At 44.2% G+C, this 72,089-nt stretch overlaps 1 protein-coding gene across 1 annotated transcript; it reads left to right on the top strand.

Annotated features, from left to right (window-relative positions):
• The first annotated feature begins 9,834 nt into the window (after positions 1–9,834).
• Positions 9,835–44,727, top strand: WDR1 (WD repeat domain 1). Its single transcript, XM_068110057.2, has 15 exons — positions 9,835–10,000; positions 11,316–11,437; positions 13,009–13,099; positions 14,845–14,992; positions 15,243–15,423; positions 33,375–33,452; positions 36,157–36,237; positions 36,715–36,948; positions 37,048–37,126; positions 37,755–37,911; positions 38,499–38,586; positions 39,283–39,393; positions 39,547–39,726; positions 42,106–42,250; positions 44,247–44,727. The coding sequence occupies exons 1-15, from the start codon at positions 9,985–9,987 to the stop codon at positions 44,351–44,353; spliced, it is 1,818 nt and encodes a 605-aa protein (XP_067966158.2). The 5' UTR covers positions 9,835–9,984; the 3' UTR covers positions 44,354–44,727.
• The last annotated feature ends 27,362 nt before the right edge of the window (positions 44,728–72,089 follow it).

Genomic DNA, 72,089 nt, shown 5'->3' on the forward strand with positions numbered 1-72,089 from the left:
CCTACGCCACCTCCGCGCGCTCTTCGAACGCCTGGGCCAGCATGGCCTGATTGTGAACCCCGCAAAGTGCCGGTTCGGCGCCGCCACAATCGATTTTCTGGGGCACCGTGTCACCAGGCACGGAGCCGTCCCCCTGCCGGCCAAGGTGGAGGCGGTGAAGGGGTTTCCGCGCCCCCGCACGATCAGAGGGCTGCAGGAGTTCCTGGGCATGGTGAACTTTTACCATCGGTTCCTGCCCCGTATCGCCCAGCTCCTGCGCCCCCTGCACGAAGCTCTCCGAGGTAAGCCGGGCAAAGGCGACGTTACCTGGACCGAGCAGATGGACACGGCGTTCACGGGCGCGAAGCTCGCCTTGGCTAACGCCACCATGCTCGCGCACCCGGCGCCCGATGCACCGATCGCCCTCACCACCGATGCCTCGGACTACGCGGTGGGCGCGGTGCACGAGCAATGGGTGCGTGGAGCTTGGCAACCGCTGGCGTTCTTTAGCCGGCAGCTTCGCCCGCCCGAACGCCGTTACAGTACCTTCGACCGCGAGTTGCTCGGACTTCACTTGGCGGTCAGGCACTTCCGCCATCTGCTCGAGGGCCGGGCGTTCACTGCCTTCGTCGACCACAAGCCGCTGATCTTCGCGATGGGCAAGGTCACCGAGCCGTGGTCGGCCCGGCAGCAGCGTCACCTCTCGGCCGTGTCCGAGTACACGACGGACATCCAGCACGTCGCGGGGAAGGACAACCCGGTTGCGGATTGCCTTTCCCGGGCCGTCGCCCACGCAGTCCACCTCGGCATCGACTATGCCCGGATGGCAGCGGACCAGGCCGCTGACCCCGACGTCCAGGCCTTGCGGACCGCCGTCACGGGCCTCCGCGTCACCGAGGTGCCGTTCGACGGCGCGGGCGCGGCCCTCTTGTGCGACGTCTCCCTCGGGCGTCCTCGCCCCATTGTGCCCGCGGGCTGGCAGCGCCAGGTGTTTGACGCCATCCACGGCCTGTCCCACCCGGGCGCGAGGGCCTCCCAAAGGCTGATCGCCGACAAGTTCGTCTGGCATGGCCTCCGGAAGGCCGTCCGCGGCTGGGCCAGGACATGCCTCGCGTGCCAGCGCGCCAAGGTGCACCGGCACACCCAGGCCCCGTTGGCCCCGTTCACGGTGCCGGAACGCCGGTTTGACCACGTCCACGTGGACCTGGTGGGACCTCTGCCCCCCTCGCGGGGTTTCACCCACGTCCTCACCATGGTGGACCGCACCACCCGGTGGCCGGAGGCCGTGCCCTTGGCGTCGACAACGGCGGCCGATGTCGCGCAGGCTTTCATCGCCACCTGGGTCGCCCGGTTCGGCGCCCCCTCAGACATCTCATCCGACCGCGGCCCCCAGTTCACCTCGGAGCTCTGGGGGGCGGTTGCGCAGGGGCTCGGGGTCCGGCTGCACCGAACCACGGCCTACCACCCCCAGGCTAACGGCCTGTGTGAGCGATTTCACCGCTCATTGAAGGCCGCGCTCTGGGCCACCCTCCGCGACGGCGGCTGGGTCGACAGGCTCCCCTGGGTCCTGCTGGGCCTCCGGACGGCGCCCAAGGAGGACCTGCGCGCATCCGCGGCGGAGTTGGTCTTCGGGCAACCGCTGCGGGTGCCGGGCGAGTTCCTCCCCGACTCCACGGCACCATGGTCCGCGGCACAGCAGCGCTCCGCTCTGCAAGAGACCGCCCAAAGGTTCGCCCCGGTGCCAACGGCATGCCACGGGCACCCACCGACGCACGTCGCCCCGGAGCTTCGCACGGCGGAGTACGTCTTCGTCCGCCACGATGCCCATCGGACACCACTGCGGCCCCCGTACGACGGGCCTTTCCGCGTGCTGGAGACCGGGGCGAAGCACTTCACCCTGGACATCGGCGGTACTCCTGACCGCGTTTCGGTAGACCGCCTCAAGCCGGCCCACCTCGATGTGGACCATCCACCGCCAGTGGCCCGACCCCCACGTCGGGGCCGCCCTCCTGCGGGCAGACCCCCGGCACCGCCCAGCCCCGCCGCCACGGCGCCCCCCGGTCCTGCACCCATCCCAGGGGCAGCCAGGGGCATCCCACCTGGTATCCCTGCACCCCGGACGCCGCCGATCGCCAGGGGGCGCTTCGGCCGGGTCATTCGACTGCCCCACAAACTGGCCCTCCAGGTGCGCGGGAATTCTGGGGGGGCGCGTGTGGCGGACACAAAAGCCCACTGGCGTGGTGACATCATTCCACGCACCAAGTGGGCGGTGGCCACGCCCGAGGGGTAGGCGTGGCCTCATGATATACACCGGGCGACCAGCCCGGAAGTGTTACAGTGTAGTCTTACAATAAAGACGTTTATATGTTACCGCTTGTCCGCTTCCTCCTTGCTCACAAGCAGCGCGCGTAACGCCGCGCTTTACGGTATTGTTTTTGGACGAAATTTGGTAGATAGGTTGGGAATGTGACAAGGACGAAATTATGATATGAAGATCCGGATCAGAGATTTTTACGCATTTTTATGCCTCCGCATTATGTTTTCGGGTTGTCCGTACGTCTGTACGAGCTAAACGTCGTTTTTCTCAGCAACCATATGTCCAATTGAGACCAAACTTTCAGGGTAGGAGTGACACCCATGCAGAATGTTTTTATGATAATTGTGACGTCATAGGTCACGTGGTATGGCAGCCATCTTGGATTAAACGCATATAATTAAGAAAAAATTATTTCTCGGAAACTGCTGAATGGAAAAATTTGAAACTTGGCACATTGCCAAGTACTCCCAATGGGAAGTAAAAGCATGATAATGATGACATCATAGGTGAAGTGGTATGCCAGCCAAAAATGTTTTAATCGAATTCTTATCCTAAAAATCTGAAATTGCATGCACATGATCTGTGACCCATTTGTATTGAAATATTAAATTTATGACATCATAGGTCACATGGTTTGGCAGCCATATTGGATTGAAGGAAAATATTAAATAATTATATATCTGAAATCGCTTACCATATCGATGCGGAATTTTACAAATATCATCTATCACTACTGTTGCATATAGTTTGAAAATGATGATGTCGTAGGTCACGTGGTTTGGCAGCCATCTTGGATAGAAAAACAAACCTTATCCGATCAACATGAAACTTCACAAACGTGATCACCCTACACATACATATGCAGAGTACATTTTTAAGGTCATATGTCACGTGGTATGGCAGTCATATTAGCTTGATTGCTGATACTTTAAAAAATCCCTTCTCTGGAACTGCTTCACCAATCAATGTGAAATCTGTCATGGCTGCTGAAAATGTGATACTTGAAAACAGCTGAAGGGATTTAAATCAAACTTGTTTTAGGACAGGTTATTCTTCCACCAAAATTAATTGTAAATGGTTAAAGTTTTCCCCAATCTCTTTCAAGTCACACCACCTATCAAACAGTTTCCTTCTCTCCGGCAAACTCCACATGGGTCTCATTCTCCCGCTTCCTGGCATTCCGAATTTTTTGTCGGTAAGCTTCGAGGACCAATTCATCGGCTTTGAGAATGGGTTTCTTGACTGTTTCATTATAATCTGCACATTGGTCAATCGGTAAAACCGAATAGATATCTTGAGCTTTACCCACCAGAACACTTTGTACTAACATAGTCCATGACTCCACAGGCCATTTTAACATCTGAGCCACCTTTTCAAAGTGTAAAAAGAACTTACCTACCTCCTTTTCATTAAAGGGTGGAACTAGTCTTACATGCTTACCAATATCCCAAGAGTTCTGACTTGTTGTCGAACTAGCCGGCACGTATAAGATTTCTCTCCGTCCTCCCAGTAATTCAAGCTCCTTGAGTTCAATTTCCCTCTGATACTCCATGTCCCGTACACAGGAACATCAAGATATCTGGAGATTGACTTGTAGCCTTGAGATTGTCCATGCTTGGCTACAATCTTGTGTCTGACCTCCTCAGACAATTCTCTGGTTTTCTTTCTTTTCTCCATGCTCATTGCGGTACACACTGTCACACAAAGCAGCAGAATGACTCCTTTTCTCCATTTAAACTGGTTGAATGAGTGATTTTATATAGCAGACACCTGCAACTCATCACAGGTGAGTTCAATTCCAAAGTAAAGGAGAATCACCTGCTTGATATCTAATTATTTCTAACAACTTCTAAAAGGTGCCAATAATATTGTACATGCCATTTTAGGACTTCTGTGTGGAATAAGCTACGGTTTAGTAATTTTTTTCGGCATTTTTGTTTTGTTCCACTGCAAACCAAAGAATTACATATGTGGATGGCAAAATATATTTTTAATTTCAACAATTTTCTGGCATTAATGGTGCATTATTTGAAAAAAGTGCAAGGGTGCCAATATTTTTGGCCACCACAGTATATCCATATCCATCTATATTCAATCGCATTACCCTTCACACATCCATCTGGAAATTGCAAGACTTTTCATGATTTGGACAACAAAGAAAATGCTACTTTGACATTTTATTGTATTTTAAAGAGCTCATATCGGATTACATGTAGGAAACTTGATTTCATAAATGAGTGTTTTTTAACATAAATTACAAGGATTTCTCCTCTCTCACTTCGACACTTCAACGGTAAATTGGATTTGAGCCTAAAATCCTGGTGTGAGAGCTATTGGATGTTTAGATGGGAATGCTATACTGTATTGTCTGTATAGGCAATCACCAACATTAAGACAATTCAGAAGAATTGGTAATTACATAATTGCGAATTGTTTTGCTTTATTTTAAGTGTAACAGCACACAGTTTCTGAATTATAATTTTGTACGTGATTGTGTATATAATTTTCTTTTACTGTAAAGTATACTTTCACCCATTTGAATAAAAAAAAAATTTGCCATTGAGAGAGGATGAAAAGGATCGAGATCGTTCAATTACAGTGCTCCTTGAATCTGGTAATTTTAAGGTTGAACGCTCTGTTCAGCCATCCTCAAATCCAAGGACATTGCAGCAAATCAAGCATATACTGTACTGCACACGGATTGAAAGGTTTGTACATTGTGTAGAAAAAAAAAAAAATGAAGGCACCACCAATTTGTATGGCTACTCGGCAGTCAAGACTTGGATCTGACATTTCGACTGCAGAGCGGTCTTCATTCAGGACTGTGCAGGTACCTTGTGCAACGTTGCCAGGTGTAACTATGGCGTTGCCATGACTTCAATATGCCGTTGGTGATAATGTTTTCATCATTGCTGTGTGTATGATAATGTTATGTGTGTGTATACTTCTATTGGTTTAATATATAGATATAATATTAAAGAGGTCACATCCAAACGTGAACTCGACTGGTATTAAGTCACACTTAAAGAGTGTGAAGTGTGCCGGCAAACACATCCCTTGCTGTGCAATGTTATAATACTACATTAACTTGCAATATGTTGTAGCATGCTGCAATGTCCTTTGCAATGCTATAAGAAGCTGCACTGACCTGCAACTGCTATATTATCACAAACTCTTGTGTGTTGTATGTACTCCAGTAAAATAGGCTATCGACTTTATGCTATACTCACATCTACATTCCGTATTCAGGTACAGACTCGCTATCAAACACCCTGAATACATTGTCACATAGAACATTGTACATTGTACATGCCCCCCCCCCCCTCAAAGAAAACCCAAAATAAACTCCTTGATGATGCATGTAAAAGTTGTTGTAAATTTTCTCTTAAACATTTATGAAAACATATTTTCTCTTAAACATATTTCATTTATGAAATATATGTAGAAAGTCTCTTAAACTGCATGTAAGTGTTATCAGGGTATATATTGTACAAGGACCCATCTTGCCTGTGCAATCGTGCCAATATACCCAATCACCCTATCCCCACTCCCTCCCCTCAACCCACTGCTAGATACATATCTGACTATTTTAAAACTACTGTCAGCTGTTCACCACCATCTCTTATCTTCCCCCATCCAAAACCTTGATCTTTTATACCCCCGCTAATTTCACCCCAATTCCACTTTTTTGAAATACCAACTTCTGTCCTGGAAGTCCTTGGTGTCCTTGTGTTTTATACTTCTCCCACCCACCCCCCCCCCCCCCCCCTTCCCACGCCTCCTCCCCCCAAGCCCTCTCCCTCCAACACATCTCCCTGCTCTCAAATGTTATGTTTGTGTGCTTCCCCTTCTCTTGTCTTCCGCTCCCTCTTTTTATATATTTTGTTTGTCTGGTTGATTTGCTTGTGAAGTAAATGTTAGCTCTTTCACGAGCCTCGATTCAGTATACAAAAAAAGAAGAAAAAAAAAGTACCTTTGCAAGGAGACAATTTCATGCATTTACCATTCTCTCGGTGAAAGACCCCTCCCTGCCTTAATCTGAAACTGTGGGCCATGATCCTCACAATGTCCAATCTGCTGAAAAACTCTACTTCACCTATCTTTTCCTCACCCTTCATTAACGTAAACATCTCAATGAAATACCCTCATAACCACCTCGTTTACAATGTACAAGGTCCTCTCCTTCAACCACTTCTCCGAGCTGGGTCTAGCTAGGCCTGGAATGAATCTAGTAGATCAATGCTGAACCCTCTACTTGTGGTAGTATGTCCTTCCTCAGATGTGGTGATCAAAACTCATAATATAATATTCGAGATGGGGCCTCACTAAATTATTGTACAGTGTTAAAACTACCTTCTTTGATTTAGAATTTATCACCCTACAAATACAACCTAAAACCATGTTTGTTTTAACTTGAGCTTTACCCCCCCCCCCCCCCCCCCCCCATCTGTAACACACATCTATTATTACCGTATCTATTACCACCCCAGATCCTTCTCCTGTGCGACACGCTCCAAGACTACCACTTGCATCATGTTATATGTATTTTTATTATTCTTACTCATCCCAATCACCTTACGTTCCTTTATGTTAAACTGCATCTCCCAATATTTTACCCAATCTTTTGAAGTATCAAGACATTCCTGAATCTGATTGCCACCTTTCCTCCAAGCTCAGTATCATCTGCAAATTTGGAAAGCCTTCTCTTAACCCCACTGTCCAAATCGTTGAAGAAGATTATGAATAATAAGTTACCATACTTCCATATTCCCTTTTAGAGCCACTCTTTGCTTCCTATCACTGACACAGTTTCCAATCCACAAATCCTCTTTCGCCCCCACCTTAGCCAACAACTTATTATGTGATACCATATCCAAAGCTTTTTGAAAGTCCTGATAAACTACATCAACTTCAATAATTTTGTTAAGTATCACCAAATTTACCTTTAGTAAATCCATGCTGACTACCTTTAATTGGTTGAAAATTATTCATGTAGTTCCCTATCCATTCCTTAATTAGCGTCTCCATAACCTTCACCACAAAAGTCAAACTAACAGGTCGATCTCTATTTCCTCTTCTTCGGTGGATCCTTTCTGAAATAACGGTGTTACATTTGCCACTCTCCAATTCTCTAGTGTCTGTCCTAACTCAAGTGAGCTGGTTAACATCTCACTTATCTGCTCCGCCACCTCCCTCACTCTTACATGTATATGATCCGGCCCCAGAGTTTTATCATCCCTTAACTTTCCCGGCTGTTTATGCACTTCCTCCACTCCAACTCATTCTCTTATTTTCCTCTAAAAGCCCTGGCTCACCTACGAGATAGATACTCTCCTCTATTTGAAGTTTCCCTGACTCTTGTGTTAATGTCGAAGCAAAAAAACAAATATTTAATTAGGTTGCCATCTCACCATCACAATCCACCAATTATCCGATGCTATTCCTCAAGGGATTACACTTATATATATTACCTGTTTATATATATTATATATATATTATTACCTGTTTTTTAACCTTTATATATCAGGGTGTGTCAAAAAAACCAAACCCATAAAAATCCAGAAATGCATTCATTTTTATTCTGAATTACATAAAACTTCAGGAATATGTGCCAAATTTTGTGTGACACAGGTGTACCAAATATCCGAATCGTGACTTGTAAGACTTTCGTTTGGCACTCGGTCAATCACATGCTCCAAATGTCTGCCTCTGCGCTGAATGCATAGATTTGAACATGATAGGTCAATTTGTTGATTGCACGCTGACATTCGGCAAGTGGGATGGACACTTGCGATTGATTGTTTCAGCTCAAATATGCTTATCGGGTTATCCTTGCACAAATTCTCTGAGATATCCCCAAAGATAAAAAAAAATCTAGTGGGCTCAGATCAGGGGAATGTGGAGGGCACTCAACGTTGGAGTCGGTCAATCACCCTCTCACTGAAGTGGCTTGTCACCCACTCACGGGACCCATTTGTGATGTTAGGGGTTGCTCCATCCTGCTGAAACCATTGCTCTTCTCTTCGGAAGCTTCTCCTGTGATGAAGAACAGCCCAGAACCCATTCAGAACTTTAATGTAGCGCTCAGAGTTGATGGTCATGGCATTACCGTCCTCATATTCGAACCAGAATGGTCCAATGATGCCATGCTTGTTCATTGCACACCAGGCCGTGCACTTGACTGAATGTAAGGGTCTCTGGCGAACCTCATTGGGTGGTACCATTCCCAGTAGACATTGTTCCTTGAGTAGACCTGGCCATTAAAGAAAAAGTGAGCCTCATCGAAGAACGAAATGTCATGAAGACTACCAGCCTCCTCAATTTTCTCCACAAACAACCGAGCAATTTCAAGATGCTCGTTTTTGTCTGAGTCAGTGAGTTTGTGTCTGACTTGTATTCCGTATGAATAAAGTTTCATGTCATCATGGAGAATCCTCCAGAGACTTGACACTGTGTGTCCCAAGTACTTGACTGCGGTGGCAAAGTAACATTTTTGACCGAATGTGAGACCCTCTCAATGACCTCAGGAGTTCTCAGCAAATTGGAGTCCAGAATGAGTTGGTCTGTCCGTTGATTTTGAGTTTAAGTTGTGCACAGTTCCTTGCTGTCGAAATTTATTTGGCCATTTGAATATTCTCTCTTTGCAAGGGGCATCTCTACACTTACATTTTCTCTTGAACTTTCTTTGAGTTTGGAAGAAAGATGGCGTTTCCATGTAGGATTCTACAGAAAAAGTCTGTCATTTGTCCATAAAATTGTCTCTTACAGGACCTCAGCTATCATTATCTGAAAAAGAAACATGAAAAACTAGAACTGCACTCGGTAGAGAGCATACCTCAATCAGGCTGAACAGTTTACATTTTGTATCCCCCTGATCGGCCGGATCTGGATTCGGACCTGAACCAAAATCAAATTGGCTTGTTCTTGTTGCCTAAACAACTCGTCCACAACTTTTTGAGATATTGTGAAATATATCGTTTTTTGCCCTCTCAATGCTGAAAAATCACTTTAAAATTCTCGGAACCGAATCCGGATCTTAATCAAAATTGAATAGATTCTTCCTCGTCACACACCCAACCTGTCCAAGTTTCGTCCAAATCCATCTGCAACTTTTTGAGATATCCTGTTCACAGACAGACAGACAGACAGCCGGGTGAAAATATAATTCCTTCGGTGGCGAAGGATAAATGAATGGTGAATAAAATGGAAGGTCTGGGTCTCCTTTGGCACACCTGGTACTTTACCCAGAATGCCTTGTTGTTATGCGGATATATATATATATATTTCATATGTATCTTTTGGCTTTCCGAGTTATTTTCTTATCTGGCCTCCGTGTTTCACCCTCAGCGACTTTTCTCATTTTATTTTTAGAATTGCAATTTACATAAAATACTTTACAACTACACACAGTCGTACATAGAATGCACTTAAACATGCACTATCCATACACCGCCATACACCATAAACTTCCATACACCGCCCAGAAGTGCAAATGTACAAATATTTCGTTTGTTCGATCGAGAGAAAGTCTCTGTCTCACACACAGATAGTAATTTAATAAATAAAGGAAAGCGAAACGCGCGCCCCGCCCGCCCTCCATACAATCACACTATATATGGAAAAAGCGAAGCCGCCGTGCTTTCCTCCCTCCTCCTCCTCCTCCTCCTCCGACGTGCGAGCAGCCTGCAATGCCGTACGAACTCAGTAAGTGGTAACGGGTCCGAGCCGAGCCGCCGGACGGGCATCCTAGTTCGCGGGTTGTTAGGCCGGGGATTCGTTGTCCTTGTCGCGCAGTTTGTCCGCCGCAGATAACGGAACCGTGTTCACTTGGACACCTGGACGGAGATCGCGCCGACCTGTCGGTGTCAGTCGTCTTGCGTTTTCGTACCGTCATCGCTTGGACGTACAATGCACTTGTTAACGTCGTAAACACTCTGCTGTTTGTTTGATAACTCGGTGTTCCCGCTCTTCTCGGAGCTGTAATTGATGACGTGACCCAAAGTTCCGCTGACCCTTACTCTTTAACGTAACCAGGTTTCCGTGTTTAAGATGTGATAAACATGTGATGACTGGTCATGTGAACGGTTCATAGCTCGAAGCGATCAGTCTTCCGATTGAATGAATGACGAGGCCCTCTCATGAATTTCTGTAAATGAAATCTGATTGATTTATCGTTTTTACTGTCTTCTTCTTCCTCTTCCAAAAAGACAATTTTGCATGTTATTTTCTCCATGTTTTACTTATTCTTCCTCTGCTGCTTCTTCCTCTTCTACATCACCTTATTCTTATTCTTCTACAACGTCTTATTATTATTCTTTTTCTTCTTCTCCACCTTCTGCTTCCTCTTCTTCTGCTTCTACTTCACCCTCTTCTTCTTCACTTTCTTCTTCACATTCTTCTTCACATTCTTCTTCTTTTTCTACACCTTCTTCACCTTCTTATTTTACCTCTTCACATTCTTCTTCACATTCTTCTTCTTCTCCTTTTTATTCACCTTCTTGTTCACCTTCTTCTTCTTCTACTTCACCTTCTTCTTCACCTTCTTCTTCACCTTCATCTTCACCTGCTTCTTCTTCACATGCTTCGTCTTCTTCACCTGCTTCTTCTTGCTTTTGTTCTTGTTTTTCTTGTTCTTGTTTTTCTTCTTGTTTTTCTTCTTGTTTTCTTCTTCCTGTTTTTTTCTTCTTCTTCTTGTTTTTCTTGTTTTCTTCTTCTTCCTCGTTTTAGTCTTATTATTATTATTATTATCATCATTATTATTATCTACATAAGCTGCACAGGATGATTTAAATTTGGATAATTGGATAGGAATTAAAAGAAATTACCCATTCATCGAGTGTAAGCAATTAGTAGGAAGGCAATGAGTGTGCCCAGCGAAATCCCAGGATTGGGCTTTGCAAGATAAAGTGATGGTTGGTTTAACGTCTTCAAGCAAACCGAGTGATTGAAATGCTCTGATTTCCTATACCAAGGTGATCTATCAACGTCGTTGTAAATGTCAGCCGCAATTGTCTTGCAGGGAGTGTGCTCGCCAGCCTGCCGCAGGTGGAGCGTGGTGTGGCAAAGATCCTGGCTGGAGATCCAAAGGGAATTAACTTTTTGTACACCAATGGGAAAAGTGTCGTCATCAGAGACATCCAGGTACAGCATAACCTTTGGTCCTCTGTCCGCAGCTCCATGCTTTGCTCAATCGGATTGATTGGTTTCATTAAGATTTATTTATTTTTAAAATTTCAGTTTCAGTTTGACCTTCAACGTCTTCATTGAAGTGGTTTCATCACATTTTGCGTGTACTTGCCTTAGTATTAATTGCATCAGAACATATTTGGATGTAACAGAACAAAAAGGACTAGGACGTCACTCGGTAGAGCGCATACCTCCGCCAGGCTGTACAGTTTGTTTTGTATCCCACTGACAGGTCAGATCTGAATTCGGTCCTGATCCAAAATATAATTGGCTTTTTGTTTGCGCTGAACCAACTCGTCCACCTTGTTTTGCAAAAGTTGTCCACAACCTTTTGAGATGTCCTTTTGGCACTAGCACTCAATAGTGATGAATCGCTTGAAAAAATTAAAAATTTCTCATGACCGGATCCATATTCGGATCTTCACCAAAATCTAATCGATTCTTCCTTGTCACACACACAAATACACAACCTGTCCACCAAGCTTCATCTGAATTCATCCACAACCTTTTGAGATATCATTTGCTATATATCAGTTTTAGCCCGATCACTCTGGTGAAGAATCATTTTAAAATAAAATTGTGATCCGGATCCAGATCCGAATCTTCACCAAAATCGAATTGATTCGTACTTTTTACACACCCAACCTATCCACCAAGCTTCATCTGAATTCATCCACAACCTTTTGAGATATCATTTGCTATATATCAGTTTTAGCCCTATCACTCTGGTGAAGAATCACTTTAAAATAAAATTGTGATCCGGATCCAGATCCGAATCTTCACCAAAATCGAATTGATTCGTACTTTTTACACACCCAACCTATCCACCAAGTTTCATCCGAAATCATCCACAACTTTTCAAGATATCATGCTATAAATCCTTTTTTGCCCAAATCTCTCAATGGTAAGGAATCATTTTAAAAATTCTCAGATTCAGATGTGGATCCAGATAATCACCAAAATCTAATAATTTTCTCCTTGTCACATACCCAATGTCTCCAGCAAATTTCGTCCGAATCTGTCCACAACTTTTTGAGATATCCTGGTTCCAAACAGACAGACAGAGGTGAAAACATAACCTCCATCCACCTTTGGTGGCAGAGGTAACATGTGAAAGTGAGGGGAGAGGGATGTGTGGGTGGAGAGACACACCAACAGCAGGGCTGAGAGATAAAGTCACAAAATAGATGAAGACCTGGATAAATAATGGATGTGGGGATGACACATCGGGGTGAACAAGATGGGTACAGCCTAAAGGGATGGTTGCTTTAATGTTTTCTTCAAATATTGTTCCGGTTTTATATTTTATTTCCGTTAATGAAATATTTGAGGTCTATCTTTCGTGATGTTGTCATTGTCACCCGGTGACCAGGTGACACATAATACATACTCTTGGTATAATCCCTGGGTTTGTGTATATATTTGATGAATGTATATGTACGTTTGTTTGTTTCGTGTTCAGTTATTTGGAATTGCAGTCTTGCGTGGACAATTTATTATGGATTTTTTTTTTTTTTCATGTGCAGCATCCAGAAATTGCTGATATCTATACTGAGCACACCCATCCAGCCCTCGTAGCCAAGTATTGTCCCAGTGGATTTTACATTGCCTCTGGTGGTGAGAACAAGCTTTCATGGCCTCAAGTTAATTTAGGATGCTTTCGTCATATACTGTGATCACTTTCTAAGATTCTAGTCAATGAATCGAATTATGTTCGTGTTGATGTGTGCCACACATGAAAGAAACTTGTCAATCAAAAACAGTAATTTTCGGATCAAAACTTTCATTTGTTTTTGTTTTCCATCCATGAAGACTGTCGGGCGTTATCCATTGGGTGTTCAGCATATGTCTGTGTTTGATGAAGTCAACTTGCTACGTAGTTCCTTGACTAGCCTCAGTTATTTTATGAACCCTTCCTGAATGCAGATGCATCATACTGTTGTGGGAATGCCTTCTAGGGGTTAACATTGCGTAGTAGAATGATAATTCTTTCCATAGTGCATGTTTAGCGCAAGTGTGAGGTAAAATGACCGAATGAGGAAATGTTGTTATTTGTATAGAATAACATCTCCCTTTACTCCATGTTTGTGTCGAAGACTGTTTCCCCCCCCCCCCCCCCCGGCCCCCCACCTCGACAACTTTTGAATATTTTATCCCTCTGTAATCTCGTGTGGGGGGTGGGGGGGGGGGGTGGGACTTTGATTGACTGCTGACTGAATCGCCAATCGGCGCAGGGTGGACAACAAGGGTCTGCATCATGGGGGGTGGTGGGAGCATACACCAAGGGGATACCGATGGGGGCAACTGGAGGCAGGAGGAGTTGTACTTTGGGCTTTGGTGTGGGAAGCTGCACGTTTTTGTATTGGTGCACTGTCGACACAGCAGACACACCAAGCCATTCACCGTCCCTCCTCATCCCAACCAGGTCCTCTGCAACCCACCCTGATAGGCCTGTACTCCCACATCATGGACTCTGGACCATACCTACGAGTCAATTAGCGTCTGCAAATACCCCCTACCTCCCCCCCCCCCCCCACTCCCTTGTCTGGTGCTCATACCACCATTTGAGTGTGCTGTGTGTAAGGGAGTACCGGCACATCGCTTAGCTGGCTTGACGTTCCACCGAAGAACGGTAGCATGGCAAACAGGCCTGGGACCCTGTTTGGAGAGCTTGCACTGGTGTACCAGCATGACAACTTTCACAGTGGTTTGGTCGGACCAGGTAACTGGGCTGACCTGACAACTGTAACAATACCATATCTAAAGAAGCATATTGTCACTGCAATAACTACAGAAACAATTTATTTACATCTTGCCAATTTTAATAACAGGCATATGGATCAGGCCTACAGTATTTACCAAAAAACTTTTTTTCCTGTCAATTGTACTTGCAAGGTAATGAGTCGACACAGGGAAAGACAGTTCTGTCATGCCAGCTTGCAGCACAAATCATGCGTACCTCAATTGCTGCCATTTCCCCCAGTTCTTTTCTCTTTCTCTTTCTGCCATTTTCCCCACACCATGCGCATCAATTCTAAAAGCTCTTGATCAAAATAATTATATGCAGAATTTCGTGGAATCTATCTTGGTTCGCAGACATGACCTTTCATGTCTATGTAAACCATATGTTTTGCTTCACTGCATTGTGATGAAAATGTATCATATACAGTAGTTTTGGTTGGATTTTTGTTTGTTCATTAGTTCCTCTTTGTTTAGTTTGCGTGTGATTCGAGCCAATCAATTGGCTAAAGCTTCATGTGGAGGCCTCTAAACACACAAAATACTACAAACTTTGTTATGTCTAATTGTTAAGCTTATCAATACTTCCTTTCAATTTCTCAAACTCCTTTCACATTTTACAGATGCAACTGGTCATGTGCGTATCTGGGACACCACGCAGAAGGAGCATATATTGAAGTACGACTACCAACCCTTTGTTGGGCCAATCAAGGACCTGGCATGGACAGAGGATGGCAAGCGCATTGCGGTTGTAGGAGAGGGACGAGACAGGTATGTTTGTGTGGTTAGAGACTTGAGCAATGGGATCTTAGCGTTAAAGGCTTTTGTGGATAAAAACAGCTGTCGATTTGTACTGCTCATGGTAATAGCGGTGGGTCTAATGAGTTTGAGCTATCTTCCACAATGATACAATGAGTCTGTAAGCAAGTGAAAGCAATTTTTGTTACCCCGTGTAACAAAACCACCCAACCAATGTGTAAAAAGTCAGATTTTATAATAGTTACTGTGATGTGGAGTGCAGGTTTGGTGCTGTTTTCCTGTGGGACTCGGGTTCCTCCGTCGGGGAAATAATTGGTCACACCAAGATCGTCAACAGTGTGGCTATTCGGCAGGTGCGTCCATATCGCCTGGTTACTGGCAGTGATGACAACTCAGCCGCCTTCTTCCACGGGTTGCCCTTCAAGTTTCAATTCACCTTGAAGGTAATGCCACATGTTTGCTTTCCGCACCAAGGGTTTTGATCGATCTCTGTTGCTGAGCATAGCTTTTGATTGTTGGACTTGAAGATGGTTAAACAATTCTTCAAGGCTTCAAGGATGATTATTGCTTGTAAAGTTTCTAACTTGAGTGATAAATCGATTGCTCTCACTGAAACACAACCAGCAATATATGATGCCCGTATAATTTCACCAATCGCTTCTTTCCCCTTACCACTATTTTCTCATTAAAATATTGACGGCGTACCTTTTTGTGTTGCGCACTTCACTCTGTAGGGTTTATTTTGATTGGCTTGCATGGACATGTATCCTTGCGCACCACGAGCACTCAAGTGATTTTCCAAAAGCTGTTATATTTATTTGATATGATAATCGGCTGTCATTTCTTTAAAAGGTAGTGCTGGTAACTTGTTGTCAACAGAGCCAGTATGAAATTTTGTTTTGAGAGTTACCACATTCTCAACGCTGCAAAATTTGTGTACAGGATTATTGACACCAGCTGCAACACTTCTTTGATTTATCAAAGCAAAGTTGCAACACCCATTCCTATTGTGGATATTCAATGATCTCTGGCTCTCTGGAAAATCTCCTATTAGAAAATATATTTGTTAATGACTCCACCCTCTGCTGTAACATCCTTCATCCTTCAGACAGGAAGGCTGCAGCCTCTTCCCTCTCTTCAGACCTTGACAAAAATCACAAGCTGGTCAAATACTTGGAATATGTCTTTCAATCCTGACAAATCTCACACTCTCACTCTCTCTGAAAGGGCCTTCTGGCAAAACCATTCCATCTACTTTCTTAATCACTATTGAGGAAGTTCAGTCTCTCAAACTCCTGGGTCTCACTATCGGCCACGATCTTTCTTAGGCAAACCACATTTTGACGTTTGCCTCCAAATTCAGCCGTCGACTGAGCATCCTCCATCGTACAACGTCCTTCCTTTGGCACACGTGAACCTCTTTCCACCTACAAGGCCTTCATCTGCAGCTTGATGGAGTACTGCTCTCCCCTCTGGGCCTCTGCAAAGTGAAGCTTCCCTGCCTCACATCTTGCTCAGCTTGACGCCGTGGAAACCAAGGCCTTCAATATTATTGGAATCTCCCACGATGAAGCCGAGTCTATGGGCCTATCACTTCGCCATCACAGATAGGTCAGTGGTCTACGTCTATTACTGCCTCGGCTCCTTTCTGGTCTTGCACCCCTGTTCTTTCCGTGCTTTGTTTTAGTCTGTTATGCACATCCTGTTTTTGTCCGTTATGTCATGATCTGTTCAGTGTATTAGCTCCTCCATGATTTTCCACTTTTTTTTTTTTTTACAAACATAAATAAATAACCTGCACTGTAACTTAACATCTGTCAAAGGAAGGCTTGTGATTTAAATGCACTGCTGTAATAAAAGCCTTCAAAAAAACTGTGATCAGTGAATACTGAAAGTGTGATTCAGGTAGACATTCCCACTGCAGTTCTGTGTAACTGTGTTGTTTCACGTTTTCTTCTGAAGGAGCCTATTTGCTCGCCCATCGTGAAATTGTTAGGTAAGAAAATTCTACTTAGTTGTTGATACATTGGAGAAAGTGCTAAGTGAGCCAAAATTGATTCAATTTTGGTGAAGATCCTTATCTGGATCTGGATGCAAGAGTTTTTTTTAAATCTTAAGTGATTCTTCACCATTGATAGGGCCAAAACGATATGTAGGATGATATTTCAAAAAGTTGTGGACGACTTATGACAAAAGTTGTTGGATGAGTTGGTTGGGCAACAAGAACAAGCCAATTAGATTTTCGGTCATTTCCGGATCCAGATCCGACCTATCAGAGGGATACAAAACGTAAACTGTTCACCCTACCGATGTATGCTCCCTAGTTTATAAGTGACATTCTAGTTTATAAATGTTGTCCTCCAAACTTTATAGACGTACTCACATTGTAATGGTACAGCGCTGTACATACTTTATAGATGATCTAAGGCTGATTGACAGTCGTTGTCCCGCTTACCCCTCTTGGCACTTCATTGCCCAATGTGTAAATATTCAGTTACACCTACTTTTAATGGAATCCTTTCAAGTTATGAAAACTCTGAGGTGTTGATGCACCAAGGCATGGACCTTCCCACTGTAAAATACAGTAGATTTGGTTTGAACAAAGTACTGAGCTTAACCCAATTTGAGTTACTGTCTGAAAATAATTACAAACGGGCTATTTTTATTGTCAATTTTGTAGTTCAGTGATGCTGTCCATACGTTTATCCCTTTGTGTGCTGCTGTCGCAGATTTGTCACAAGATGAAAAATCCCTTTTTCTTTTTTTTGAAAATGACCAAAAAAAAGTATTTTTTAATGAAAATTTTGAATAAAAAAAAGAAAAAACGATGCAGCACACAAAGGGTTATTGAGTGTTATTTGATGTGAAATCCTCCACAGACAACTGATTGGTTGGTACTTTTATAGGTTTAAAAGTTCGTATCATGGTTGGTTTAATTTTTTGAGGATTGTGTCATTCTTACATAGGAAGTCATCAAATCATTTGAAGTTTGATATCAGATTTCAAATTGGTGACTATTTATGCGTTTATATCAAATTTATGAAAATGACAAAAAAAACACAATCATCTTCTTCATAGCCACCTCAAAATTATTTCCCCAGAAAATGTCCCCCCCACTTTTCAATAGCAATCAACGCCCCTGATACGTTGTATGGTAGTAATGTTTAATGACGCCTGTCAGCACGCATGGTAATCAAGCATTGCATTATGTAACTAGAACGCCACTCAGTAGAGCGCATACTCCCGCCGTGGGTCAAGTTGGAATAGTACGATTTCACAAAAGTTTGAGGGAATAGTTCAGTGACAAGACAAGACAACACAAGACAGACACTGCACAGATATATATTTAGAATATATAGAAGATAATGTAAAAAAGAAAAAAGAAAAAAAAAAGCAGTTTCACTTATATTTTCCGATTCAGCGTTCAATTCTATATAAGTGAGTGTATTTTGAGGCATGTGTGACTTCAAATAAAATTGTAAGTCAGGTAAAACGTTCGTTTCATTCCTTAGGGGTACAACATGTAAAACTGGCCCAAACGTCAAAACAAAACTCGCTCATTTCAAGTCGTACAAGCTAATGCGACCACTCATTCTTCAGGGAAGAATCCCGTGCACATGCTTGTCACACTTATAACTCACCTAAGTCTTTATAAGTTCATCAAATACTGACACCGCGATTGACATTCGCTGAGGTAAATGTTGATATCTCTTCTGAGGTAAAAAAAACAACAACAATAAAAAACAGTTTTAAAGCATTATACGTATAAAACGATACATTTTATGAAACGGGGAAACCTAATACACACTTTGGTGGTTTTAAAATGACAGAATGTCATTATTAGAAAAAAAAGAACCTTGAAGACGACGCTGCTAACAAAATACACCGCTCTAACGCCTAACCACGAGTTTAAACTACATTTACAACAAATATGAAAACTATTTTCATATCACAATGTTAAATATAGAATGTATAGAAGATAATGTTAAAAAAAAACGAGCTCTATCTTCCAATGGTAAACAATCCTTCAAAAAATTCCTGGATCCGGAATAATATCCTGAGCTTCACCAAAAACGAATCAATTCTTCCTTATCCCAAGGGAAATAATCCCACCAACTTTCATCCAAATCCGTTCAGAACTTTTCCAGATATCTTGTTCACAAACACACGAACGCACACACGCACACACACACACGGACACGATCGAATGCATTACTCCGGCGTTACCCTGCGTAGATTACTAAAAAAAAAATAGCATTGCGTAATTTATGAACGGCCCCATATTAGAGTTAAACAATCAGTGACCATGTCACAAATCGGCCTGTTCTGATATTGAAGCGCGGTGCTACGCACGCAACTTGTTTGCCGAAAAAGGTAAGCCACAACGCGTAGGATCAAAAGAGTCTTTATTCTAAAGCTCAAACTGTAGCACTGACTTGCTCGGGGCTGCGAGCCCCGTGTATATCCCGAGGCCACGCCTACCCCTCGGGCGTGGCCGACACCCCATTGGTGTGCGGAATGATGTCACCGCGCCAGCGGCCATGCCGGCCCAGGCGTTCGAAGAGCGTGTGGAGATGGTGGAGGTGCTCCTCACGGGACGCGCTTGCGACGAGGATGTCGTCCAGGTAGACGTAAACGAAGTCCAAGTCGCGCAAGACGCTGTCCATCAGCCGTTGGAACGCCTGAGCCGCATTCTTCAACCCGAAGGGCATCCGCAGAAACTCGAAGAGGCTGAATGGTGTAATGACGGCCGTCTTCGGTATGTCCTCCGGCCTGACGGGGATCTGGTGGTATCCGCGGATGAGGTCCACCTTGGAGAAGAGGGACATTTTCGCCAACCGGGCGGAAAAGTCTTGGATGTGAGGGACCGGGTAGCGGTCGGGGGTGGTAGCATCGTTGAGGCGGCGGTAGTCTCCGCACGGCCGCCATCCCCCGCCGGGCGCCGGCACGATGTGCAGCGGCGATGCCCAAGCGCTCTTGGAGCGCCGTACGATGTCCAGCCGCTCCAGCGTAGCGAACGCCGCTTTCGCCACCGCGAGCTTCGTCGGCTCGAGGCGGCGTGCCCGGGCGTAGACCGGTGGCCCGACGGTGGGGATGTGATGCTCCACCCCGTGCTTGACGGCCACCGCCGAGAAGGTGGGCCGCGTGAGGGCCGGGAAACTGGCGAGGAGGCGGGTAAAGTCATCCGCTGCCGGAAGCGTACAAACCAAACTCGCCGGGACGGAACCGTTTAGCAAGCCGCTTGGTGAGCCGCTCAGTGAGCCGCTCAACGAGCTGCTCAGCGAACAAGCGAGCGAGCTAAAGGTTTCGGCCTGGACGAGCCGTCTGTGCTTCACGTCCACCAACAACCCATTTGCACATAGGAAGTCCGCACCGAGCAATGCCATGGGCACACTGGCGGTTACGAACGACCATTGAAAGCGTTGCCCTCCGAACCGCAGGGAGAGGCAGCGCTTCCCGAATGTGCGTATGGGTGTACCGTTGGCTGCAAGCAACGCGGGGCCCCGGCCCGCGGTTCGCTTGTCGGACATGTGGGCTGGGATGACGCTTTTTTGCGCTCCTGTATCGCAGAGGAAACGGCGCCCGGACAAGGTGTCAGTGATGAATAAGAGGCTGCCGGAATTGCCGACGCTTAGGGCCGCTACCGAGCGCCGGCTTGGTCGTTTCCCGACTTGCCAAACGAGCACGGCGGGCAACACTTCTTAGCCTTGTGGCCGAACCTGGCGTGGAAACGGCACCAGGCTTGCGGCGGAGGCCGCGGCTTTCGCAGCTGCGGTGGTGGTGGGCGGGGCGTGGCGGCGGCCACGAGGTGTGCATCAGCCTCGGGACCCATGAGGTGTGCAGCCGCATCAGCCTCGGGATACACGACGGCCGCACCGAAGCTCGCCCGCGTGTCACAAGCCGCGAAAAACTTGTCGGCCTCGATGGCCAGAGCGTGGGGTTCTCCTATTTTGGAACCGGCCAACGCGAGGCGTACCTGTGCTGGTAGCTGGCGTAGAAAAAGCGCCCGGAATAAAAAATCTGGGGCTTTGTCACCCAGCAACGACAGCATGTAATCCATCCGCACCGATGGTCGTGTGTCGCCGAGTTCGGGAAGGTCCAGGAGGTGGTCCGCCCGTTCGAACTCCGTGAGGCCGAACGTGGCGATGAGGAGACGTTTGAGCGCCTTGTACTTGTGCTCTGCCGGTGGGTGCCGCAGGATGGACATGACTCGGGCGGCTGTGCCGGGCCCGAGGGCGGTGATCACGTGGTAGTAACGCGTCTCATCCGCCGTTATTCCTCGAAGCTGGAACTGTGCTTTGGCCTGCACGAACCATACCTCGGCCTGTGCTTCCCAAAACTCAGGGAGCTTTACCACGACCGCGTTGCTGGCCATGGCGCGTTCTGTGGTCAGCGACGGCTGAACCAATCGGGGTCACCAGTGAAGCGCGGTGCTACGCACGCAACTTGTTTGCCAAAAAAGGTAAGCCACAATGCGTAGGATCAAAAGTCTTTATTGTAAAGCTCAAACTGTAGCACTGACTTGCTCGGGGCTGCGAGCCCCGTGTATATCCCGAGGCCACGCCTACCCCTCGGGCGTGGCCGACACCCCATTGGTGCGCGGAATGATGTCACCGCACCAGCGAGCCATCGTGTCCGCCACAATATAACAGTGGGGAGGGTGACGTTGGATAAGAGGTGTCGAGTTAGTCTTTTAATAGTGTATTACATGTCGTTTTCCCAATCGGGTTGTGACCACAGTGCGGTCTTTCTTGTTTGTACACAGAAATATACACTTGTGCAGGATCAATGGTGAATGGGGAGACAGAAATTATACATGAGTGGATGGGTGGCAGGTTCACGTGGTATACCATGCACCTGCCCCCTCCCGCAACTGTAGTTATTAATACAAACAATATCTTTCATCTTAAAGGGACTCCTCCACTACATTAGTTAGGTTGTTGCTGTCTGTCGGTAACAGTATCAGCACTCGGTCTGCTGACATGGCATTTGGACGGACTCTCTCCTAATGTTTTCAATGGAATGGTCTCTGCATATCTGGTGCTGTAGTCCACAAGGACTTGTCACTACATTGCCCAATGTGTAAATATTCAGTTACACCTCCTTTTCATGGAATCCTTTCAAGTTATGAAACATTTGAGGTGTTGATGCACCAAGGCATGGACCTTCACACTGTAAATTACAGTAGTTTCGGTTTGAACAAAGTACGTTGGCAGGCCAACGCATCAAGACTGCGTGACGTGGCGATACTAAGGATGTAATGGTGACCCGTGTCAGTCGGATGAATCTGACTGACCATTTATATGGCAGCTAGTCTGAATGGAATGTCAATCGGGAGCATCTTCTCAAATGGAGTTCTTGGTGTGCTCCCTTTGTGAATGGTCATATGGCAGGTGTCACAAGACTGGCAACATCTGGTGGCTTTGCTTTCCCGGTTAATAGATATGAGTATTATTGAGGATACTACCATTTGTATTCATGTTCCCCACGTGCTCTTAACTCAACCTTCATGTTCCCCAATCTGGCCAACCTCAACACATGTTGATGCAGTGGAAACGCCTCTATCACTTCACAGAGGGGTGTAAACAGATTCGCCCTCGGATTTCCCAAGACCTGGCAGTGAACACGCTCCTCTTCTGGAGCAGCTCTTCTCTCTCTCCTCCTCTATTTGCACATCCTTCTGCTATATTGGTACCTTTGGTGCGAAATGTCCTCTTGCTGCATCTTATTCAGCTGATCCCTGTTCACAATGGGACATCTGGACCCTGGTGACACCATAGGAGGAGTAAGCTGATCAGCCTTCTGTGCCTGGACCCAAGTAGACATCCCACCAGCTTCTTGCCACAATGTGTCCGGATCATCTGGTGCTTTGCTCCTGGAATATTGCCAACAGGTCGAAAATTGCATCCGGTAGCCATTAGGCTTCAATTACATCAGTCGAGTAGGGGCAGTGCCTACCTCGATCTTAATCATCAGCACCTTCCGTATTGTGTTGTCAATCATCAGCATTCGTTGAACTTCCTCAGGTGCTGGTCTTCTTTCACCTTGACTCCGCTGCAACCTGTGTCCCTCAAAGCCTGTATGCAAGCCCTTTTGACCTTTATTTATGTATGACAAAATGTGAGTCAATGCAATCAGTGCCAGCGGCTGCCAACCTCCCTTCTTGTATTATTCTCTTACCATTTTTTTTTTTTTTTTTTTTTTTTTGTATACAAGATCGAGGCTCGTGAAAGAGCTAACATTAATCACACAAAAAGTCAAACTGACACATAAAACACAAAATAAGGGGAGCGGAACACAAGATGGGGAGAGAGGGGGAAGGACACAAACACAACATTTGAGAGCAGGGACATCGAGAGAACTGTTGGAGGGAGAGGGCTTGGGGGGAGGTGGGAGAGGTATAATACATATGGACACTGCAATGACTTCCAGGAAAGAGGTTGGAATTTCAAAAAAGTGTATCTGGGGTGAATTAGCGGGGGTAGAAAAGATCAAGGTTTTGGATGGGGGAAGATAAGAGATGGTTGTGAACAGCTGTTTTAAAGACCTGGAGGGAGGAGTGGCATTGAAGGGAGTGGGGGAGTTTGTTCCAGAGGTGGGAGAAAAGGGGAATGAAAGGGGAATGAAAGAGTGAAGGTGAGCAGAGAGCCTAGATTTTGGCAGTTTTACCATAAGAGGGTTGCTGGCAGATCTTGTGCGACCTGAAGGAATATTTGGGGGACAGAGCACAGAGAGAGCTGGGGGAGCAAGGCCGGAGAGGAGTCGATGGAAGACAGAAAGACCACCAACCTGCCTGCGGTGAGTGAGTGAAAGGCCCTCGGAGTTAGCTTCATCGCAGGAGATTCCAATGATTTTCAAAGCTTTGGTTTCAACAGCGTGAAGCCGAGCTAGTTGTGAGGCAGGAGCACCGGCCCAGAGGGGGGGGACAGTATTCCATTGAGCTGCGGATGAAAGCCTTGTATGTGGTGAGGAGCTCAGGTTTGCCAAGGAAGGACTTTGCACGACGGAGGATGCCCAGTCGGCGACTGGCTTTGGCGGCCAGCTTGGAAATGTGGTTTTCCCAAGAAAGATCATGGCAGATAGTGAGACCCAAAAGCTTGAGCGACAGAACTTCTTGGAGAGGATTGTTGAGAAAGTAGATGGGAGGGTTTTACAGTCGGTCTTTTCGGAGAGACATAGTAAGAGTGTGAGATTTGTCAGGATTGAAAGGCATGTTCCACTTGTTTGATCAGTCTGTGATTTTTTTCGAGGTCTGCAGAGAGTGAGGAGGCTGCAGACTGCCGATCTGAGGGATGAGGAATGGAGCGGCAGAGAGTGGAGTCATCAGCAAAGAGATAGAGAGGATTTTCCAGAGAGTCGGAAAGATCATTGATGAAGACCAGAAATAGCACAGGGCCCAGAACACTACCTTGGGGAACTCCAGCCAGAACAGGAAGGGGAGATGAGAGAAATCCATTCAGGGCCACACGTTGCCTACGACCAGAGAGGAAGTCTGCAAGCCATGAGTGGAGATTTCCATGGATACCATAGGAGGAGAGTTTGGTGAGCAGAGCTGGGTGCCAGACCGTATCAAAGGCACGTGATTTGTAATGATATGAGTTCCCACGTTATGAATATGAGTTATGCACGTGATATGATATGAGTTACCACATAAAACAGGAGGCCACCTTATCAAAGTTTACTTGTAAGTCAAAATAGGTCAAAGGTCAGATCAGAACCATAAATCGGTCCATATGACCTAATTTACCAAAGCTAGGACACTCCAAGGTGCATCCTAACCTGTATGAAAGCCATAACCCTTTGTCAAATTAAGATGCCAGACCAATGCCCACTTGCTTTAATCTGAAGAGGCCGTGGCAAGGTATTCCACCCCCCCCCCCCCCCCCCCACCAAGTATTCACTGGATTAGTTGAAAGTCATTGTGGCCATAAACCTCAAATTTGTGACCAATTTTGACCTTTGATCCCCTGTACAATTCCAAAGGTTACTCTAATCTAAACCATTTCTACATATGCCTAGAGGGGCTGTTTGACAGCAACTTTTTTTCCAAATGGCATCTATATGGACTGAAACACAAGGAATAATAACGAGGCATGTGATTTTTTTTGGGTTTCACCTTTGACATCTTAAAATCGGAACGTGTGCCAAAATTTCAAAATAAAAAAGGTTTGGTGTGTATTGGAGCAAGGTACCTTCTTGCCAAATTTTGAGGCTTGGTTCATCTATCTATAATTCCAGTAATCTCTGTCTGTACGTTTGTACGTTTGTACGTTTGTCTGTCTGTGACCGCTGTTTCTCGACAACCACGGGTCCGATATACTTTTAACTTGCCAGGTATATTGCTGGGGACCCGAGGATGTGCCTTTTCAAGGTTTCATATTAATCGGACAATTACTTACCGAGCTATGTACAAAAAACGATTCAACCAATCAGAGAGCAGCGAACGATCGCGTGTGCCGGCGTTGCGAATGGACCAAACCATTCCATGTAAATAGAGGGGGGGGTTCTGTGGTCGTTGCGAATGGACGAAACCATTTCATGTAAATAGAGGGGGGGGATTGTCACTGTACTCGCAAGCCGTTCGCCGTTCGCTTTGGCGTTGCGAATGGACCAAACCATTTCATGTAAATAGAGGGGGGGGATATAATTTTAGATAGATATATAGTACGGGCATATATATAGTACGGGCATGCCCTAGTTCATGAAATGAAGGAAGGTGTGTGAAACACAGGAAATACAATTTTTTTTCGTGTCGTGTCGAGACTCATGGAGGTAGAACACAGACCGGATAAGGACTAACAAAACGAAAAGAACAGAAGAAAGAGGTGAGTGGAGGGGAAGAGGAAGAGGGGATGGGGTGGAGGGGAAGAAAACAACAACAACAACAGGAGGATTGTGGGAGAAAATAGAGAGAGACTTTGAGAAATAAGGAACGTGGGGAAGAATGAAAGCATGGGGAGGACGGGGTGAACAAGATGGATGCAGCCGCAAAGTCTCATTTACAGAATAGTCAGGTTCACGATGTTTTTTCGTTCAAAATTTTGGTAGATTAGCAAAACTATACATTTTTGGAATATTCAGAGCATGAGGAATCCAAAAATTAATGTTTACATTTGCGTAGACACCTTTGCGAAAATGACACTCAGGACAGTGATGAAGATCTGTAAAAGCATATTCCTGAACGGTATAGACCTCGTAGATCCTGTGTATAGGACTTATAGTTCAATCTGATACTACCTATAACTTCCTATAACAACCTATAACTTCAAAGGACTTGCAATATCATGTATTATGTAATACAGTTATATCACAAATATAAAGACAATGGTTTTCAATTACCTTTGTTTGTTGCTTTTCTATAATCCTGAGCACTATTTTGAGGCCTTTATTGGATTCCTTGACCCAGAAAACATAGGATTAGCATATTTAATTAAGTCTCTAGGTTGACTCGAAGCCACATTTCAAATCCCACATTTCAAAACCACATTTCAAATCTGTCCTCCAAAGCCAGTCGCCGACTGGGCATCCTCCGTCGTGCGAAGTCCTTCCTTGGCACACCTGAGCTCCTCACCACATACAAGGCTTTCATCCGCAGCTCAATGGAATACTGCTCTCCCCTCTGGGCTGGTACTCCTGCCTCACACCTAGCTCGTCTTCACGCTGTTGAAACCAAAGCGTTCAGAATCATTGGAATCTCCCACGATGAAGCTAACTCCAAGGGCCTCTCACTCACTCACCGCAGGCAGGTTGGTGGTCTTTCCGTCTTCTACCTACTCCTCTCTGGCCTTGCCCCCCCCCCCCCCCCCAGCTCTCTCTGGGCTCTGTCCCGCAAATATTCCTACAGGTCGCACAAGATCTGCCTGCAACCCTCTTATGGTCAAACTGCCAAAATCAAGACTCTCTGCTGACCTTCACTCCTTCATTCCTCTTTTCTCCCGCCTCTGGAACAAACTCCCTCACTCTCTTCAATCCCACTCCACCCTCCAGGTCTTTAAAACAGCTGTTCACCACCATCTCTTATCTTCCCCCATCCAAAACCTTGATCTTTTCTACCCCTGCTAATTTCACCCCAATTCCAATTTTTTGAAATCCCAACTTCTGTCCTGGAAGTCCTTGGTGTCCTTGTGTTTTATACTTCTCCCTCCCCCTCCACCCCCCCCCCCCCACTTCCCACGCCTCCGCTCCCCAAGCCCTCTCCCTTCCACACATCTCCCTGCTCTCAAATGTTGTGTTTGTGTGCTTCCCCTTTTCTTGTTTTTCCGCTCCCTCTTTTTATATATTTTGTTTCTGGTTGATTTGTTTGTGAAGTAAATGTTCGCTGTTTCACGAGCCTCGATTCAGAAAAAAAAACAAACAAAAAAAAAAAACGCCGAGATCGCGCAAAATATGTATTTTATGGCGGCCATTTTCAAAATCCAAAATGGCGGCCATGCAGGTGTCTGTGCAAATGCCAACATTGATTTTCAGATTCTCCATGCTCTGAAGATTCCAAAAATGTACAGGTTTGCTCATCCCAAAATTTTGAACGAAATTATATTTGTTAACATAGTGAACCTGACTAGAAGTGGAAGGAAAAATTGAAAACCAGGAAAGAAGTTGGCTTGAGGAAGGTCAATATGGGTAGAAAAGGTCTTGGTGGTGAATGGGAATACCTCGGAAAGGTACCCTCATTCACCACTATAATGTTTTCTACCACCATGATAAAAAATGTTTTGAAAGATATCTTGGAGAGGTTGCATTTATAACCTAAATGCAGATGGGCCCGCTAAAGATACACCTTTGTCCAAAAAAACAGCATCCTCCGTGACGAGCCAGTGTAAATGGAAATATGTGATGAGACGGCCCTCCTCCCTCCCTTTCTCTGGGTGCTGGTAGTGGAAAGTTGTCATTTTGACAATTATCCCCTGTGAGAATGGCATCAAGATTGCGGTTTAATTCCATAGGTGAACAAATCGACGAGCAGTCAGCTTGGCGGTGAGAGCACTGCCAGCTAAAATAACTTGTGTCCCAAGGAGTATTCCATTGAGTTCTACCATCACTACTCATCAAGCTTAACTCCAACATTTGTCACATTAGACTTGTTCATCTGTATTGATTCATTTCCTGATGTTTCAACAGCTCTCTGCTTTTACATCTTACACAGAACGATCATTGTTATTGAAATTTTCTGGATAAACAAAAGTTGTAAATACAGTATAAGAGACAATAAAAAAGTAAGTTGGACATTAAATAGTTGCATTATATTTTCCATTATCGATTAAAATGGTATGTACATCATTTTATGCAGGTAGTGACTGCACCAGGTGAGATTGATTGCAGTTGAAACTATGAAGGTAATGTAAAAACTTGTCTTGAGGAGAATAAAAATAAAATATGAAGGTAACTTTTCTGTGTATTTGTAAGTAATATATTTCTTGCAAAAATATATGTTATATCGGTGTGGAAAAATATAATGCATACGGTCTGGCACCCCGCTCTGCTCACCAAACTCTCCTCCTTTAGTATCCATGGAAATCTCCACGCATGGCTGGCGGACTTCCTCTCTAGTCGTAGTCAACGTGTGGCCCTGAATTTCTCTCATCTCCTCTTCCTGTTCAGGCTGGAGTTCCCCAAGGCAATTGCCTGGGCCTGTGCTTTTTCTGGTCTTCATCAATGATCTCTCTGGAAAATCCTCTCTATCTCTTTGCTGATGACTCTACTCTCTGTCGCTCCATTCCTCATCCCTCAGATCGGCAGTCTGCAGCCTGCTCACTCTCTGCAGACCTGAACAAAATCACAGACTGGGCAAACAAGTGGAACATGTCTTTCAATCCTGACAAATCTCACACTCTTACGATGTCTCTCCGAAAAGACCGACTGGACAACCATCCCATCCACTTTCTGAATAATCCTCTCCAAGAAGTTCTGTCGCTCAAGCATTTGGGTCTCACTATCTGCCATGATCTTTCCTGGGAAAACCACATTTCAAATCTGGCCTCCAAAGCCAGTCGCCGACTGGGCATCCTCCGTCGTGCGAAGTCCTTCCTTGGCACACCTGAGCTCCTCACCACATACAAGGCTTTCATCCACAGCTCGATGGAATACTGCTCTCCCCTCTGGGCTGGTGCTCCTGCCTCACACCTAGCTCGTCTTCACGCTGTTGAAACCAAAGCGTTCAGAATCATTGGAATCTCCCGCGATGAAGCTAACTCCAAGGGCCTCTCACTCACTCACAGCAGGCAGGTTGGTGGTCTTTCCGTCTTCTACCGACTCCTCTCTGGCCTTGCCCCCCCAGCTCTCTCTGGGCTCTGTCCCCCAAATATTCCTACAGGTCGCACAAGATCTGCCTACAACCCTCTTATGGTTAAACTGCCAAAATCAAGACTCTCTGCTCACCTTCACTCCTTCATTCCTCTTTTCTTCCACCTCTGAAACAAACTTCCTCACTCTCTTCAATCCCACTCCACCCTCCAGGTCTTTAAACAGCTGTTCACCACCATCTCTTATCTTCCCCCATCCAAAACCTTGATCTTTTCTACCCCCGCTAATTTCACCCCAAATCCACCTTTTTGAAATACCAACTTCTGTACTGGAAGTCCTTGGTGTCCTTGTGTTTTATACTTCTCCCACCCCCCCCCCCCCTTCCCACGCCTCCTCCCCCCAAGCCCTCTCCCTCCCACACATCTCCCTGCTCTCAAATGTTGTGTTTGTGTGCTTCCCCTTCTCTCCCCATCTTGTCTTCCGCTCCCTCTTTTTATATATTTTGTTTGTCTGGTTGATTTGTTTGTGAAATAAATGTTAGCTCTTTCACGTGCCTCGAATCTGTATACAAAAAAAAAAAAAAAAAAAAATGCAATGGGATGTCTTTTTTATGCCTCCGCCGACAAAGTCACCGGAGGCATGATGTTTTCGGGTTGTCCATCCTTCCATCCGTACGGGCTAAACCTCGTTTTTCTCAGCAACCATTTGTCTGATTGAGACGAAACTTTCAGTGTAGGAGTGACACCTATGCAGAATGTATTTTTATGATGATTGTGACGTCATAGATCACGTGGTATTGCAGCCATCTTGGATTAAAAGTAAATAATGAAAAATATATTTATCAGAAACCGCTGAATGGAAAAATTTTAAACTTGGCACATTGTCATGTACTCCTAATGGGGAACAAAAGCATGATAATGATGACATTATCGGTGAAGTGGTATACCAGCCAAAAATGTTTTAATCCAATTCCTTATCCTTAAAATCTGAAATTGCATGCACATGATCTATGACCCATTTGTATTGAAATATTAAATGGTTTGTGGTGTGTTTTTCTCTCTCTCTCGACACCTCTCTCTCTCTCTCTCGACACCTCTCTCTCTCTCCACACCTCTCTGTCTCTCTCCACACCTCTCTGTCTCTCTCCACACCTCTCTGTCTCTCTCCACACCTCTCTGTCTCTCTCCACACCTCTCTCTCTCCACACCTCTCTCTCTCTCCACACCTCTCTCTCTCCACACCTCTCTCTCTCCACACCTCTCTCTCTCTCTCCACACCTCTCTCTCTCTCTCTCCACACCTCTCTCTCTCTCCACACCTCTCTCTCTCTCCACACCTCTCTCTCTCTCTCTGCACCTCTCTCTCTCTCTCCACACCTCTCTCTCTCTCTCTCTCTCTCTCCACACCTCTCTCTCTCTCTCTCCACACCTCTCTCTCTCTCTCTCTCTCTCTCTCCACACCTCTCTCTCTCTCTCTCTCTCTCTCTCTCTCCACACCTCTCTCTCTCTCTCTCCACACCTCTCTCTCTCTCTCTCCCTCTCCACACCCCTCTCTCTCTCCCTCTCCACACCTCTCTCTCTCACTCTCTCTCTCTCTCTCTCTCTCTCTCTCCACACCTCTCTCTCTTTCCACACCTCTCTCACTCTCTCTACACCTCTCTCTCTCTCTCCACATCTCTCTCTCTCTCTCTCTCTCTCTCTCTCTCTCTCTCTCTCCACACCTCTCTCTCTCTCCACACCTCTCTCTCTCTCTCTCTCTCTCTCTCCACACCCCTCTCTCTCTCTCTCTCTCTCTTTCTCTCTCTCTCTCCACACGTCTCTCTCTCTCCACACGTCTCTCTCTCTCTCTCTCCACACCTCTCTCTCTCCACACCTCTCTCTCTCCACACCTCTCTCTCTCCACACCTCTCTCTCTCCACACCTCTCTCTCTCCACACCTCTCTCTCTCCACACCTCTCCCTCTCCACACCTCTCTCTCTCCACACCTCTCTCTCTCCACACCTCTCTCTCTCCACACCTCTCTCTCTCCACACCTCTCTCTCTCCACACCTCTCTCTCTCCACACCTCTCTCTCCACACCTCTCTCTCTCCACACCTCTCTCTCCACACCTCTCTCTCCACACCTCTCTCCACACCTCTCTCCACACCTCTCTCTCCACACCTCTCTCTCCACACCTCTCTCTCCACACCTCTCTCTCCACACCTCTCTCTCCACACCTCTCTCTCCACACCTCTCTCTCCACACCTCTCTCTCCACACCTCTCTCTCCACACCTCTCTCTCCACACCTGTCTCTCTCCACACCTGTCTCTGTCCACACCTCTCTCTCTCCACACCTCTCGCTCTCTCTCTCCACACCTCTCTCTCTCTCCACACCTCTCTCTCTCCACACCTCTCTCTCTCCACACCTCTCTCTCTCCACACCTCTCTCTCTCCACACCTCTCTCTCTCCACACCTCTCTCTCCACACCTCTCTCTCTCCACACCTCTCTCTCTCCACACCTCTCTCTCTCCACACCTCTCTTTCTCTCCACACCTCTCTTTCTCTCCACACCTCTCTCTCTCTCCACACCTCTTTCTCTCCACACCTCTCTCTCTCTCCACACCTCTTTCTCTCCACACCTCTCTCTCTCTCCACACCTCTCTCTCCACACCTCTTTCTCTCTCTCCACACCTCTCTCTCCCTCCACATCTCTCTCTCTCTCCACACCTCTCTCTCTCCACACCTCTCTCTCTCCACACCTCTCTCTCTCCACACCTCTCTCTCTCCACACCTCTCTCTCCACACCTCTCTCTCTCCACACCTCTCTCTCTCCACACCTCTCTTTCTCTCCACACCTCTCTTTCTCTCCACACCTCTCTCTCTCTCCACACCTCTTTCTCTCCACACCTCTCTCTCTCTCCACACCTCTCTCTCCACACCTCTTTCTCTCTCTCCACACCTCTCTCTCCCTCCACATCTCTCTCTCTCTCCACACCTCTCGCTCTCTCTCTCCACACCTCTCTCTCTCTCCACACCTCTTTCTCTGCACACCTCTTTCTCTCCACACCTCTCTCTCTCTCCACATCTCTTTCTCTCCACACCTCTCTCTCTCCACACCTCTCTCTCTCCACACCTCTCTCTCTCCACACCTCTCTCTCCCTCCACATCTCTCTCTCTCTCCACACCTCTCTCTCTCCACACCTCTCTCTCTCTCCACACCTCTCTCTCTCTCCACACCTCTCTCTCTCCACACCTCTCTCTCTCCACACCTCTCTCTCTCCACACCTCTCTGCAAGAGTGAGGCTTATAGAAGAGCAAAAAGTGCTAAACCATTTCTACCTGGGAATTCCTATTTTTAAGCAGTGTTTCAATATTTGGCTATGCCCTTCCTTCCATCCACCCATCCGTCTGTAAAAAATTAAGAACCTTTCTAACCCACAGTGTTTAATTCTAAAGGGTAATTCTGATGGATTCTAATGGGTTTCATTAGTTTTATGCTTTGCCCGTTTCATATAAAAAATGCCAAACTGAACCGTGTCCTTAGGACACGGGAGCGATTTTTATTATTATTATTATTTTGTTGTTGTTGTTGTTGTTAATTACCACAATTATTCCCACCACATGGGATTTACCGGGGAAAGTTTTTGGCTTAAGTAATTGACATACCTGCTGGTTTGACAAAGGAGAAATAAAAGAAAAAAAAATTCAACTAAGTAGCGGAAATATGGAATTTTTTCAGGGTGCCGGCGATAGCTCACCTACCCTTCCTGAAAGACATCATGGGATCTTTAATATCCACTAACTATTGCCGGCAGACGGGACGCCTGTTTATCGTTCATCTGAGGGACAACACACACAATGATGCTTCACCCTGCCTGCGAAACATCAGCATGACAGTTTATAGCTAGGTCTGGATTGAACCCCAGGCTAGACAGTTCAAAGGTGAGTGTACATAGCTCTAAGCCCATAATGGAAAGTGGATATGCTATGTTTATAAACTTTAGGATAACGTTACAACAGACTTGAAAGTCAAACATCATGGCCAACTCAACGGTTCTCATGGGTGAGTTCAGGTACTTTAGTTAGCATCCCAGTATTGGACTGGAATCTGAGATCACTCGGGATACAAGTTGTTGTGGCCGTTACCATGTTTGTTCGTGTTTTTATCTCCAGAACCATACCCGTTTTGTGAACTGCGTTCGCTTTTCACCAGATGGCAGTCATCTTGCCACTGCAAGTGCTGACGGTAAGGTACGTCAAAAATATTTACTCGGCCAATTCGAGGTTATTCATCGAGGTTAGAGAAATAAACTCATACTTGATACACTGAAGCATGTTGCTATTCATTTTACCACTGTATATGGTTTGTGCGCCATAAGCGATCCTACGATAACTCGTGAAACACCCCATACCAGTTGGGAAAATTGCCCACACGTGCCAGATTTCGATAGTCGTGTCATCAACAGACGTTGTATAAATTGTAAAGGAATGGTCTTGTAGTTCAATTTTATGGGATCATAACCTAGCAGAGGAGTTTCAATTTGGAAGGATAATTGTATAAGTGGGCACCTCCATCACACAATTTCAATCTTAGCTGTCTCCAAGTCATTTGTGGTGAACGTTGTCATGAAGAACATTATTCTTACCATGGTGGCAAGACCAATCTCCAGCACACCCAGCAACGCCAACGAATAGTCCACAGAGCTTGCAGCTTGCCCACCAGGACTACTTGTGCACCATTGTGGCAGGAACGCAAAGATGACGTAGTAATGAAAAGCAGATATGGCTTGCACTCAGCTATTCACATGACGTCTGCAAAAATAAAAATAGAGATGTGAAAGTTTCGAGGCAAAAAGCTATACTCTGTATATGTAAAATGATAAATATGTGATGTATTTTACGCTGGAGCAACTTGCACTTGCTCCACATCACCACGACTGGGAGAGACAAAAAGTGACGACTGCACCAGAAGTCGATCGACAGAGCGATTTATTTTGGGTTTCTAGCGAGGTTCCCACTGGAAGCCTATTGTTCTTGTAAGGATTATTGTTATTCTCACACATTTTGTGGAGCCGGTTCTGAGAAAACCATTATAGCTCTACAAAACTCTCTCTTGAAACTATAACTCTTTGAAATTTTAATTAAGTGCATCATGAATTTTGTTTTTGCAATTTTGACTTACATTGGCTGCCATTCCCTATGACCTCATAAACTTTAAACATCTTCTTCTCCAGAACCACTGAATGGATCAATGCGAAATTTTGCAAATCTAATCATCAAGCCATGTGGATAAAAGTTTGTGAAAAAACCCCATCAGTCACGTGGATTGGCGGACATATTGGATTTAAAAATAAAACTTCAAAAATCTACTTCTCCGAAACCACTTATCCGATCGATACGAAACTTGAAACACGTTTACATTCCGATGGGGGAAAATATTTGCAAACTATGACGTCATCAGTCTTGTGGTTTGGCCACCATCTTGAATTTGAGAAAGTAATCTTTACCGGAAAGCCTCTTAACGGATCAATGCAAAATGTCAAACATATGATCAACCACTGATGTGGGAAAAATATTTGTAAATTATGACATCACGTGATATGGCGGCCATCTTGGATTTAAGAAAAACCTTTAAACATCTTTTTCTCTAGAACTGCTGAACGGATCAATACAAAACTTCATACGTATGATTGACTGAACATGAATAATTTTCTTTACAAACTATGACATCATCAGTCACATGGAATGGTGGCCGTCTTAGATTTAAGGAAAATAAATTGAAAATCCATATCGAGAACTGCTTAAACGATCCAAAACAAAATTTACAGATATGATTGTTACCGATGTGGAAAATTTATTGAAATTATGACGTCGTCAGTCATGAGGTATGGTGACCACTTTGCCTGAAAGCCTATCATTATTGCTCGCAGTTCTAGTTATTATTATTATTATTATTATTATTATTATTATTATTTTAATCCTGATTGCAACTTTATTACTTGTGCTGTTAGTACTGTTTTGGATGTAAATGCTTTCATAATGCATATATACTCATTGATTTCCATTTAAAAAAATATTGAAAACTAGCCGAAACCCGTGGAACATCCACGGAAGGGAGGATGTGGTGTATGGATAGAGTGTACCATTATGGATGGCATCGGGGAGCGCTCATGGGATCTTCTTCTTCCGTTAAGCTCCAATTTTTTCTCTTTAAGTTAAGTCCAATCAGTCCTCTCTGCTCGAAGTGCTCAGGCCATGCCTTCCCGCTCTCATACTTTTATTTCCGTTCAGTGTAGAAAGACATTGACATATCGTTCGTCTGTTTTCAGCTCGTTATCTTTAAGCTTCCTTACGTCTCGCCACCTGCTACACCGCTCTGAGTTACGAGGATTTATGCAACGCACCCTGAGTATCGCAACGTCACTCCATTTAACTTTATTAAAATGACGATAAAGACGTTTCCTTATATATCCTAATTTAAAATGTTCAAGGGAATAAAAAGACCATTTGGTTCACACCACCCATGTTCACACCACTCGACTGTCCAATCAGCGGACGGCTCGCTTCGCCTTCGCCCAGCAGACGCCAATACGATGGCGTCGTAAGATGGCGTCGTATCGGCAGTTAATCGGATGCTTTTGGGCCCCAACGTCGGCTAATTCAGATTTTTCGAGTATGGCTGTAGGTGATAAACAAAGAGCGCGGTTCGTAGATCGTAAATCCATTAGTGCCGTGGGCATCGGGTCACTGGGTGCAGCGTAAAAGGGATAACAAAGTCGAGTCCTTACACTATTATTATATAGATAAATGCCATTCACGTAGAAATGTTGATTTGCCATGATTTGTTCAATAATGAAAACCATGAAAGTGAGGTGCATGGAAGCAAAAACCTTTTAAAAATGTCTTTGTAATACCTTAACCCTGATCATTGCCTTTTCATCCTCGAATCTGCCAGATAATTATTTATGATGGCAAGACTGGTGAAATGGTGTGTGGCCTGGGACGGGATAAAGCCCATGATGGGGGAATATATGCGGTAAGTCTGCCTTGAAACACTGCAGTCGTAGTCGTTAACACAAGTTGTATGGGTGTTTTTGCGGAACTTCAATAAAATGCCTTTTTTTAACCTTGTCTCAATCTAAAATGAAGAGGTTTATGAAGGCAATAATGTGCAAATTTTCTTGGATGTCTCAAAGAAAAATGACTTGCTACAAAGTCTGCCAAAATACAACTCTAGAATAACCTCATCTTGTCCTGTCATGTTTTTGTCGTTAATGTCGCTGTTTATGCAATCATTGTCAAACTACGTCTGCCTACCTGTACACTTTGTTTGGGAAATATCTGATGTACCAGGCACAAATAATTTTGAACTTTCTCTGAAGTTTTATTTTGCCAAATGTGGATCTTTCCAAATAAATTAACAAGTTTTCCAACATTTAACATTAACCATGTTGTTGATTTAGAATTTGCTTAGAATTTGTAGATTTTATTTTGTTTCTATGACGGTTGCTAGGTAAGCTGGAGTCCTGATGGTTCTCAGCTCTTGTCCGCCTCTGGCGACCGCTCGGCACGCTTGTGGGATGTTGCCAAGGCCACTGCAATTAGCACGTTTTCCTTTGGGTCAAATATAGTTGATCAGCAACTCGGTTGCCTGTGGCAAGGAGACTACCTCTTGAGTTTATCCATGGACGGTCGCATCTCCTATCTTGACCCAAGCTGTCCAACCTGCCCGCACCGTGTTATCCATGTAAGGTGCATGTTCTTCGTTATTAACTTTCTAATCGTATGAACTAAAAGTTGAAAGTGTTATTTAAAAAAGTTTTTCTTTTATTCCACACCTATCCAGGGCCACACCAAGTCGATTCAATGCCTCACAGTACACAAGCCTAAAACGATCATCAGTGCCAGCCATGATGGTCACATGAATATCCTTTTCTGGAGGAGTAAATGCAGAACTTTCATGTGAAGTCAAGACTACTTTATTTTGTGCTTGCCTGGTATCTACCTGAATCACTGATATGTCATTATGTGTCTTGAAGAACAAAGTGAGATTTGTGTTAAATCTTCTCTGTAATTGTAATATGTAATTGTATGTATTTGTAAATAGATTTGTGATATTTATGACTAGTTAAGGTTGGTCACAAAAAGGTGGTAATGCGAAATCTATGTCCTATGATAGATGAAACAGCTTTTCACCCCCATCTCAGATCACCCTCATCCAAAACAATGATCTTTTCTACTCCCGTTAACCACCCCACATCCCACTACAAATTTCCAGTTTTTGCTTCCGAAGATTTTCCTTCTGTATCCACCTTGTCCACCATGTGCATCTTTCCATAAACCTCTTTCCTCCCCACATCCCTTATTTGTACAAGTCTCCCTCTATTTTATCCTTCAGCCCTCCTGTTGGCGAATCCCCTTCTCTCTCTACTGTTCCTTTTGTTATGTTGCATCCTGATCCATTCAGTGTTGTACCTCTTCCACAAGACTTGACTTTGTATACAAAAACAAAACGATGGAGAAATTTGGTTTCTGCCTTGACCAAAACTGCACTCAGCTGGGATGCAGAGAATGGAGTTGGCAGCACTTTCAAAGGGCAGGGACACACAAATCAAGTGTGTGGAATGGGTGTTGAAGATGGAGACTTGTTACTCAGCTGTGGCATGGATGACACGCTACGCTTTTCGGGGCTATCACCTCCGACCTTTCAGTGAGCTGCTTCTCATGGCTTTTTGACCTGTTTGATTCCACAGGATATATACACACACGACTTTTGGTTTATGATTATAACCAAACAGGTTATATCACATTTGACGTTAGTTGGTCTTTGTGGAATAATGCACATTTATGTATTTACAGAGATGTATTTACAGTGAATATTTAAAAAAGTCATGCTCACTGCATATGTCACACATGAACACTATACCCATTCTCAAATCCAACCATAAAAGGTATAGAGGGAACATCACAGAGTTGGATTAAGGTGTATATACACACAAGATTGAGGTATACACACATATCAGGCTTTGACCAGGTTGATTGTATCCACCGAGTCTGGGAGATTGGCGGTTGGAAGAAACTTATCGCTTACTGTCATCACTTATGGCGAGAGTCTACAGTAATTTTTTAAAAATGAAATTGTGTAATCCAATGTAATCATTTCCCTGATATGTACCAGTGCCAAGCATGATAAAAGCTTCGACACCTTGCATTGTATTGATTATTTTGGCAAATAGCCATGCGGTTCAATAACTTTTTCAAAGTTTTTGTGCCAGCCATTTACCTTGCCCTCTGCAGTGCAGAGGACATGCTCAGACTGGAAAAACAACCAAACTCCCTGGCTGTGGGTCCCGATGGATATGCTGTGGTGCTGTGCATCGAACAGGTAAAATTCCACCTAGTGTACCACCGGGCATGCCAATTCTGCTCTCCAAAATGGATCTTTCAAAAGCATTTGTATGCATATAATTCGTTTAAGGCGATAATTGAAACTCAAATTGCAAATCCTGTGTCTAGCAATTTTGATCAGTCACTGACTTTGACAATAATGACTTCCGCCACCAAGGATGGTTACATTTTCAACCCCCTATCGGTTTGTCTGTCTGTCTCTGAGCAGGATATCTCAAAGTTATGGACTGATTTGGCCAACATTTGGTGGACATGTTGGGTATGCGCCAAGGACAAATTGATTCGATTTTGGTGAAGATCTGGATCCAGATCCGGATGCTATAATTTTTTGTGATTCTTAAACATTTCGAGATAGGACCAAAAACGGTATATAGCACGATATGTCTGTCAAAGTTATGGGCGGATTATGACAAAACTAGGTGGATGAGTTGGTTAGGTGACAAGAATAAGCCAATTCTATTTTGGTTCAGGTCTGGATACAGATCCAGCCTATCAGTTGGATACAAAACGTAGAGATATGCAGTCTACCAAATTGTTAACAGTTTTACTTCTTACAAATAAGATGCAGCTTTTGTGAATCTAAGGCGGAAGGGAAATGTAAAATGTTATATGAAGTGGTTTTGATGGGTGAGCATTGTTTATGGATAATTTCCACCTGTATTTTCTCTTCCAGCTTGTTCTGCTGAAGAACAGGAAGAAGGTTTACACCTTGAGCATTGAGGACTATGCACCTCAAGATGTAGATCTGCACCCTTCAGGAGACACTGTTGCTGTTGGTGGAGACGTGAGTTTACTATTTGGCTCTTTTGGAGATGATGAAGTTTTCCTGAGATTTTGGAAGTTTTCCTGAAAGTTGCTTTTATAAGCTCCTATTGGAGAAAATATAGCTTTGATAATGGTGGCAGTGGAAAGTAAGGTGATATTTTTGCCATCACAGGACAGCAAGGTCCACCTGTACAGTATTGATGGAAACGTACTGTGTACAAGAGCCAGCCCAGAGACCCTCGATGTGCCTGGACCGGTCATGTCTCTGGCCTATTCCCCTGATGGCTCTATCCTTGCAGTTGTAAATGCTAACAAAGTAATTACGACATACCAAGTGGCAGATGGTTACAAGGTATGGCTGCTGACACAATATTTGAGTTACTTCGTGTTTTTCAATTTACTTTGCAATGATCGAAGGCTTATGGTAGATCTTGTACGTATATCACATGCAAGTCCGGGACATTAGTGGACACTGTATTTGGGATTCAACCTTCCGATATTGAATGCATTAACTCACCGTCACCTTGGAATAAGTGGAGAGAACTATGTGGTATCAAGAAGCAGAAACATTTAATTATCTGTAAAAGTTAACAGTTTATAAACCCTTATCAGACCAACACTGGTCTATGGAAGTGAAACATGGGCAATGTGGATCGAACAATGTAATAAGGAGGGAAAGAACAGAAATGAGAATGGTACAATGGATGAATGGATTGTCTGTGAAAGGCTTTTTAGCTCAGATATCAGGAAGAGATTAAATATCACACCCGTATCCAAAGGAAGTCATCCAGTTTGACATTTTAAATATGAAATAGGCAAAGACTAGACACAAATGAAACCCTTTAGAATTACCATTTATACATACCTTTTAGAAGCCCCTAGAATTACACTGTAACACCCTTTAGAATTAAACACAGTGGTTTATAACGGTTCTTCTTCATTTTTGATGGAAGGAAGGACGTATCCAAATATTGAAGTGGCTTCACTGTTTAAAAATCCATCCTAGTAAAGAATAACAAAGGGATAGAAGGTTTGGTTGGTATGGTCACGTGCCATAAAGGTCAGAAGATGAGTTTGTGGTAGAAGGAAGGCAGTCAAGAGGACGTCCTAAAAAGATATGGATTAAAAATGTGAAAAAATATATGGAATGTTGATGTTTGCATGAAACTGCCGCAAGAGCTATGATCGGTGTGGAGGAATGCCACATCATTCAACCAACCCCCTGAAAAAGGGGAAATGGTCATAAAACGGAAAGACTGAAAGATCATCAACCAGTCTGGTGAGAAAGCAGTGTAGGACCTGTACAATTGTTTCTGTGATGGATCATTCTCAGAGCTTTGGCCTCCACAGAGTGACTGCCACTATTAGCTGATCATGAGACGTCCAATCATCAGTGTCTGACATGCACATCTCTTGCCTCCGACCTTGTCTGACATGCAGAATTGTGGGAAGAAAAAACATTAAATATTCTCCAGCATGAAATCACTGCCATCCTGAAGGACATAATGAAAGTAAAATGGCTTGCATTTAATGATTGCACGGGAGTGTGCTCATCATTGTTAACCATTGATAACTTTATCCGCTAACACCTGTATATTGTCTACTCTGTGATGACACATCCTTCCACCACTTAATGTGGCAATAGTGGCATGCTTTGAGCGTGATGTTATTTGGCATAGCCAACATTTTGACTAAAGTTTACTGACTGGGCCAAAGAGAATAAAAGTTGGAAGTGAATTTTGATGCTACAAGCAGAATTGTAAGACATTGTCATTTATACCAAATCATTTATATCATTTATACCAAATCATTTATACCATTTGTACCAAATCATTTATACCATTGATACCAAATCATTTATACCATTTATACCAAATCACTTATACCATTTATACCAAATCATTTCCACCAAATCATTTATGTAATTTATACCAAATCATTTATACCATTTATACCATTTATACCAAATCATTTATACCATTTATACCATTTATACCAAATCATTTATACCATTTATACCAAATCATTTATACCATTTATACCAAATCATTTCCACCAAATCATTTATGTAATTTATACCAAATCATTTATACCATTTCTACCAAATCATTTATATCAAATAATTTCTACCAAATCATTTATACCATTTATACAAAATCACGTATACCATTTATACCAAATTATTTCCACCAAATCATTTATGTAATTTATACCAAATCATTTATACCAAATCATTTATACCATTTCTACCAAAGCATTTATACCAAATCATTTATACCATTTCTACCAAATCATTTATACCATTTCTACCAAATCATTTATACTAAATCATTTATACCAAAGTTTTGTGACTATGCACAAAGCAGTATAAGTCATGTATATTTTCTTTAATACAGAAGCAGTGCCACAATCTAGTTGGCGACCAAATTGTTAGTACTGTATGTAGATTTCTTGTTTTATCACCTGTACCACTTTTTGCCATACAATTTGGTTTCCATAATTGAGTGGATTTTTTTCATTATGAAATTCTTATATTGGTTAAATGAAAAGGTTTGTATTGAATCTAGTAGAACCAAAAATGACTATACTGTACTATTATTGCACTTGGTGTTTGTAAGATGTTTTTAAACTGGCGATCAGGTCGCTTGGAAAACAAACGAATGGGCTCTATAACAAAGCTGTCCAATCTAATTCATGCTCCTGCAGAGCTGTAATCAAACTTTCTCCACAGGAGCACAATAACTACTATGGGCACCACGCCAAACCTGTTAGCCTGGCATGGTGCCCGGATAACCAGCACTTTGCGACATCCGGAATGGATTGCTTGGTGTACGTGTGGAACGTGGACGATACCGAAAAATGGATTAAAATCACAGGTAAGATAAGACAGGCTTGGAGTTCTCGTTCCATGTGACTTATTTTTGCCAGGGGTCTATTCTCTTTGCCTTGCTTGTTCTTTTGAGGCGTTGTCAGTAAAACCGACAAGTGGTTTTTTTTTTGGTTTTTTTTTTGTATACAAGATCGAGGCTCGTGAAAGAGCGAACATTAATCACACAAAAAGACAAACCGACACATAAAACATATAACATCGGGAGCGGTAGACAAGATGGGGAGAGAGGGGGAAGGACACAAACACAACATTTGAGAGCAGGGACCGAGAGACATGGAGACATCGAGAGATCTGAGAGAGGGCGAGGGCTTTGGGGGGGGGGGGGGCATGGGAAGGGGGCGGTGGGAGAGGTATAAAACATATGGACACTGCCAGGACTTCCAGGAAAGAAGTTGGAATTTCAAACAAGGTGGATCTGGGGTGAATTAGCGGGGGTAGAAAAGATCAAGGTTTTGGATGGGGGAAGATAAGAGATGGTGGTGAACAGCTGTTTTAAAGACCTGGAGGGAGGACTGGGATTGAAGGGAGTGAGGGAGTTTGTTCCAGAGGCGGGAGAAAAGAGGAATGAAAGAGTGAAGGTGAGCAGAGAGCCGAGATTTCGGCAGTTTAACCATCAGAGGGTTGCTGGCAGATCTTGTGCGACCTGTAGGAATATTTGGGGGACAGAGCACAGAGAGAGCTGGGGGTGCAAGGCCGGAGAGGAGTCGGTAGAAGACAGAAAGACCACCTACCTGCCTGCGGTGAGTGAGTGAAAGGCCCTCAGAGATAGCTTCATCGCGGGAGATTCCAATAATTCTGAAAGCTTTGGTTTCAACAGCGTGAAGCCGAGCTAGGTACCACTTTTTGCCATACAATTTGGTTTATGGTAAGATTTAGGATGATTCCAATTGGGCCTGAACTTTTATTTACAGTAGGCTAGATAATGTAGTTTGGGGGGAATGCTTCTTTGTAGTGTCGTTAACCAATACCCTTAAGCATGTCTTTCCTGCTTTAATGCCTCTGCTGGCAATCAAGATGGCATTAATTGAGATGACAAAGAGATGGATTTTCTGTTCTATTAAGATGTCAAGCCAGTTAAAATTAGCAGTCTTAGTCATTATTTCCTGTCGAACGTCTATATTTGACTGGTGCAATTAATTTAAATGTGGATTTGAAAGTGTACAAATGAGCTACATACTGCAATACTGGCCACCTCGATCTACAAAATAAACGAGGAATGAGTTGAGCATCTCATTTTGACTCAAGTCTGTTCCCACGAGTTCCCACGAGTTCACAAGTCAACGTTGGTGTTGGTCGGGTTGAGTCTATCATACATGACATCAGTTGTACTTTATAAACACAAGTCCAGGTCAAATTCGAACAACTCTCGTATGAGTGATTTATTTGTATATGAAGTCGAGGCTTGTGAAAGAACTAGACACAGAACATGCTGGAATATAATAGGCCAAGAAAAACGTAGTGGGGAAGGGTGGAAACGCACCAATAGCAGGGTAGAGGGACACTTTGAGGAAGAATGGATGTCGAATTGGAAAACTGGGAAATGAACAGACGGAATAAAAAATGAGACGGGGGAGAGAATACAATAACTTGGGAGGGAAGGGGTGTGCTTGGGATGGCTTAATGAGGATAGAAAGGATCATGAGAATGGGTGTGGGATGACCTGAGGTGGAGGTGGAAAAACTGTCTTGAAACCCTGTATGAAAGAATGAGATTGGACAGGCTGGGGAAGTTAGTTCTACAGATGAGTGAAAAGAGGAACAAATGAATAGAGGTGAGCAGCGAGCCTGGATTTTGGGAGTTTAACAAGAAGTCTGTCACTGGCAGACTGCGGAAAGGTGCACCCTCTTATTCTTGATTGTTCACTTTTGTGTCGTTCCCATATCACTTTTGTGCTGTTCCTCGTGCATGCACCATAATTTTTCTCAAACTGTCCACTTTTATGCCGTTCCCATACTCAATATTTCCTTCCCCTACCATCGCAGATGCTCATCGCATGTACCACATCAGCAGTCTAGCTTGGCTCGACTCCCACACTCTTGTCACCACCTCACAAGATACCACCGTCAAACAGTGGACCATTAATTACTAATCCCAGCACCAGGTCACTCCGTGATTTCCTTCAAGTAACCCAAGGCTCTTTGCTGCATCTTGCTATTCTCTCCAACTCTTCTGGAAGTTTCTCTGATGATGGTGGCAGGTGGAAAACACCATTTGAACTGGTTATCAGCTTGTAATGAAGGCTTTTTTTGGTCATTTTGGTGCAATTCTTGAATGAAATTGGAAATATCAGCAAAAAAAAAAAAAAAGACATAACACGATGCCTTTGGTTTTTATGTTATGACAGCAGCTTGACAACAGAACATCGAATGTATTTGTGATGCAATGTACTTTATGGTTGATTTTCATTATTGTTCTGTAAGTGTCTGCATTTCTGAATATAATGATCAATATTGGTGAGATTGATTTCTGGAAAACGATTTCCCTCTTTCAGCAAGATAATATAAAGTTATTGGGACTAAACTAGAGTGGAAAACATTATTTGATGCAAAGCTTGCTCCACTAAGGAAGCTATTGCTTCAGCAGCACTGTGGCAGCAGTTTTTATTCTCATCCCATTTCCCTGAGAATTGATAATGTAACTTCGAGGCAGGTTAATTAGGTTTACATGATTGCAACGAATATCACATTCATGGCGTGTGCACTCTAATGAACAGAATGACGAGAGATGGGGAAAGGTCATAAAATGCAAAATGATATAAAATAATAAGAATTAGGGTTTCAAAAGAATGTCGCAGAAGGAAAAGGAAAGTGTTTGTTTGTTTGTTTGTTGGTGGTTTAACAGTTAGGGTGCTTGCTTGGGTTTCTAGGATCCTGGGTTCGAATCCCGGTCGATCACTGAATTAACGCCAGGGGGGTTGACTCAGGTTGTCATCCTTCCGAGGTCGGCAAATTAAGTACCAGTTCACTGGTAATTCCTTGTGTGTTGCAAGTGTTGCAAGAGGCGACTAACAGGGTTGGTGGCAGTAAGGGCATCCGGCCATAAAACATTGCTTTAAAAAGGCCAACCCCTGTTCTGCAGAGGAAAATGGCCTCTAATGGTGGGTTATATATATATATATATATATATATATATATATATATATATATATATATATATATATATATTGTTACGGTACGCGGTTAAGGATGGTATGCCGAGGTTTGCCGAGCGGAGGCTCCGCGACCGAACAGTTGTTCCCCGACTCACCCGATTCACCCAGACGTTGGCCATATCGCGCCACCGCTATTCAATCGGGAAAAGACTAAGACGACAAATGCAAAGAGGAAGAAGAAGACGTACAGAAGAGTAACGGGGTTTATTATTATTTACACACACATAAGCAAAAAGAGCAGTCACGGGTATTTACAGCGGACATGAAAAAGCAGGTAACACAGTGCAAATTACTAGCTTATACTGACTTAGTTTACTACCCAGGACAGAACAAACAAAACAAACTCACGTACGCAAATGGATGGAAGGGTAGGAATCGTTTGGAGGGATGAGCAGGTGGGATCACAGGGCACAGCGAGCAGGTCCACTCCGGGCGGGAAGCGAGGAGCCGGCAGCTCCTTGTATTTGGCTTTACAGCGCACGCCGGCAGCTCCTTGTATTCGGCTTTACAGCGCACGCCGGCAGGGTCACTCGGCGGGTTGAAACGGGGCTGGTTGAAGCGGCTCTTTGTCAAAGGCTTTTCGTATCTCTCACGCAACTCCGGTGCAACTCTGAACTCTCTCCCGGTGGACTGCCGACCCTCTTACGCACCTGGACTCATCCGCTGTATCTCTCGTGTAGCTTGTCCCAGCGATCGTTGCACCCTTCTCTTCAAACCTTCAGCGCGGGGCTGACACGCCCTCCTCGGTTTCGGTACCGCCCTCCCCCCCTGTGCTCTGTTTCGTGACCTTGTATGGTAATCCCACGGGCTTGTCTCCTTATTTGGGCATGGCGCCGACGGCACGCCCCCCGTGGCGAGCCACGGGCTTGTTTCCTTATTTGGGCATGGGGCTGAACAGCCCCGCCCTTCGTGGCGCGCCCTGGGCTTGCCTCTCCCGGGCCACCCCGCCCCTCCTGTTCAAACAGAGCACGGAGCACATATTCACTATAGCAGCGAAATGAGAGGGCGTGCACCCCACGCTTGTGAACTGCTTTACCCGCAGATGGAGAGTTTGGCTGGGAAATGGAAGTATTGAAGGGGAGCTATTCTCAATTGATTTGGTGCAATGGAGTGTCATTCTAATGGAAGACAAGGCCTTACTCTAAAACACATAATAAGATATAAGCTACTGAACAAGGGTTTTATTGGGTCCTTCAATGTGGTGTTTCATGGAATTAACTACCGAGACGCCCTTTTTACCTTTACACAACTCTGGAGGCAGGAGGGGCCATATTCAACCAATGTTACACAACAATTTACCACTACAATACACACAATCAAAAAAATGCAATCCTCATATCCGCAACAATATATATATATATATATATATATATATATATATATATATATGTATATATATATATATATATATATATATATATATGTGTATATATATATATATATATATATATATATATATATATATATATATATATATATATATATATAGATATATATAGATATATTGTTACTGATCCGGGGGACGGCACTCCCGCAAGGGGTGTTTAATCCCCCTTGTCTTGTTAAGCTGGCCGTCCGACCGTTCCTGGGGGTATGATGTCACGCCCGGTCAGCGCTGAATAGGGTAGTAGGCCGATCCGTCCTATGACCTAAGTACCAGCGGCTTCCGGTACGCAAGGAAATACTCCCGCCCGGGCCGCAGCGTAATTGATGGATTGCGCCGAGCGAAGCGAGCCGCGACGCGGGCCGTTAACAAAAGACTAAACCCGATTGTAAGCGGTTCGGCCGAAAACGCGCCACAGGTACTCCATGGGGAAATCACGAAAGTGACCGGACGAGAAAGAAGCCAAAGTATAAGAAGGAACAGGGATTTATTAACTATTTACACAAAAACCAAAACCAAAGAAGAAGGGAACGAAAGTAATTTACAGGGCGAAGAAGAAGAAGCAGATACACAGAGAAATTCTTGATCACTCTTACTTATACCCAGGGACAAGACAAACAGAACAAACTCACGTACACTAATGGGGTTTTTCAGGCAGGAATGGCAAGAAGGATGAGAAGGGCAGACGGTCCACAGAACTGGTGGGCAGGGAGGTTCGGGAATCGCGGCACGCCGTTGGTGGCCCACGTGCACGCCCTCACTCTTTGTTCAGCAAGAACCCGGTCGTCAGCGTGTGTCTCTCCAGCACTCCTTTCTCATGCGTCTCCAACACTCATCTCGTGCTCCCTTCTCATGCGTCTCTTGCACCTCCTCCCGCGTCTCTCTGGTGTGGGCCTCGCGCCAAGGGTTTTATATCCACGCCCTTGCAACCCTCTCGAACCTACCAGACGTTTCTTGCCACGCCCTATCAAGCCATGCCCACCGAGCCCTGGTTGGTCGTTAAGGGCTCTCTGGCTCCATCTTTGATGACGATGTGGTGCCCCGCCCGTGCTCTGGCGGCTCCTTCCCCCTTCTTCTCCGAGATGACCTCGTGCGTAATGGAGTTTGGGGCGAAGAAAACAGCCCAACTGTTACTGGCAGCGAACGCTGCCTTACCGCTACTGCACTTGAAGAGTGGGAGACGATTGGGGAAAATTGAAAGGGAACTATCTTATTTGATTGATGCAACGTAGAGTCAACTATTGGAAACACAGCCTTACCTGGAACACAGAATAATGACATAACTATAGAGAGGTCCTAAAGTGTCCTACGTGTTGTACATGGACTAACTAAGGTGCAATCTTTAATTAACAGCCAATTAAGGGGAAATGTACACAGGGGTCATTTATAAAGGGAATTTACTACTAAATTTACATGTGAAGGTTCTAAAAACCGTAACAATATTGTTGCGGCTCTCCCGAAGCCCGTTCCCGTTACAAAGGGGGGAATAAACCCCTTTTTCCCTCTGGGTCTTCCGGTCCACGAGACAGAATCGCCACTTCCGGGCAAACGTGAAAAAGGGTATCGGGACAAATTTGCACGTATCTTTAACCCACGCTGCCACGAAAGTGGGGATCGAGCCTCGCATGAGCCATGCCAAATCGAGTACGCCCGAGCAGTATGCGTATCACGTGACACGTGCTGTTACTTTTATTGGAACCCGATTCGAGCGGTTTTATTCGTACCATGCGAAGCCAATGGATGGAAGGGACAGGAATGGTCAAATCAAAGGAATAACACGATTTATTTATAATGTGCAATGATTCAGAATGAAGGGAAGGGGGACACAGAGCAGAAGCTTCACCAGTTTAACTTGATCCCAGACAAATGGGCCCACTCACGCACACGGGGAGATGGAAGAAGAGCAGGTTCGCGTGCCAAACGCGCCTTGCTGCCGGTCACTCCCGGACAGCTCGCTCGTGGTGTAGCCCTCTGGCGGTCACGGCATGTATGCAGGAGAAATGCAGGCAGGAGGAGATCGCGCGTCTGTGGCCCGGCACGGGTCGTCCTCTCGAGCGCGCGATTAATACAGCGACAGAGCGCAGGGCACGGGGCAAGTTCGTGTACAACCAGGCTATTACAACAGTCAATTCAAGCACTTTGACTTGTTCAGGGCTGGGTGACTTTCACTCCTCGTCTCTCGTTCTTGCTCTCACCGGTTCTGCCGCGTTCTCTCTCGAACTCTAACTTCACGAACTCTGCCTGACGAACTCTCACAGCTCTCTCCTCTCGTGCGTTCTGCGGCTGTTCTCCTTAATGGACTCGGGGCAGGACCTTATATGGCACCTCCCCGATCTTACCCGAATGTTCCAAGCCCCACCTCCTGCCGCAGTGGTAAGCCACTCCCCTCGAGCCCTGATTGGCGGCTCGTTGCTTACCGGCCACTCCCCTTGCAGCTCGTCCCTTCGGCCTTGCCGGACTTGTTGAAGGCCTACCACGTGGCATTTCAGCGCCAAACCAAAAGCACCAAAGCAAAGCGCCAAAAGAGAACACCTAAGCTCACTGGCCTACTCAACGCAAAACTAAACACAGGAAAGGACTACGCTTACATTTACTAAGAAATAACTGAACTATTGCGAGGCTTCATGTTGTGGTGTCTACCTATGAGGGGGAATTAACCTTTATTCCAAAACCGTAACAATATATATATATATATATATATATATATATATATATATATATATATATATATATATATATATATATATATATATTATATATATATATATATATATATATATATTATATATATATATTATATATATATATATATATATATATATATTATATATATATATTATATATATATATATATATATATTATATATATATAAATATATATATATATATATATATATATATATATATATATATATATATATATATATATATATATATATATATATATAGTTAGTTAGTTGGTTGGTTGGTTAGTTACATACATACATACATACATACATGCATACACTAGTGAAATGGCAATTAGTAAATAGTGGGTGTAATTTATTGATGCACACCAGGTTTTTGATGTTGGTATATGAGAGACCCTGTTGTGCCTCGTCATCAGGATGGAAGTTTAGATTTATTACCCTGCGCTCGCAAAGCAAAAAGCGGGGTTAAGCATTCAGGTGCGTACGTGTGCCATGTGCCATGTCTGCATTTTAAAAATTCATTATCTCGGCAACCGTTGGTCTGATTAACACTAAATTTTACCACAGAAGCGAATTTTACATTTACCATAGAATTTTATGAAGTTTACCATACCATAGAATTTTATTAATTTTACCATACCATATCATTTTGCATTTTACCATTTGAAGCTGCCTGTATAATTTTTTTTTATTCATAATTATGATGTCATAGGTCACGTGGTATGGACCCCATCTTGGAAAAACGTTACACCCCTATATCTCCCAAACCGCTCAATGGAAAAAATTGAAACATGGCTCATTGTCAAGTACTCACGATGGGAATAAGATATGTTGATGGTGATGTCATCGGTGCCTTAATTATGACGTCATAATTCGACAAGTACAATGCTTGATCTGATCTGTATGAATAAAACAAAAATTCCTCTGGAACTGTTAGTCTGATGAACACAACATTTTCACCATAGGAGCGCCTCCTCCTGTGGAATATTTTAATGATAATCATGACATCATATGTCATGTGGTCCAGGCGCCATCTTGGAAAAAACAAAAAATGTTGCACCTCTATATCTCCAAAACCGCTGCATGGAAAAAATTGAAACATGGCACATTGTAAAGAACTCCATATGGGGAATGTGTTGTTAACGAAGACGTCATTGGTGCCATAATTATGACGTCATAATTCAACAGGGACAACGCTTAGTCTGATCAGTTTGAAATGTATTGAGCATGATCTATGCAACAATTATATTAGAGAATATAAATTTATGATGTCATCGCTCATGTAGTCTGGCAGCCATATTGGATCAAAGAAAAAAATAATGTTCAAAAACAGAAGAGTTGGCTCGCAACAAGTTGACTGCGCAGTGTAAGTATTCCATGAATACCATCTAGCTAATGTTGTGATGTGATGAATGTTGATGTAGATATGGCCTTTATAAGATGAAATTGTTGATGTCTGATTGGTGTGTCGATGCTGCAATTTTAATTGTTGGCATGCTGCAGGGCTCTGCTCGGAGAACAATATTATGGCATATTGTTACGTTTGTGGGGGTAGGCATGAAATATCTTAGGAAAGTTAGGAATGTGTAGATTAGCATGGACCGTGTGATGCGAAGAAGAAGCCCACCTCGATGTGTCTAAGTCGGGAATGTGTATAGAATAAGATCGTATATGTGTTTCCTTAAAAAGGGTGGAGCTACAGTCACGTGAAAAAGTAAGTACACCCCATGTAAAATTTTGACTTTTTCAACATATTTCAACATACAGCTATTTGATCTTCATTTCAACAATATTGAAAGATAAAGGTGATATAATATTACAAATATCATGAAACATTTACATTTTGTAGTCCATTGTATAATTTAAATAAACATAAATGCAAATTTCGCATGTGGAAAAAGTAAGTACACCCTTGGCACTAATAGGTGGTATTGCCCCCTTTGGCAGAAACAACCTCAAGTAGGCGTTTCTTATAACTGTCTACCAGTCTCTGACATCGACTGGGAGAAATTTTTGCTCACTCCTCCATGCAGAATTCTCTCAGCTGTGCGATTTTTGAGGGGTTTCTTGCATGCACAGCTCGTTTCAAATCCCCCCACAACATCTTGATGGGATTTAGATCTTGGCTTTGACTTGGCCATTCCAGAACCCTCCATTTCTTTCTTTTCAGCCATTCCTTGGTGGATTTGCTGGTATGTTTAGGGTCATTGTCATGTTGCAAGGTTCACCTTTGGTTGAGCTTCAACTTGCCGACAGATGGCCTCACATTATCCTCAAGCACCCTCTGGTACAATGAAGAATTAAAAGTGGATTCTATGATGGTGAGCTGCTCAGGCCCTGGTGCAGCAAAGCTGCCCCAAACCATAATATTTCCACCACCATGCTTTACAGTTGGTAGCAGGTTCTTGTGGTCAAATGCTGTCTGGTTTTCGCCAAACATGTCTTCTGGTACTCTGTCCAAATAGCTCCACCTTTGACTCATCTGTCCAGAGCACATTGTTCCAGAAGTGCTGGTCTTTGCCAAGGTGTTCATTGGCAAACTTTAGTCTTGCCCTGATGTTCTTTCTGGACAGCAAAGGTTTTCTCCTGGCACACCTCCCATGTAGATCAAATTTGTGCAGCCTCTTTCTAATGGTAGACTCATGCACTTTGACATCAACAGTGGGAAGAGCTACCTGTAGGTCCCGTGATGACATTCTGGGTTTCTTAGAGACTTCTTTCAGCATCTTGCGGTCTGCTCTCGGGCTGAACTTGCTGGGGCGGCCTGGCCTGAACAAGTTGGCAGTTGTTTGGAATCTTCTCCACTTGTAGATGATCTTCCGGACAGTCGAATGATTGATTTCAAATTGTTTGGAGATCTTTTTAAATCCCTTCCCAGACTCTTAGGCATCTATAACCTTCTTTCTGAAGGCCTCAGAGAGCTCTTTTGATCTAGGCATAGTGATGCCGCACACTTCAACAACAAAGAGCAAACCAAACTAAATGTCTGAGGTTTAAATAAGACAGGTTCCTCCAAGATCCTCTAACGATGTTCTAATTATTTGCACTTGAGCTGGTGCACCTGATTCTAATTTTAGGTATTTGAAGTAGTGATAAATGTCGGGGTGTACTTACTTTTTCCACATGCGAAATTTGCATTTATGTTTTTTTAAATTATACAATAGATTACAAAATGTAAATGTTTCATGATATTTGTTATATTATATCACCTTTATCTATCAATATTGTTGAAATGAATATCAAATAGCTGTATGTTGAAATATGTTGAAAAAGTCAAAACGTTACATGGGGTGTTCTTACTTTTTCACGTGACTGTATGCTAATTAGGTCGGGCTTGACGATAACCCCCAGTGTGTAATTGCCCCTGTGATTTTTCCCTTGTTTTTATTTCATCAAAAAGGGCCGCCATTACAACAGCCATAATCGCTGACGGTATAACCGGACATTACGATCGGCAAAGGAACCCCGCCCAGCCAAACATTCCCGAAGGACGGCTAGGCTCCGCCTCGGAGGACCAGAATTGACAGGCCACGCCCTGAGCTTCGTGACTGGTTAAGGAACCATGGAGTGATGAATAGAGCTCGGTGATTCGACAGAGTGTGATGTCAACGGTGGAGTATTTGAGAGCTAAGAGAAAAAAAAAGAAGCCGTCTCGCCATCTTGGTCTCTCTTTTTTGTGCTGGCGTTCGTTGGAGGGGGTTGTATTTTCTCTTTCTTCTGGCTCCTGTGAAAGGCAGTTACATTTTGGTTTGTGTGCGCTGGTGAAGCGAGTTCAGAGACTGTGGACCTGGTGCAGAGAAGGAACGGTGTGGCAAGTTTCAATCGCGAGGAGGGGGCGTTGCCAGTGGTTCGTGGAGCTCGCAGCGTTTTTGGACAGAGTGGAGAGCGCGAGAGGACTGGTGGTCATAATTGCCTCACATTCGCAGCACGGCGAAAGCGCTGCTCGGCGCCATGTTGAGCAGGTAGATGTGCGGCCAATTCGCCGACCGACTGGACCTGTGATGACCACCAAGTCCTCGTTGAGACAGGAGCTCAGTGGCTGCACGACATAAACATTATTTATTTTCTTTTACTTTTTTTTCCCCCTTGTTTGTATCTGAGTTGGAGTGGTGGGACCCTCATTTAGAAATTTTAGTTTACCTTACCTTTCATTCCCTTGCATTATTTTAATAAACCCATTATCTGTTGCATGTTATGTTGTGTTCTGTCTCGTTTATTCGTGGTGGGTTCGAGGAAGCCCAGTGAACTCCGACCAGATAAGCCCTTGCTACTGTCCATCCCGCGCGTGTCACTACCGCCAAGTTGGGTATACACCTCGTAGTTAACCAATCGGCTATTCGTCATCTTGGGGTGTTGTCCGCGGTTACACGACAATATGTATCATATTGTGGACAGCCATCGTAACTGTTGTCGTGGAATCCTGATTGGACTTAATGAAGCGACAAACTATTGTCCATGGGGCAAGGCAGGTTGTCTTGGTGAAGGCCATCTTTGTAGCGGTGGTCCTCGAGCCTTTATTGTCATAGTAAATGCTGATCGAATTGGGAAAGGGTGACGGTGTAGCTAAAATAGTGTAGTGGTAATTTTTGGTAAAAGCCTGGAGCTGATGTAACTACAGAACAAATGACTGGTCAAAATAAATTTACCACAAAGACACTCGCCAAATAAATGCACAATGTATGGTTGAAAATGATTAATTTTGTTGGTTTTGTTTTCGTCAGAATATTTGTCAAAGATCGGTGCTCAGGCAGTTGTATTAAATAATTTGTTCACATGTGCGAAATGGATGTTGATTTCACAAGATGACCTAGAGCATGTTCACTCTATCTTTTAATAAGAAGAAGACATACAGTCACGTGAAAAAGTAAGTACACCTCATGTAAAGTTTTGACTTTTTCAACATATTTCAACATACAGCTATTTGATCTTCATTTCAACAATATTGATAGATAAAGGTGATATAATATAACAGATATCATTAAACATTTACATTTTGTAGTCCATTGTATAATTTAAATAAACATGAATGCAAATTTCGCATGTGGAAAAAGTAAGTACACCCCATGAAATGTTTTTAAAATCTTTTTAAAATATGTGGACATATCAATATTTGATCTTCATTTAAACAGTATCTATAGATAAAGGTGATCTAATTGAACAAAAAACAATGTGAAATTGACTTAGCAATAATTTATTCAACAAAAAATTAACAGAGATGCCATATCCTTCTGTGGAAAAAGTAAGTACACCCTTGGCTCTAATAGGGGGTATTGCCCCCTTTGGCAGAAACAACTTCAAGTAGGCATTTCTTATAACTGTCTACCAGTCTCTGACATCGACTGGGAGAAATATTTGCCCACTCTTCCATGCAGAATTCTTTCAGCTGTGCGATGTTTGAGGGGTTTCTTGCATGCACAGCTCGTTTCAAATCCCCCCACAACATCTCTATGGGATTTAGATCCGGGCTTTGACTTGGCCATTCCAGAACCCTCCATTTCTTTCTTTTCAGCCATTCCTTGGTGGATTTACTGGTATGTTTAGGGTCATTGTCATGTTGCAAGGTCCACCTTCGCCCTTCGGTTGAGCTTCAACTTTCCGACAGATGGCCTCACATTATCCTCAAGCACCCTCTGGTACAATGAAGAATTCAGAGTGGATTCCATGATGGTGAGCTGCCCAGGCCCTGATGCAGCAAAGCTGCCCCAAACCATAATATTTCCACCACCATGCTTTACAGTTGGTATCAGGTTCTTGTGGTCAAATGCTGTCTTTGGTTTTTGCCAAACATGTCTTCTGGTACTGTGGCCAAGTAGCTTCACCTTTGACTCATTTGTCCAGAGCACATTGTTCCAGAAGTGCTGGTCTTTGCCGATGTGTTCATTGGCAAACTTTAGTCTTGCCCTGATGTTCTTTCTGGACAGCAAAGGTTTCCTCCTGGCACACCTCCCATGTAGATCAAATTTGTGCAGCCTCTTTCTAATGGTAGACTCGTGCACTTTGACATCAACAGTGGCAAGAGCTACCTGTAGGTCCCGTGATGACATTCTGGGGTTCTTAGAGACTTCTTTCAGCATCTTGCGGTCTGCTCTCGGGCTAAACTTGCTGGGGCGGCCTGGCCTGAACAAGTTGGCAGTTGTTTGGAATCTTCTCCACTTGTAGATGATCTTCCGGACAGTTGAATGATCGATTTCAAATTGTTTGGAGATCTTTTTAAATCCTTTCCCAGACTCTTAGGCATCTATAACCTTCTTTCTGAAGGCCTCAGAGAGCTCTTTTGATCTAGGCATGGTGACGCCGCACACTTCAACAACAAAGAGCAAACCAAACTAAATGTCTGAGGTTTAAATAAGACAGGTTCCTCCAAGATCCTCTAACAATGTTCTAATTATTTGCACTTGAGCTGGTGCACCTGATTCTAATTTTAAGTATTTGAAGTCGTGATAAATGTCGGGGTGTACTTACTTTTTCCACATGCGAAATTTGCATTTATGTTTATTTAAATTATACAATAGATTACAAAATGTAAATGTTTCATGATATTTGTTATATTATATCACCTTTATCTATCAATATTGTTGAAATGAAGATCAAATAGCTGTATGTTGAAATATGTTGAAAAAGTCAAAACTTTACATGGGGTGTACTTACTTTTTCACGTTACTGTAAATTATTTTGGATGAACTCACCCTGGGTACCTCCATCACGTTTGCAAAATCAGTTGGAGATTGGCCTAACCGTTTTTTTTTGAGGCCTCTAGGTGTTAGTTCAGCCATGAAATAATAACTTGCAAACGCACAAATATACATGCAAACACTTATATAGAAAAAAAATTATATAGATTGCTGCCTTATTTGTGACATTGACCTTTGGCATGTGAAAATATTTTTTGCACAGAACATTTGGGACCAACAAGTATGTGCAGTCTAAACTCTCTGGCAAGATGGCATGACATAGTAACTTTCTATCATTTTAGTATTATAGAAGAGGAAGAAGAACAGCAAGATTGAAATTTGGTTTCTCGATCATAAGCAATCAAAACTCCATGTTCATTTTTAAACAAGAATGACCACACTGTGGTCACAACCTGTGACAAAATTCGGTAAAGGGCCGATTGGGAAACGTGCATTTAAAAATCTCTTAAAAGATGAACAGCGTGATTGTGAAGCACACATTCAATGCGCTATTGCTAGATTAACTCAACACTCTTCTTACATGCTCCTCCCCAAACCCCGGTCACGGTGTACCTCCAAGCCCCGAGAGGAGTCACGGCAGAAAGATGTGTTATTCTGTATGTCAAAGATCAATGGTGAAACCACACCAATTGTTACCAACAAACAAGTATTGTATTAAAGTCACACAAGAATAACAGTACAATAACAATAGTAATCAATTGTACAACCAATATATATTTCCTATGATGGTACCATCAGTTTCGTACAATGTAACTCACTGTGCTCCAAGTGAGCGAAAAAAGAACATTCCCAATGTCTCTATCCCGGCATCAAGCCAAAGTCGATCTACGCTCCGTGATCGTCAGAACGATGTCGTATTGAGACCAGAATCCCGTTGGGTTGACAGTCACACTGCCAAAGATGGGCGAAGGTACCCTCAAGAGGCGACTGGGAAATCACACCTTCGGGTATGGACGTTCCACGGCTCCCAATCGCCGAAGGGCAGATTTCCCCTCTCAAAAGCCATGTTACACACACACACCAGGTTCACGTCTGGATGCGGTGAAAAGGTTGAAGCGAGGTGAAAAGCCTGGAGCGATCCGAAATCGTGCGCGAGGCAAAATGGCCAACGGCCTGTACTCGAGACATAACCGCCCTCCAATGATTCTCTTCGGAATCGACCGCAAAACCTGTCACGCAGGTTTATCTGTCACAGCGATAACAACTCTGTCGCAGGAATCCCTTTCCCAGGAAACCCAAAGTTCACTCATGACCCCCGTTCGGCAGCGTTTGCTCAAAACCTCAACGCAGCTCGGCTTCTTCCACCTTACTCGCTCCGCCTCTTTTTCCTCTTCTTCTTCGTCGTCCGGTTCCCGATCTGGTTTCCTGTTTCTTTTAAAACATTAACTTTTTTACCTTCTGAAAATAGTAATCTCCATTTCATTTAAATGACAACAATAATAGTACGTGCAACCAGAAATGTTTACAGTGGATGGGAACCACAACAACGGAAGTGACGAATCCGTAACACTTCCCCCCTTCAATAAAGAAAGTTGGAACATAGTGAAAAATGTTCTTTGCAAGCAAAAACTCTTTTAACAAACAAAAGTAAAACTCACCCCCAAATGATCAATTCACGCGAGCAACAATTAATATTTCCCAAAATAAAGCAACAACACTTCCAAACAACCTCCAGAAATTTCCAAAGTTAGTTCACTCTGGATAAAGCATCAGCAACGACATTGTCCCTGCCCTTTACATGCTCAATTTCCAAGTTGAACTCCTGCAAAGCCAAACTCCATCTCATCAACCTCTGATTTTTATTTTTCATTTTTTGAATGCAGGTTAAGGGGTTGTGATCAGTGAAGACTTTTATAGGAAAGGTAGTAGTTCCCAGATACACCTCATAATGCTGAAGCGCTAGCAGTAGAGCAAGGGTCTCTTTTTCCACAGTGGCATAATTTGCCTGGTGTTTGTTAAACGTTTTGGAATAGTAGCACACCGGGTGATCCACTCCATCCTCATCTTCCTGGAATAGAACTGCCCCAGCCCCCACATCACTTGCATCAATGGCCAACTTGAAAGGTGCTTCGAAAATCCGGGGCTGCTAGGACAGGAGAGCTCATTAATATTGCTTTGACGTGGGCAAAGGCAGCCTGACATTTGTCATCCCAAACAAACCTGGTCTCTTTCCTCAGCAAATTCGTTAAAGGGGCTACCACATCAGAAAAATTCCTGCAGAACCGCCGGTACCAACCAGCAATACCCAAGAATCTCATAAGCTCCTTCTTCCCTTTTGGAACTTGGAAGTGACCAATGGCTTCTATCTTGGCTGTCACCGGTTGCACCTGACCCTGACCTACTACATGGCCTCGGAACACCACCTGTGCTTTTACAAACTCACTCTTAGATAAGTTGATGGTCAACCCTGCCTCGGTCAATTTCTTGAAAAATGCATGAATTTGTTTAATATGATCTTCCATGGTCATGGTGTGGATGATGATATCATACAGATAAGCCTCCACCCCATCAAGGTCTGCAATGAGCTTATTAATCAGCCGTTGAAATGTAGCAGGCCCGTTTTTCAATCCAAAGGGAAGAACCTTGTACTGATGCAACCGATTTGGTGTGACTAAAGCCGAGATTTCCTTGGCTCTATCAGTAAGAGGAATCTGCCAATACCCTTTCAGCATGTCAAATTTAGTTACAAATTTAGCTGGGCCTATTCTATCAATACAGTCATCAATCCTCGGGATGGGATATGAGTCGGTCTTGGTCACTGCATTAACCCGTTTTAAATCCGGACAACAGCGAAAACTGCCATCAGGTTTTGGAACCAACACACATGGTGTGCTCCATTCACTGCTGCTTGGTTCGATGATGTCATTCTCCAACATATACTGAACCTCCTTCAGAAGATACTCCATCTTCACAGGGTTCATCCGATAGGCGTGTTGCTTCACAGGAGTAGCTTCCCCTGTGAAAGGCTGGATAGTTGTCCTTGTTGTTCCCTTGTCAAATGACCTAATTTCTCATCTAAATCACTCAACACTTCTGTGTTCGTCAATCTGGGACAAGCCTCGTCATCAAAGTTATCAAACTTCACACCGGCATCAACCTCTGGATTCTCTTGCACCCCGACTACAGGCACGATAGGTGAGACAGGAACCATTTCCTCCACAGGCTTCCTCTCATAATATTTCTTCAGTCAGTTGACATGAGACAGCTGCCGCTTTTTCCATCAGTCGGGAGTTGTCACCATGTAATCTGTTTCATTAATCCCCCTTTCGATTGCATAGGGACCAAAATATCGAGCCTGTAGTGGCTGACCTGGAACAGGAAGCAACACTAACACTCGGTCCTCAGGACTGAAATTTCTCACCTGAGATTTCTTGTCATGTCTCACTTTCATTTTATCCTGTGTCACTTTCAAGTTTCTTCCTGCAACTTCACAAGCCTTTGCCAATCTGTGCCTAACCGTTGACACATACTCTACCACTGTTGACTGTGACTCCTCCTGTAGCCACTGTTCTTTCACCAATTTCAATGGTCCTCGAACGGTGTGTCCAAACACAAGTTCAAAAGGACTGAATCCCAATGACTCCTGAACGGATTCCCTCGTAGCAAACAACAATAAGGGTATTCCTTCATCCCAATCCTTGTCATATTCAAAACAATACGTTCTGATCATATTCTTCAATGTCTGGTGAAACCTTTCCAAGGCCCCTTGTCTCTCGGGATGGTAAGTACTTGATCTTACTTGCTCCACTCCCAACAGGTGTACCACTTGTTGAAAAAGCGTTGACATGAAATTGGAACCCTGATCAGACTGGATGACCTTAGGTAGGCCAACCAAAGTGAAAAATTTAATCAAGGCCTTCGCAATAACTGCGGCAGTAATTTTTCTATGAGGCACTGCCTCTGGGAACCTTGTGGAAGCGCACATGATGGTCAGCAAATACTGATGTCCAGCCTTAGTTTTATGTAAAGGGCCTACACAGTCAATAATGACATGGCTGAATGGCTCTTCAAAAGCTGGAATTGGTTTTAAAGGTGCGGATGGGACTTTCTGATTAGGTTTTCCCACCAGCTGGCAAGAATGCAAGATTTGCAGAATTCCGCCACATCACGTCGCATACCTGGCCAGAAAAAATGTACCAATATTCTGTCACAGGTCTTGTTCACTCCAAGGTGCCCGGCCAAAGGTGTCTCCAGCGCCAAACTCAATATCTCCTTCCGGTACGGCGGTGGCACCACAATTTGGTAATGAACTTTCCACTCATCATTTGCTGGCACATCCTGTGGTCTCCATTTTCTCATAAGTATTTCCCCTTTCATGAAGTAACCAACAGGTATCTTCATAGCCTCTTCCTCTGTAACGGCTTTATCAATCAAACCCCGGAGCTCCGAATCTCTGTGTTGTTCTTCAACAAGTCTCTTTCGGACCAGCACCGTTTGTTCAACCTCGTTCCCAGATGTCTCCGACGGACACTCCATTTCCTCTTTTGGTCCAGATGCCACCTTTTCCTTAGGTTCCTTGATGTCACTCTCTTTCCTATTATCTCTTCCAGACTTTTCCTCCAATACCTCTAAGGAACCCAAATCCACATCGCCTTCCTTCTCCTTCTCTTCAGAGCGCTTCCTACCCATAGCACGAGTCACTGCACAGGATGGAAAGATACCCGGAATCTCCTGCTCTAACTGTGCTGTATTATTTTCCATACTGGGCTTTTCAACAAACATCGGATTACCAGAAACTCGACCACCGGCCAAATCATTCCCGATAATAAAAGAGATTCCCTCTACAGGAAGAGTGGCTTGACCGGTCCTGACACCAAATCAGACTCTAAATGGATGACATGAAGAGGAGCTTTAACATAGCCACCAACCCCCTGTAAAAGAACACTAACACCAGTTGCCGTCTTCTCTGACAATGGCAAAATGCCTTCAAGCATCAAAGATTGATGTGCTCCTGTGTCCCTCAATACCCTAACAGGTCTCTGGTTAGTCAAGTCCCCCTCCAGCGACACAAACCCCTCTGAAATAAAAGGTTTGTAACCCTCTTGAACGAGGTCGTTCTGTGATGCCGTAACTTTGGCATGGGAACCTTCACAAGGCACTGTCCTCCAAGGACGATTTCTCGCATTGGCCAATGCATTCGGAGTTGTACTAGTTTGACTCCGCTCCTGATTTTTCCTTTTCAGGGTGTAACATTGGGACATCAAATGCCCAGGTTTCTTGCAAAAAGCGCAAGTAGGCCCGGAGGAAAAACTCGTGGTCTGCCTCGGGCCCCCCGGAAGATAAGTCTGTCTTGGAACTGTCGTCTTCTGACCCCTAAAAGTCGCGGTATCAGATTTGTCCCCATAGTCCTCTCCAGGCCGCCTCCATGAAAATCTGTTCTCCGAACCTGATTTACCATAACTCCCCTGGCTAACTATAGGCGGGAAATTAGGTTTGTGGAACCCCATCCTGTGTGTCAAGGCAGAGTCATCTGCCACGGTTGTTGCCTCATACAACTCTGGTACTTTCTTTTCATCCAGATGTACTTTAATGTCCACGTGGACACACTGTTTGAATTCCTCCACCAAGATCAATTGTCATAGCAGGTTGAAGTCTTTCCCAATCTCCTTCGAGTCACACCACCTATCAAACCTGGTTTCCTTTATTCTGGCAAACTCCACATGGGTCTCACTCTCCCTCTTCCTGGCATTCCTGAATTTTTGTCGGTAAGCTTCAGGGACCAATTCATAGGCTTTGAGAATGGCTTTCTTCACTATCTCATAATCTGCACATTGGTCAATCGGTAAAGCCGAATAGATATCTTGAGCTTTACCCACCAGAACACTTTGCACTAACATAGTCCAGGACCCCACAGGCCATTTTAGCATTTGAACCACCTTCTCAAAATGTAAAAAGAACTTGGCTACCTCCTTTTCATTGAAGGGTGGAACCAGCCTCACATGCCTACCAACATCCCAAGAATTCTGACTAGTTGTCCAACTAGCCGGCATGGACACTACTTCTCTCCGTTCTCCCAGTAATTCCAGCTCCTTGAGTTTAAGTTCCTTCTGATACTCCATGTCCCGTTCCTTTAACTCCCTTTCGGCTCTCCTTTCCTCTGCTCTTTCCTCTGTTCTTCTTTCTTCTTCAGCTCTCCTTTCCTCTGCTCTTCTCTCCTCGAGTTCTCGTTCCTGTTCTGTTCTTTCCTTTTCAGCTCTCCTTTCCTCTGCTCTTTCCTCTGCTCTGCTCTCCTCGAGTTCTTTTTCAGCTCTCCTTTCCTCTGCTCTTTCCTCGAGTTCTCGTTCTCGTTCTGCTCTTTCCTTTTCCGCTTTCCATTCCAACTCTTTTAACCTTTCCTGGCTCTGCAGTTGCATCTCCATTTTCCAGAGCTCCACATTTCCTTTTTCCTCGGGTAACCAATCCAAGGCTACCTCTTTCCATGTTCCTTGTCCCACCAGAGATTCTACCACCAATGTCTGCATCTCTGCTTTCTTCATATTAACTCGGACCTCCAAGTTAAAATATTTGGCCAATATCATGAGTTCCGATCTTTTTAACGCCTGGAACTGTACCTCATTAGGGGACGCCGCAAACTTTTCTGCGTCAAACACCATGGTGACGATCAGTTAGCACCTGTTAACCTTCACACAAAAAATTTCAATTTTTTATTTTATTTTATTTGGGAATGTTAGAAAAATTCCAAATTTGGGAATTTTTGGAATGCTAGGGAATTCTATCCCGGAAGAGCCCCCAATTTCTGTTATGTGCTCCTCCCCAAACCCCGGTCACGGTGTACCTCCGAGCCCCGAGAGGAGTCACGGCAGAAAGATGTGTTATTCTGTATGTCAAAGATCAATGGTGAAAGCACACCAATTGTTACCAACAAATGAGTATTGTATTAAAGTCACACAAGAATAACAGTACAATAACAATAGTAATCAATTGTACAACCAATATATATTTCCTATGATGGTACCATCAGTTTCGTACAATGTAACTCACTGTGCTCCAAGTGAGCGAAAAAAGAACATTCCCAATGTCTCTATCCCGGCATCAAGCCAAAGTCGATCTACGCTCCGTGATCGTCAGAACGATGTCGTATCGAGACCAGAATCCCGTTGGGTTGACAGTCACACTGCCAAAGATGGGCGAAGGTACCCTCAAGAGGCGACTGGGAAATCACACCTTCGGGTATGGACGTTCCACGGCTCCCAATTGGCGAACGGCAGATTTCCCACTCAAAAGCCACGTGACACACACACACCAGGTTAACGTCTGGATGCGGTGAAAAGGTTGAAGCGAGGTGAAAAGCCTGGAGCAATCCGAAATCGTGCGCGAGGCAAAATGGCCAACGGCCTGTACTCGAGACGTAACGGCCCTCCAATGATTATCTTCGGAATCAACCGCACAACCTGTCACGCAGGTTTATCTGTCACAGCGATAACAACTCTGTCGCAGGAATCCCTTTCCCAGGAACCCCAAAGTGCACTCGTGACCCCCGTTCGGCAGCGTTTGCTCAAAACCTCAACGCAGCTCGGCTTCTTCCACCTTACTTGCTCTGCCTCTTTTTCCTCTTATTCTTCGTCGTCCGGTTCCCGATCCGGTTTCCTGTTTCTTTTAAAACATTAACTTTTTTACCTTCTGAAAATAGTAATCTCTATTTCACTTAAACGACAACAATAATAGTACATGCAACCAAAAATGTTTACAGTGGATGAGAACCACAACAACGGAAGTGACGAATCCATAACACTCTCTTCCATGACAGCCTCCACCACGGTTATATCAGAATGAGCTGATTCGTCACATGGTCACGGATTATTTAACCCCATGCCTTCAAATATTACGTAACGCAATTGTTTTTTTTAGGGAGGCGCATACCGTGTGTACTTACGGGCTTGACTAAACCATGCTATTTTTTTTCCACATATTAGATTTTTCTGGGTTCCTTATCATGATTAGCACTCGACCCAAACAGCCAATGGAAATCTGACTTGACAAACCTGGGCAGTGTATAAATCAGCAGAGGCCTACAGGCGTGTGTCGTCTGGGTCCCACCAGAACACCAAGATGGCAGCCATATTATTTTGTCAGGGTGGGTGTAGCCAAGCGACAAATGTGGGTGGGGCTGTCTGACCGATGGGTGCGCATTTCAAAAATCGACCCTAAACAAGAATCACAACAAGCATGCGGAGCTCTTGTAGACCTGCAACACGTCACAGGTAAAAATAGTAGTGTGGCATTTACATCAGGACTTCTGTCTATGTGACATGTGAGTCATACGTTGTGGGACCTGCTCGGTTCCCTGTGAGTGTCTATTTAATGTTTTCCTATCGATTTTATTCAGAATTGAAAGTTTTTATCGTGACATTGAGCTTCCTCGTGTGACATTTTTGCGCACCAAACAGGACGAACATGCATGCACAGTCTAAGCTCTCTTGCACATTATCAAAATTGGGGCAAAGGCGCATGTGCAGTCCACGTTCCTCATTTTAGTAATTTTAATATTACTAGTACACCCGCACACTAACGTAGCGTCAAGAAGGGTCATTTGAGGTCCTCTTTGAGGTATATAGATTGCAGTTGATTTATGTCGGGTCTCAAGAACATTGGGTGTGCGTTCATTTACCAAGTTTCTTGTGGAGAGATCGCCAAGTGGTTTAAGCATTCGAGGAAGCACTCCATTCAAAACCGTTAAGGAACGGCTGGCTTGGCAAGCGCTAGGTAGCTGCTTGTTAAATGAGTACAACCCGGGCTTCCTCCCTTTCAGTTTCGTATCAAACAGCAGGAGCGAATTTCAAAAGTTCGCTACGAAAAACGCCAATGTACTGGCCGAAAGGGCCATGTTATTAACCCAACATTTGTGGGTTATATAAAGTACAGTAGAACTTCGGTCAGTTCTGTAAGTAAACCTTACTTCACGGATGTCGGGATTCCTCCAAATTTCTTCATTTAGTGTTATAAACAGCATTAGCGACTGTTTAAAAAGCCAATCATACGTGTTTGTGGTTTATAATATTTTTACTTCCTGTAGAAGCCGTTGCTCCCATGGAAACGCCATTATAACTATAAGCTATTTATACATGTTATCACTGCAGGAAAAACACTGAGGAAGCGGGACATTATTAGTATTAATATTGTTGCAATAACATTAACCCTTTGAGTACGGGATTTTTTTTTTTTGATATAAATACCCCCGGTCCGGGATTAATTTGGCATTTTGGTATGGGAATGCAACCACCTACTGACGATCTATTTATAGGTATAGTCGATGACATGTAGTAACATCATCCGTACACAAAACTTTTTCGCGGGTTGCGGCACTGGACGTCATCCGTACTCAAAGGGTTAATAATATGCGATTATTATCATTAATTTTGTTATTAAAAGCATCTTTGGGAAAACGCCACGTTAAATCTTCTTCTTTGGAAAAACGCCACGATAAAGCTAATTTAACATTGATATACACCTCAACACGCAACACCATTGACGGCGATGGCGGGGGAAACCCGCTCGGGGGAGAAAACCCCCTTGGGGAGGGGGGCAAATGAATGCGCTACAACCTTCATTATGTAACCCTTCGTCATCCTGTCAAGTTTGGTTGAGATTGGATAAGTAACGACAGAATGTATTGGCGTCAAAAATTCATCAGACAGACGGACACAAATGGCGTATTTTAGTATGATAAATAAATCGTTTCAATATAACAAATAGTTTGGAGTTGGGGTTTTTGGGGTCACGACAACTGAAATTTCTGAATACCGTACTTGCACAAGATTCTATCTTTTGAACATTTGCAACAAAGGCCGTCATTTAATTAGATCTTTTTCAAAGCAGATACAACCAAAGAGCAAGAAACCCATGCAGATTCAAGTCATTGCTTGTACATCCGTGATTGTTTCTTTTTAAACATTCACGACATCCTGTTGTGTAAATTGAAACCTTGCCTTTCGTTATTTTAAATCGCCAGGCAATTTCCTGTGCACTGACAGGGTTTTCCACACTTTTAAGGCAGGTGTATGGTGAATCCCAAATGAGTCTCTTCCCAGTGAAGAAATAGGTCAGTTGTGCTGCGCAGTCTGGCATGGGCTGTCCAATCGGTAAACAGTTCATGATGAGGGAATAGATGCAGCACGTGGTCAGCAGGAAAGTGTGAAACTCTTGTTTTTATTTCCACACAATCTAAGGGTCACTTTGACAGATCACAGAAAATACACAAACCTTGTGAACAAGTTTAACCATCATTTTCAAACATGCAAGAGGTAGAATGGATATTTTTGAACTTGCATATTGTTAGTCGTCGGTCACCTATGACCAACCCTTCCGCCGGGCAGGAAGGCGGTGAGGGGTCACGTCCGCCCGTAATTTGCATGAGTTGAGGTCAAGACCACAAAACCGTGGCAAACCCCGTGTCAAAATTACTGAGCAAACCATGACAGGCGTCCCGCTTTTCATAGCGTCTGCTGCGTGAATCCAATTCACCTGTCTTGCAGGTTTATATGCTGACTAGTATGAAGCCCGTCAAAAATGACGGGTTGGAACAGTTTTTGAAGGTACAGCCACGTGAGCATGCCAAAGTCTGAAGTCTGGGCCTAGTGTCAGGGGTACTTGTATCATCTTTATTTGTTAGACATCCTACAGATGTAAATGTACGCTCATTTTATTTTGCGTGCATTGCACATCATGTGCAGCAAATTTCACCTCCCTATGCCTTGTATTTATTGTGATTTAAAATATACCGCTTCTGTACACTGACCTTGAGGCTCAGTTTGCAAGCCACCGTCTACAATACCAATGTAAGAGGCATAATTACTCCTATTTTGGGTCTTTGGAGTCCTTGGGGTCTTTTGTGTCCTCTGGGTAATTTGGGTCCTTGGGGTCTTTTGGGGCTTCGGGGTATTTTGAGTGTTTGGGGACCATTGGGTCTTCAGGGTCTTTTGGGTCTTCGGGGTATTTTGGATCTTCTGAGTCCTTGGGGGGTCTTCTGAGTCATTGGGGTCTTTTGGGTCCTCTGTCATTTGGGTCCTTGGGGTTGTTTGGGTATTTTGGGTCTTTGGGGTCCATTGGGTCTTTAGGGTATTTTCAGTCTTTTGGGTCTTTGGGGTATTTTGAGTTTTCTGGGTCCATGGGATCTTCTGGGTCTTCATGGTCTATTGTGTCTGACAGTCTACAGGGTATTTTGGGTGTTTGGGGTCCATTGGGTGTTCTGGGTCCCAGGGCTATTTTGGGTCCTCAGAGTATTTTAGGTCTTTTAACCGTTTGACACATAGTCGTGTTCAAAGATTGTCCCTTAAACGCTCCCCCCTAGCCCCCCCCCTCACTCAAATCCCTCCAAAAACACTACTCAAAGCCTTTAAAACCTATCCTTATGAAGGGGGATAGACACACATACACACACACACACACACACACACACACACACACACACACACACACACACACACACACACACTGTGTTTTATATGGTAGATTACCTCCGCCAACGAAGGTGGATGGAGGTTAGTCTGTCTGTCTGTGCGCAGCACTACGTCTACACCGTTGCACATAGAATCGCCAAACTTTACACACATATTTGTCTGGCCCTGGAATAGACTGTGCCCAATTTTTTAACTCTCTCGCCCCAAGGCCTCCATTATGATGTCATAATTCGATAATTCGACAAGTACAAAACTTCATCCAATCAAGATGCAATTTCTTGAGCGACATGATGGCATAAACTGGTGGAGGAAAAAAATTAATGATGACGTCATCGGTCACGTGGTTCAGCCGCCATCTTGGAAAAACCGAAAAACTTTGCACCTCTATATCTCCGAAAGTGCTGAATAGAAAAAAATTAAGACATGGCTCATTGTAAAGAACTCTCCATGGGGAATAAAATATGTTAATGATTATGTCATAGGTGCCTCCATTATGACGTCATAATTCGACAAGTACAAAACTTCATCCGATCACGATGAAATTTCTTGAGCATCAAGGAATAAATTAGTTTAGAAAACGAATATTGATGACTTCATCGGTCACGTGGTTCGGCCGCCATATTTGTCCAAAATGGCCGATAAAAAAGTACATTCCGGCAAGTCCTCGGTCTCTGACCGATTTTTCATCTGTCTGTTTGTTTGTCTGTCTGTGAACAAGATATCTCAAAAAGTTGTGGATGAGTTATGACTAAACTTGGTGGATGAGTTGGTAAGGTGACAATAACAAGCCGATTCGATTTTGATGAAGATCTGACTGTGGATTCGGATATGACAATTATTTAATTAAGTGATTCTTCACTATTGAGAGATCGGACCAAAAGCGATACACAGCAGGGTATCTCAAAAAGTTATGGACGAGTTATGACTAAACTTGGTGGATGAGTTGGTTAGGTGACAAGAACAAGCCGATTCGATTTTGGTTCAGATCCGGATCCAGATCCGGCCGATCAGTGGGATACAAAACATAAATTGTTCAGCCTGGCGGAGGTATGCGCTCTGCCGAGTGCTGTCCTAGTTATTTATGTTCTACAAAATCCCGTTCCATGATGGCCACAAGGCAGGTTCTCATTAACAACGGTTTATTCACAAAATGGGGTGGGAAGCCCACTTTTCTGGGTCGTCAAGAGGTACGACGTGATCCATGGGTCAACATGTAAACTCTCTCTTCCTCTCCCTCTCTTTCTGGTGGTACCTATTTGCAACGACATTATGTGGAAGCAAAATTCCGGTCACCATTGGTGAAACATGTCTTCTTGTCTTTTCACCCAGTAATCTAGCACTACATTTATTTATATTGCACATCTACCCCGAAGGATTGGCAGCATTTGATTTTTTTTTACAGCTCTCAATCACTCTATTGAAATAAAGGTTAACATTTACCAAATAGATGGGTGACATGAGACCGCCAGAGATCAACACGCAATATGCCGAGGGAAGATGCGACGCACGCTCGGTGACTTTGCGGTGCGGTGGTTTTATTCACCTAACTCTCAACCTCAAGTTCTCATAGACAGACTCATTCGGAAACAAAGGGAACCAAAAAATAGACAGCCTGGATGAGGTAGTGTCGGTTTTTTTTTGGGTCTTCCCCTTTTGCTGGGACATCAGGAGGTGCAAGGTAATCCAGCTCATGCCTCTTGAATTTGTGCGGGACACCTCGGATGCTGACCAACATCCGTCGGTCTGTGGCTGTGCATTGGTTTGCCCTTACTCCTCCCGACTCTCAAATTATATAGTCCTTTGCTAGGCAGGCAGCAGCTGAGGACCAGCTCAGCTCAGCAGACAGCAGCTCATCTGTTAAAAAATGATGGCCACAAGTCAGGTTCTCAGCTCACACCTCTTCACTCCTGCTGACAACCACATCAACTCTCTTTTGTCTAAGAATGGCTGGCTTATATAGATACAGCATGCACTCCTTTTTGCTTTGGCTCCCCACCTCCTTCCACTTCCCCCATCCCGCAAGCGTTGTGAACACTCCGAGGTCGTTTTCCGAGGTCCTTTTCCTAACGTGTGTATACAGTACTATATTGTTATGTGGAAAATTGGGGGGTGGGAGGGAGGGAAGGGGTCCATAGTTAGATAATGTTAAGAATTGTATGGACCATGTGATCACGTAGCATAGATATCCCCCTGTAATAGATATTTGTCCAGTGGTAAGTCACATTGTAAAACATGCACTGAGGCAGTGAGTACTAACTTTAAGACAGTATGGACTATGGAGTAAGTTTGTTGTCTAAAACCTCCTATTTTGAGTGAGGCTGGTGAGGATTTTGGCACAAAGGCATAATTGGGGAAACGGCACTCACTTTGGCTGGCACACTGCAGGTCATGGTGCCGAGGTCGACTGCGGAGCCTTTTAGAGGGAGCGTAAGACTTTTTATTGGAGTGGAATGGCACGTCCTCAGATGCGGGCGGCCAATGATAGGGACCTACCGTGCATGAGGGCGGTCCCAAAATTTCCATGGGCTGGAGCCGCGCAGCAGTTGGAGTTGGAATCAGATATTTGGTGAGGCAGCATTCCTCTCCTCTTTGCTTGGCCGCCTCTCCTCATCACCATACTTCTTTGCTTTGTCATCATGCAGAGCAGGAGGACTTCATTGGAAACGGGAACGCCTCCTCCCAATCCATCGCATCCACCTTAGTGACTTTGTGGCCATCCACCAGCCATGTGCCACACCAAACATATTGAACGATGGCCTGCACAGGCCATACCGGACCTAAAAACAGCTCATGCCTTGCTCAAGCCCTCACTCGTTCCCCATTGTTAAGCGAGTTCTGGTATTGGTATTTGGCACCTATAGTGGATTATTTATTTTTATTGTACATACTAAGTTGTGTTCTGGTGTTGATTGGGGAGAATATGGATGGACTGAAGGAGAAGATGAACAAGTGGAAGGAATGTATGAAGACAAAAGGTCTGAAGGTGAGTATCAGAAAGACAAAGGTAATGGCAAGTGGTAAAGCATGTGGTGAGGTGGAAAGAACTGGGAAGTGGCCGTGTGCTGTGTGCAGGAAGGGTGTCGGAGTGAACTCCATTCAATGTACAGTGTGCGCTGAGTGGGTTCATCAAAAATGTAGTGGTCTGAGAGGGCCATTAACCAGTGTGGCAGCTACATCCAAGTGTAAGGTGTGCACAGAGGGAGCTGCAGATGGAGGAAATGTTGAGATGGATGTTGGAGACGGTGTGAAGCTGGAAGGTGTGAAAAGATTTTGCTACCTAGGAGACATGCTGAATGGAGAAGTTGGATCAGACTCGGCAACGGTTGCTGGAGTGAGATGTGGATGGAAGAAGTTTCGGGAACTGAGGGGCGTGCTCACGAGGAGGGGAGTGTCGTTGAAGCTGAAGGGAAAGGTGTATGCTGCATGTGTGAGAAGTGTTATGATTTATGGGAGCGAGACATGGGTCATGAATGCAGAGCAGCAACGAAGGCTGGAAAGGGTGGAAATGCGAATGGTTCGGTGGATGAGTGGAGTGTCGTTGGGAGAGAGGAAGACAAATGATGAATTGGAAAAGATGATGGGAATAGAGCCTGTGATGGAGGCTGTGAAGAGAAACAGGTTGAGATGGTTTGGTCAAGTGTTGAGGAAGGATGAAAGTGACTGGTTGAGAAGAGTGATGGAAATGAATGTAGAAGGAAGCAGAGGACGGGGAAGACCGAGAAAGACTTGGCTAAAGATGGTGGAAGAAGAAATGCGAGCAAGGGGGTTAACAAGGGGTGATTCAGAAAATAGGGCAAAATGGAGAAGATCGTCATGGGGAGCGCAAGGCTAACCCCTGCTCTAGTAGGGAAAATGGCCTTAAAATGCCTGTTGTTGTTGTTGTTGTTGTTGTTGTATATGCATAAATACAAAACAATTACCAGACATTTGAACGAATAATCAAACAATTCAGATTCAATCAAACTATTCCGGAAGCGGTCGAAGTTGGTGGTAAGTCTTTTTCTTCTTCCTGAACCTCATCAAATATGTTAATGTTTCTTTTTCGCCTGAGAAACGCCGGGTACTCCAGCTATAACCGCTTGTGTACTTTACTTGAGATACAAATACAACTTTGTCTGGGGGGTAATGAAACGGAAAACCAAATACTGCATTGGAGTCATCAGAAGGAACCAGAAGAAACAAGCATTCTGAGTATTGCGCTGCAATACATGTCCCCTACCAAAGTTCAAAGTGCCATAACTTTGTCAAAAATGATCGAATATGCAAATTTATGCACGGTTGATGCTGGTTTTCAAACTTGATCTGAGGTATGCTGAGACACATGTGTGTCACGCCTCGCCTCATTGATAAGCCCACAAGGTCGCTCCGTAGAGCGGCCTGCACGTATTGCACTGTGTGAATTATATAATTACCAACTCACGGTCTGAGGTACCAGCGATTCAGGAGATATCCATTTTTAAAAAATATTTTCGTTTAATTAACGATATCTGCCAAACCACGTGCCCTATCGCA

This window comes from Myxine glutinosa, chromosome 3, assembly GCF_964187855.1.
Source record: "Myxine glutinosa chromosome 3, kmMyxGlut1.1, whole genome shotgun sequence".
Lineage (NCBI taxonomy): Eukaryota > Metazoa > Chordata > Myxini > Myxiniformes > Myxinidae > Myxine > Myxine glutinosa.

What these genes read in the sequence shown, in the direction of transcription:
- WDR1 (XM_068110057.2), top strand. An exon ending in TCGTCATCAGAGACATCCAG is followed by an intron (nt 11,438 to 13,008) that starts GTACAGCATAAC and finishes TTTCATGTGCAG; the next exon opens with CATCCAGAAATTGCTGATAT. An exon ending in AAGTGGCAGATGGTTACAAG is followed by an intron (nt 39,727 to 42,105) that starts GTATGGCTGCTG and finishes CTTTCTCCACAG; the next exon opens with GAGCACAATAACTACTATGG.